General features: G+C 41.2%; 4 protein-coding genes across 4 annotated transcripts; 1 reads left to right on the forward strand and 3 right to left on the reverse strand.

Moving 5' to 3' along the window:
- Nucleotides 1–2,242: 2,242 nt before the first annotated feature.
- On the reverse strand, nt 2,243–3,303 carry c4h15orf61 (chromosome 4 C15orf61 homolog). Its single transcript, XM_071896543.2, has 2 exons — nt 2,501–3,303; nt 2,243–2,375 (listed from the first exon to the last, which is right to left on the reverse strand). Exons 1-2 carry the CDS (start codon nt 2,841–2,843, stop codon nt 2,248–2,250), a joined length of 471 nt encoding a protein of 156 aa, XP_071752644.2. The 5' UTR covers nt 2,844–3,303; the 3' UTR covers nt 2,243–2,247.
- A 2,168-nt stretch (nt 3,304–5,471) lies between these two features.
- Nucleotides 5,472–30,089, reverse strand: iqch (IQ motif containing H). Its single transcript, XM_078283052.1, has 21 exons — nt 30,039–30,089; nt 29,532–29,654; nt 29,310–29,407; nt 29,059–29,134; nt 28,803–28,922; nt 25,563–25,656; nt 24,980–25,105; nt 24,252–24,445; nt 23,539–24,084; nt 20,604–20,670; nt 19,560–19,643; nt 19,249–19,430; nt 18,046–18,318; nt 17,697–17,885; nt 12,301–12,421; nt 11,692–11,978; nt 8,405–8,563; nt 6,930–7,052; nt 6,703–6,764; nt 5,869–5,977; nt 5,472–5,639 (listed from the first exon to the last, which is right to left on the reverse strand). The coding sequence occupies exons 1-21, from the start codon at nt 30,087–30,089 to the stop codon at nt 5,553–5,555; spliced, it is 3,171 nt and encodes a 1,056-aa protein (XP_078139178.1). The 3' UTR covers nt 5,472–5,552.
- Nucleotides 30,090–30,469: 380 nt separating this feature from the next.
- Nucleotides 30,470–33,775, forward strand: aagab (alpha and gamma adaptin binding protein). The gene is made up of 10 exons (XM_071896528.2): nt 30,470–30,618; nt 30,970–31,160; nt 31,252–31,348; nt 31,455–31,544; nt 31,673–31,756; nt 31,861–31,940; nt 32,098–32,194; nt 32,405–32,509; nt 32,682–32,731; nt 33,177–33,775. The coding sequence occupies exons 1-10, from the start codon at nt 30,525–30,527 to the stop codon at nt 33,252–33,254; spliced, it is 966 nt and encodes a 321-aa protein (XP_071752629.1). The 5' UTR covers nt 30,470–30,524; the 3' UTR covers nt 33,255–33,775.
- Nucleotides 33,776–33,990: 215 nt separating this feature from the next.
- smad3b (SMAD family member 3b) lies at nt 33,991–47,397 on the reverse strand. Its single transcript, XM_071896468.2, has 9 exons — nt 47,020–47,397; nt 41,738–41,931; nt 41,519–41,653; nt 40,741–40,815; nt 40,584–40,634; nt 39,134–39,346; nt 38,873–39,010; nt 38,579–38,723; nt 33,991–36,020 (listed from the first exon to the last, which is right to left on the reverse strand). The coding sequence occupies exons 1-9, from the start codon at nt 47,220–47,222 to the stop codon at nt 35,897–35,899; spliced, it is 1,278 nt and encodes a 425-aa protein (XP_071752569.1). The 5' UTR covers nt 47,223–47,397; the 3' UTR covers nt 33,991–35,896.
- Between the last annotated feature and the right edge of the window lie 18,661 nt (nt 47,398–66,058).

A 66,058-nucleotide genomic window follows, 5' to 3' on the forward strand; every position in this document is an offset into this window, starting at 1 on the left:
TAATTCTTTGTTCATTACCACACTAGTTGTGTGTGGGGTAATTTAGCCGCTTCAATACAGGACTAGACTACCATGGCTATTAAAAGGCATCAATCTTTCACCAAAGTGCAGCTATATTTTCCGTTAATTTACAGTAGTCCATTTGCAGTCTAGATATCCTAGACCTGCACTGGTGGTGACCGAGGTACGATGTGTAACGCTAAGCCTCCGCCTGGGCTGGAGGGGAGCCCTCCCCTGCAGTTTAGAGTGGCTCAAAGGTGCAGCCCTGAAAACAAATACAATGTACTCACAGGCTCCACAGCTTGGATTTCACTGACTCACATCATCCTGTAATAGCCAGACACAAAGCTGCAGTCAGTTGCAACCCCATGCAATTATGTCTCGCTGTACTGCAGTATCAATGCAGCGCATGGGTCAAAGGGTCAATGAGTAATTAAGACATGGTTGCCTGAGCATTCCCCATGCACACTTTCAGCCCTGACGAAAGGTTGGAGATGAAAGGAGGGGGGATTTAAGTGCAGCCTGATACTACGGATCAGATTTCCATAAGTGTGTCTAAATGTTCCATGTTAAAGGCAATTAGTATGATTAAGAGATAATGTGGTATCATCACTATGTTTAAGAGGATTTTGCACATGAATACTATATGAGGATATAATATTGTGCACATAACAAAGTTGGAATCATTAATATAAAAATATTATTTTTGTCAGCTATTTCTGTTTCCATAGAGGTGTACTTGAAGGGTTGTCAGAAAAGAGCTGAATATCTTGATTGTAATTTACTGTCTTGAGACAAAGCTATTCATTGTTTTCCTTCATCCCTCTTTATCACATCAATATGCCATTCTGCACTTAATAAAATTTTGAAATTATGTCAAAATTGTCTCATATGAGTGTCTTCAGGCTAAAATTCTCAAATGTGGATTTCAATGTGGATTCATTGTGCAATGCAAATTACTTCCAGGGATGTTAAATATCTGATCCTACTATAAAGATATGTGGGTGGGTCTTAGGCCTACAGCTGGATAGTCTGAACACAGATACCTTCACTTTAGAGTAAGGCATAACATTTAACAATTTTTGACAATTTGACACACAATTCAATTATCCAGTTATTTGCTTGTATGTATCACAATCAAGTTTTACAAAGGACACTCAAGAGGAGCATGTACAACATGAACATCATGTAGGCCGATATCTCAGCCTTCAAGAGCAAAGAGGGGCAAAAGGTCCATTGATTTACATGTACAACAAGAAATTATTCCTTCAGTTTCATTGTTGCTAAAAAAGAAGAGGCCAAGGCCAGAAAATTGAGGTCGCTGATAAATGCTATTAGTAGGAGATGCTGAGGGGGTGAGGAAATCAATATGGCAGTTTGTCAACCTGCCTCTCAGAGGGAGCAGGAGTCTCTGCAGCAGTAAGTGTGCCCCGTCAGCAAAGCACATTACCAGAAATCAAAGGCCAAAGAAGGCCTGAAGGAGGGGATGCAGATGCCCCTACACAAAGGCCACACTTTGGTAATTAAAACCCATTTTATCAGACCTGTCTTGTCACCAGTTTTTCTCTAACACTATTGACTATCTGTTGCATGGAGCGTGATCACTAATTTCACTTTAAATAAATGAGCTGTAGTTATTTAAATTCCCGCAAGTGCAATGATAGAGTGGACGCTACTCTAATGTGAGCAATCCCTTATCTTAATTATTCTTCTATTATTAAAGCCCATCATAAGAAGAGTGGATTCTGCTAAACTGGCACCAGCCAAGTGTTAATTTGTTAGTCAGTGTGGTATGAAAACTATTACTGTATAGCCTTCTGTACAAGCCAATCCATACAATTTCATATCTGTAGCAAAAGTACTTTCATAATTGAATTATGTTATTATTTTACAGCTCTGAAAACTTTGTGAATATTCTAGGAAACAGCTTGATTAGTGATTAACAGGCTATGCCAGTAAACATCCTGAACTTAAGGAAATACATTGTTTATTTATTTTATATCTGTAGCTTTGTGTACATCACTGTCAGTATTGCATGTCAGTGTAGTAACATGCATAAATGACTCCACCAGTGCAACTTAAATAGTCTTTAATAACTGAACACTAATGGATTTGTACATATAACAGGACTGCTATAGTGACATGGGATGGCACTTCTGTCAACTGGCCCACCAGAACACAGTCTGTTGTGGAGAGGTAGGTCTACAACACTCTCTTGGAGATGCATTCAATGATTTGTTTCTTAGTTCAATACTGTGCGCCTTCATCCTCCTTGTAGGCGAAATAGACTGTGACCGGTCCGGCACTCGTCTGCACCGTTTCAGCCGCCCCCACCACCAGCCAGCAGCCGATGCCATAGGCTAAACAGGGGATACCTGCAACAAGTGGATACACTGAGTTCATGTATGCCATCATATTCCATTTGAAAATAAAACCATACTATAACGGGCTGCATCTTGTAAGAATAAGGTGGGACACTAAATGTATCTATCACACTGACCTAGATTGATGACTTTCAACATCGTGAAAAACTTGTCCTCAAAGTCCAGGTTCTGTGGAGGCGTTTTAGTACAGTGATACTTAATGAAGGGGAAGCAGCCCGTTCTCAGTATTTGGTAGTTGGCTCCCTGAACCCTCCAGTTAAAGTTAGACAGTCCAAACTGGTCGTTGTGGACGGCACTGTAGCGGACACAGTAGGAGGTCCAGGGCGGCAGTTTTCGCTGCAGCAGGTGGCAAGTCAACACCTCCGAGGCTGCGGGGCGCAGCGCCTTCTTCCCAAATGTGCTTGGTAACAGCGCAAACTTTACAAAGATGCTGTGTATCCTCTGCAAAACGCCCCTCATAACTTATTCGAAAAGTAGACCAGTCTCCCTTTGCTGTTATTGGTATTTCTAAGACCTGGACTGCATGCAGATACTTTATTAATTCAGGCACAGCCCTATCGAGCCACAGACGCAAAACCAAATGAATGGATGCGGCAGCACAAAACCTGCTGCCCGTCCCTTCAAAGGCTGAGCAGTGGGGAGAGAAGCACGCTGCACACCGCCGGGACCTTCTGTCTTGGTGACTGACTCTAGCCAAACAGTGTTACGAAATACGAGGCACGTACTCTTTTAGAGGTAGCATAGCTCCGCTAACGTAGCAAGCTAAGGTTAACAACATATCCCCAGCTTGTTAGCTAAACAGAAATTCTACCTTCCTTAAGATAGATTCAGCTGCACAGAGCTACATTTCCTGATACACATATCGTCACAACTTAACCTTATTCAGTCCACAGACCATGGATGTATTAAACTAGCCACAGACTTGTGAAAATATCTACTTTCTTCTGGTCGGGTGCTGTACTGAATTGAATGCTCTTACCGGGTACTTCCACTATACTCATCCGGTTGGAAACGCAGCACAGCGCACTTGTTCCTCTTTAATATTATTCAACCAGTAACTCAACGGAGACCGGCTTTGTGTTGGAAACTTGATACTAATCTACAACATGCTACATATTAATAAGTATGTAGGCTGCATACTGTACACTGACGTGATGGTTCACCAGCGGACCGTTCAGACTGCAGTAGCTCTACTCAAACAATCACTTGACCAGGCCAAGTTACAAAACAACACAGCCTATTTTTATCCAGTAATAAAATATATAATTTAGAATTGTATAAATTATTCACAATTCTATAAGCCTTAGTTATTTTGGCTATTAGCCTATATTATGCATCAACAGGGATTAAAATTTAAACTGGATTAAATCTGGATTAAATCACAGTTTAGCAGTTAATTCTGTTGCACCAAACTTTAAAACTAGTTTAAGAGCAGGGTTAAATTTAAACCGATTTAAACCAATTTAATTCAATCCTGTTGCTCCAAAACTTTAAATGTATCAATACATATTACATTTGACATGTCAATTCCTGATTAAATAAATGTTCCTCTTATGCATGATGCTGTTACACATTTCCCCCTCCTGTATTTACTATCAAAACAAATCTGGTTAACCCATTTATCAGCTACTGACTCACCACTGCTACAGACAAATTCCCTCTTATTTTTTAACTGTACAGTTTATCGCTTACCAGTGGCGTAACAACATAGTGATGGGCCCCAGTGCAAATGTTCTTGTTTGGCCCTTCCCCACATGCACACACGCACACTACCACCTTCTCTATAGCATACATATTAGCAGGCATATCTATCACAGAGCAGACAACTGCAAAACTGTCACTACCAAAAGGTCCACTGCACCACCTCTCACATCCCAAACAGTAACCAGTGGTCAGCACCATGGACAGCAGACCTCAAACCACCACAGCCTCATCTCTGAACCAAACAAACTTCCCTTATACAGCCTACAGCTTTAAATGTTATAAACTCTCTGTTTCATGTCTCTCAACACATTTACAAAAAATATACTTTTGTGATCTCTCAAGACCTCATTGCATGATCGGATTAAAATTCACAACTTGAATCCAGAAAACAAATATACAGATAGATAGATTTGAACAAAAACATATTATATACAATTAATTAGTAAAATGAAAAATGACAAGTGATGTCCTTTCCTCTGGATGAGGAGAGGTGCAGGGGGGAAGAGGTGAGAGGAGCGCTGCCTTTGGCCTTCGAGGCCGACTGGACAGGCACACAAGGTCCTCATCTGTCCCTGCATGAAAGAAACAAACATGTACGCCATTGTTGTAAAGTAATAAGGTTATACAGCTAACCATACATCTATATTTATTCTGAAATACTTGCTTGCAGCTTCCACATTAGCAGCTAATATGAGATACTATAAGAAAAGGGAGGCAAACTAATTGCTAATCTCTTGATAAACCACAAGCAGACTAAAAAGCTAGCAAGCCTGTGCAGCCAAAAGTGTATTTTCAACAACAAAATACTTATGAACGATACAAACAAAATACAAAATACTTATTCTGAAAACACTATAATATAATAATATTTGATGGCACATGAACCATGTTAGTGAAATGAATATTGTCTACTTACATTTGTAGTCCTTTAGAATCATTTTCTTGTCAGCTGCTGAAAGTGACGCACGGCCACAGAGGTTACACCAGCAGCAATGCATTATGGGGCATCTCAGTATGTCTAGTATTTCTGGGCAGCATACTATATTCATGCCAATGTACTGTATATCCAGGCATTTTTTGTGCAGTGGAAATACACTACATATTTTACGTCACACTTATTTTCAGTATGGGTAGCAGGCGGTTTCAAACACAGGGTGAGTCTGCTTTAAATGATTTGAATGAATGAATATTTAATGGCTCCCTAAATGACACTTTCTGATTCCCAAGTGGAATTTACCTAGTGTTTAGAATAATGAAACAGCGTAGGTGCTCAATAATGTTTATTTTCTTTTGCCAATATTAAGGTCCATTCAGCCTGCTCAAAGAGACCACCAGACCATTTACTGTTATATCCATCATGGATACTGACAGAGTATTTCAGGTATTTATTTGGTTTGTTGCCTTAAATCAACTTTGATCCTCTGCCCAGCTAACAGTAGTTAGTTGTATCAGTGACCCATCTGTTTAGGTAGCAGCTTTGTTATCCTCCACTGCCTGGACGTTGTTCTGAACAGTCATCTGCAGTACATCTTCTATGTCCTTGATCAGATCCTCAAATAAACACAAGAAGAAAAGTTAATTTAAATAACTACCCATTACTATTCCACATGAGCAGGGTCTTTCTAGCACTTGCTCTGATTTCACTACTTTTTTTTTCATTAACTGGTCACACCTTTCTTCATTGAAAATAACATTCTAGCTTACTACAGCTCGATTGAATATACAGTATAGTCTCATGATGTAGATGATGAGGAAGATCGTTAGGCCATTGACATGGTACCTTGAAATTAGTCTCTCCTTGCATTTTCGGGGATGATATTTCCTGATGAATGACTGACAGATTTCGAGCAAAGGTCACTAGGGCTCCCTGGAGATCCTCTGAGACGGTTCTATTAACGACACCCCAAACAAACGAGTTTACTAATGATCCCCGTGTTGCCAGCTAAGAAACAATCACCTTGTTTATCTGGTGGTGTTGGTTAAATGAAAACTTTCGGCTGACAACATCCTCAGTCTTCAGGGGGAGATGTGAGCAGAGCTTGACTTAACCGTTACAGCACTGCGTAAGCTAAAGGATTTGTGATAAATATGTTAAATAACCCTCCTCTTAACAGCTGCTGGGGATTAGAACAATATTTGCAAAGCCAGAGGTCTGACATCTTAATCCTCTGAAGGAAGTGTCTCTACTCTCCGTTTATAGAACTCTTTCATCCACTTAATACTCTATTGTCATTTTATGTGCATGCCCATTCTCACAGAGGGAGGTAAAGCAAACATACTCAGAAAAGAGGATATCATACAGATATAATTTTTGCTGTACAGTATGAGCTTGTGTATAATAGGTGATATTTACCTTTTTATCAGTAAATGAACAGATACTGTATGCTTGTGACCCACAGTAAGGGCATGATGGAATTAACTATAGGGTCTGCTCAGTGTCAACAGTTTGTGCCTTTTTTTTAGGCCATTTTGCGTTGGTTTTTTTTCTGAGAGTGAACCCTAAAATCATTTAATGTCAGAATAAACTGAAAGGAAGCAGTTTAGTTTTCCAATTTGATAAGGAAGTATAAGTATGTGTATATGAGTGTAATGTGATATGTAAAGAAATACTTACACCATTCCAAGACTGCCTCTCTCACTGCTGTCATGGAGAGCAAAAACAGTGCCTTCCTTCCTCTGCAATTAAACAAGAATTTCTCAAGAATTGTCACAAGAACACTGATAAAAGAGGAGCTCTATCGTCATATAGTGTGGATTAAATCAATTATGATGCGTGTCAAAAATGAACAAGATGTAATGTTGATGAAAAGGCCAATAGGTTCATCCTGACAGTGTTTTTACCTTCATGTCAAATCCTATGCCTTGAGCCTTGCACATCTTAAAGAACACAGTGGGGTACACCATGGAAAGGTTAGTGTGAAACAAGCGGCTCCCAATAACCGCATAGCGATTAGCTGCAGGAGGCTGTGAAAAAAAAAAAAAGCAAGAAAAAGAAACAGAGACATGGAAAAAAATTTAATGGGGTGTGTGATTGCTGGCATTTGTCCTTTCTATCAATTCTCACTGTGGCAAAATCATTTTTACGTTGAATTATATTCGGGGTTAAAGCATAAGTGGTGGTGCCATGGTGCATGAAGCAGTGACACGGCTACAGTAGAGATGGCTGAACCCTGTACACATGTCCTTAGGGTCAGTGTTGAGTTTAGGGAGTATGTGTGATTAGTGAACATGATGAGTGTGGGGCACATGTGGTAAACTGTTGGGCCTTTCTTAATTAACTGCGGGGAGGAACAATTAATGTTTGGAAGACATGCCAAATACAAGATGAACTTAATTGTATGATGCCAATCAAAGGAACTACAGTTTTGGGACTGCACATTTTTGCATTCATCATAAGACAAAAGCACTACTGAATGCACAATAATATGACACATATCACCATAAAAAAAAGAAAAAATACAATTGATTCTGAGAATATGCGTGTCATAAGCAACACTAGAGGGGTTGATTACTTAAAAGTGTCAGGGCTCAAGAAGATAAAAATGTGCCTGGTTCACAGGCACCTTTGGGAGACAAACAGTAGGATTAAGCCCCTGTGAGCACAGGAGATAGCCCATAACTCGCTGCGATGGCCGTGTGTTTGCAGTTGTCAAACATTGGACCCTCACACAACAATAAAAGTGTCCAGCAGGGATTTAATTGTGTTTGTAATATGCAGGCCCCTAATGATGGCCACTGCTAAAGCCATTAACCACTGCAGTGGCTCAAATGCTGCACTGAAGCACCAGGCCACCAACTAAATGAATGTTTGATAAAATAATACAAGTCGCGGATTAACAAGCGTAAACTCAGGCATGCTGCTAATAAAAGAACTCTATTGTTTAAGGCCTGGCACCAGGTTGATGAGGTGTTCAAGCATGCATACACATGCATAATGAATACGGTATGAATTATTAATGTGTTGATTATTTAGGCTCATCTATCAAAATGATAATGAATTCAGCACCTAAACACCAATTGAGCTCAGTGCGTAATTACAGTATTTAGTTGTATTTAACAAAAATCAAGAGCAAAACACTGATCTATCTTAGTGATTACTGTGGTGGTAAAATAATTAGTTTTGAAGCTCTGCTTGTTTTAGACCAGCTAGTTTCAGTCTTGTTGAGGTCAAAAATTAACTATATAATTTGCAAAAACAGCTGTAAAAGTATATAACATCAAAATACATTAGGTTAAATTGTTAAATAATGCTTCTCACATTTCATATAAATGTAAAATAATCAATACTGCCACTATAAGCAGACATAAAATGGTACTTTGGCTGCTATCTGCCGTGCAGAGGATTTCTCTTTGATTGGCACTGGCACTTCTAAACGGCATGTGCGGCAATCCAGCGTTCCACCAGTCAAACTCAGAAGCATCTGGGTCATGGCCAGCTGGTTACTGTATCTCAGGTCCACATCAATAGCCCACACCTGCAGACAGCACATCATGAAACCTATGTCACAGCATATGTCATGCAAAATGAATATAAAACATGGCATTTCACCACGCAGCATTATAAACAGATAGATAAAACAGGGCCAATACCTTTTAGTCCTTAAAATATTATCCATGTTGAGAGGCAGGAGAAAGGAAAACACTGTTAATGGTTTCTGTGCTACAGATTTAGGTATTTCAGCTGTGGAATGACACATGCACAAAGTAGATCCTTTCTTGAGTATTTGGGTCCATTCTGCCCTGGGCTAGTTTGTTTGGCTTATGTCCGACGAGGAGCTAACTTCAGATATGTATGGTAAATGGCATCATTATAAGTATATTAAGGGGTCAGGTATGGTCATAGCCTTCCGCTTAAACAGGGCTAATTTTCCCGATAATAACCTAATAGCTATGCCCTCTCTTCAAAAGTGGCAAATAAATCACCAGTGAAGGAGTTGTTAATAACTAAGTGGCAGTCGGCTGCCTCCCTTTGCTGTTCCTATTTGTCAAAGTAAACGCTCCTGCCACTGAATGCAAATAGCTGCCTGCCTTGTGAACCCCACTCTGTCTGCAACCTGAGCGCTTCATCTCCACTAGCACACGGATATCTGACCATACTACACAGTAATTCTCTCACATATTTTTTATTCAATTCTAAAAGATTGTGATTCAGATAAGGCGGGACTTAGCTAGAGGCTACATTTGCTTGCAAAGTCTGCTATAATCCAAGATAAGGCTAACATTTCCTTTCAAAGTGAGTTTAAATAGTTAAGATCATAAATTATCAATATTGTACATTGTAGTAAAGATTTTTTTTTAAATGAAATGTTTGCATCTTTAAAAAGGCTGTGTCATGCAAAATTTATTTTTCAGCACTTAAAGAAATACGCCAAAATATTTTTAGTGAATAAAAAATGGGGGGTTAATGCTTAGGATTTTCTTTGTGTAAATATTATTTTCAGCAATAATCTTGTAGGCCGGGGGTTGCGCATAGCACTAGAATGTTTGTTGTAGGTGGTGATCTGGAAGAGCTTTTTTGCAAATTGCATAAGTACATTTTGCAATCTGATTTTTGTTTACTAACAACGCAGCCCTAATCTTTAAAACACATACACAGAATCAGATGAACATAAAGAGAATATATACACATTCAGTATTGTAAGTAGACCTCGGCAAAGCATCAAACAAAATTGCAGACTGTGTGCATACATGTCTAACAACAGTTCAGCAGTATGTATTGCACTCAGCATCCTGTACTGCAGGAGGTAGCTACCAGTGGATAGATGTGAGTCTGTATGCATCAGGTTGATACCTGGGGCTGGGTGATGGGTACACTCCACAGAACCATTCACTCGACTCACTAAAAATCATACCCCGATGTCCCATTGTCGCTCTTAACAGAGCCGTGGGAAATGTAAGCCTGGATTGTACCTGTTTTCTATAGCCTTGCATTTTCATTAAAATCCCTGATGCTGCAGCTGGGGCTCCACCATTCCACAATGTGAGGAAAGACTGCAAGGGCAAACATATGTGACCCACTTCTTCCCATCAAATAAAGTAGGCGGCTTTTAGCAACAGGTTTGAATCTAAATTGATGTTTAAATCCAGACAGGTTTGCCCATGTGGCTCTCCTCTGTCTGGGCTCTGTATGTGGCGAGACGAGTAAGAATCTGCCTTCAATGTTCCTGCTTCTATTGAAGCACATACTGTTTATGATCTATTCTTAATTACGCTGTCAGTGAAACCCATTCAATTTCTGGTAACATCACAGCTGAGATTCATTTTTGGGCTGTCATTCTATCATTCTTAAAGAAAGAGCAGCTTTGGTTACTATGATAAATTTGAGAAATAGCATATTTTGTGATGTGAGATAGTATTACAAAGCTTTATCACTGCAAAGACACCTTAGTTTGTCTATATGAAATTTTGAAATGTAACAATTACTATTAGGTGTAATGAAGTGAAAGTCCACAGTTATGGCAGTTCTTCTGACAAAAATGTTTTTAGCAGGATTTTATATATGAAAAGAATCAGATATAGCGCTGCACTACTATGAAAACTCAATCGCAAATATTTGAAGTTTCAAGACACAAATTGTGCATTGTGTAACCCTGCTTTGGCTCACACTATCTGTTAGTGTCCAATTCATAAGATACTACCCTCTAGTGGCAAAAATGCCCTCAACTGCATCTACTCTAAATCCATTTCTAATTGGGAATCATTTATGAATGCTAAAATAAATACAGCATCAGCAGGGAAAAGAAAAAAAAATACATAGGGAAAGATTTACTAAAATGTTGAAATGTCCTGAATAAAATCCACTATATGGAGGAAGATAACAAATGGTGCATTGCTTTGTGATGGATTGTTTTAGGAAAAAAACATAAACAAAACACGAGAAAATATTCTGTGGTATTCATACCCCTTTGTAAAACTGTGAAGTAGGTCCAGTACTTCCTCCACTGTATTGCATGTTCAGTATTTTATAGGCCATATTATAAACAAAGTATTTCATTTTACAGCTCTGGATCAATAGACAGTCAATGTAGCCACATGTTAGGAGCAGAGGTTAAACCATCATAAACCAGTCCATTTCCAATATCATAAATCAAGCAGGTTTCAGCAAAACTAAATCCTGACAAATGAGATCAGATTTCCAAGATGTCTTGTTTTAATAACTAGACAAATTTCAGAGAGGGCTGCAAGTAACCAGTCAGGGGTTAAACACTGACAGGACATCCCCATGAAGCAGTCAAATCACTTTAGAATGACCTATTGTCTGAAAGATAGGTGCCTCTGACTTTCTCGATGTTGTAAGGTTAAAGGGCAAACCTTAAATGGTGGAATCAGTATATTGACACAATAAGACCTGACAGTTTATTAGATGGCCTTGTGAAACATTTGGTCCCTGTGCCCACTGTTTGCCTTGCCTGTTCCGCAGCTCCCAGGGGAGCAGTAGGGGCGGCATCTATCTGCTCATATGGATCCCTGATCCTGCCTAAAAATTGATCTCTGTGACCAGTATGGTGAAATGGAGAGCTTTGACACTGTGTGTTGGAACAGCCTGACATATTTATCCGGGTAGCATAAGCTAAGGCTTCCATTTGCTCTGGCTGTGTCTCACCTTCTGCTCCAAGGTGCTGTGGTTCAGAAAGGTGGCCAGGTCCAGGGAGACATAACCTATGATGAGACGCTGCAGACAGGCCCGGCCCACACGCATGCAGATGGAGTGCAGCGTGTCTGGGCAGACAGAGGTCTGAGGGACAGAGGAGCCCACAGTCTCCAGCTGACAGGAGCCGTGGAGCTGGTCTCCACAGGACAGCATGGTCACCACACCCCCAGGCTCCAGCAGCAGATCTACTGTCAGACAGGTCACGCTGTCTGACGGGGGGTAGGCCTCCACCACTCCACCTGGACACACAGACGCACGGTGAGGAGAGAGGGATGGCTACAATACAAACAAGGTTGATTGAGTCAGAGAGCAAAGGTTACCCATAAAACAGCACCTGAGCTCTCTTTTGATGTTAGCACTTTTTTTCATTGAAACATTTAAAACATGGCAGTAGCAGCTGTTTAATAACCAACAAGAGTAACAGGAGAATGAATTCATTTGTCAGTTCACATAGGCAACATTTGGGCACTACAAAGGGACATAGGAAATTCGAGTTGGCATATTCTAAATGGGAGTATTTCCTGGTGAATAGCATTCAGTGCCTGACAATAGGCGTCTGACCTTGCCTGAGGAAGGTCTTCAGGAAGCAGGCCCAGTTGGGATAGCAGGAGGTTTTAGCAGGCTGGGCGTGATGGGCCAGCCACTCTGGGACCTCATTTAGATATCTGAGCAGAACAGGCTCCTGCGAAAAGTAAAGTTAAAGTGTATACATCAGGGATCTACTGGATCCGAGTTGGAGGCAGATCTAAGGGCACTATGTACGTTTGTTCATTCAATCACACGAGAGCAAGTCTTGGTTACTTTATTTTGTCCCATTATCATAGCATTCCAGGTGTCCACCACATTGCTGGAAATGCCCTTGTATTATCCGGATGACTCCAGTGACTAGCTGTTATCCTTGAGACCTTTGGTGGCTGCTTCAATTTCTCTGTGAGTGTCTGATGGATACTGCGAGAGGGTCTATCTGTGAGTGACAGCCTATTATCAGAAGGCCTCAGGAGTCTAATGGCTTTAACTCACAGCCATGGAGACAGCACCTGCCCTCAATAACAACTCCCTCCACTGGGCGGCTGATGAATACCTAAGCTAACCCCATCTATCTGGGGATCAATCAGGGCTTGACTGGGATCGATATCACTCTTGTTTCTGTAACTAGGAAACGCCATAATGGTTTCACCACTTAATTATGCTGTTAATTGCCAACTTTCGCTTTAGGTGTCCCTTAAACAGTTTGGCAACTTAAGTACATTCTCTCATCTGACCATGCTGTAATGTAATGATTCAAGTAACAACAATGGCTCCACTAAATGTTAATCTGTCATTTTGCTATATACTATAAAATTGCAATTAAATGCTTATGTCGACTGCATAAATTGCCCAAATGAAATGGATGAGTTGATTCCTGAATATTCTTTTAATTGCATAGAAGGGGAATTATTTTGGTCACACACAATAAAATCTGTGAAACTGAACCACCTTCTTACCTGTCAAAAAGATAACTAAATTCTGAATGGAAATAATGTCTTTGTTCTTTTATCATTCTATCTAGAGCGTTACTTTGTTTTGAGTATATTCTGTCTGGCTTCATTGGAGATGGAACTGGAGATTATGCTGTTGATATTCCAGTCATGTAACAGCCATCATCATATTCAAGTACTGTAAGAGGCGAGGTCAAATGCTACACAGTGATTCTCCCTACACAAACCATAAAGCACACAATGGTGCGGCAAAAAGTGTAAGGGAACGGTTGCCATTTTCAACGGAAGAGCAAGCTCACCCCAGGACTTTGCCTATGCAGTTCAGAGAAACAGCAGGACAGGAAGAAAAGAAAGAGAGGTATTTTGCAATAAATTATTTGGACTTAAACTGCGAGCAGTACCCTGTGATAGGATTCAAGCTTTGCTTGGTGTCCACATAAAGCCAAGCAATCTGGTCATAAATAAAATAGATGTAGCCCTGCCTCTTTGATTGCCATTTAATCTCTCCATTACACAATGAAACAACTGAGAAACTATGTATTGCGAAGAGACGGGGCAAAATCTGACTTGCCATACACTTTGTATGCACATTAATTTACTATAACACTGTCCCACCACTGCCAGAGGGACAGAGCTTCATCCTCAACCACCTACAGCTCATGATTAATTTCACATGTAATAATAAATAAAACATATGGGTTACTAATATTAAATACAACATATATAACATATTTCACTTCCATAATTTTGCATCCCTGGTTGAATTCAGCATCTTAGTAGTAGGGTAACAAAATGCCCTCTGGAAAAACATTGCAGTTGCATCGAGTTGTGACCTTAAGTGAAAGCAAAAGAAACACAAAACAAACACTTATCAAAAATGGACCACAGGAAAATGGTTAAAATTCTTAGGGATTAATTATGTTCAGGCAGAACAGTAGATATTGGAAGTCGTCTGTGCAAACAGAGAGACTGCACAATATTTAGACAGAAAACATCTGTATAAAAGTCCCTCTAACTCTTTAGTGGTGGTGATTATCAAATGACCCATTTCGTTGACAAACTTAACCTAAATAAGGTGTTGCTCAAGATCTGTTTGTACACAGCATGACAAAAAGAAATACTCCATCTGTTGACGCTATTAGGTGTAATTTTTACCCTCTTGTGCCTAATGATCCATACGCAAGCTGTGTGTTTGAGTGCTTAAGTGTGTGTATGGCCCCCTTCAGGCATTGCATGGGTGCAGATCTACACGTCTTTAACCTCTCTCTGTGTAAATGCTGAAAGAGGCCTGGGGGCTTTCTGCAGGCTGAAACATTGTGCTGGAGGCCATGGGCCTCACAACATTTAGAGGAGCACACTATCCTCTAGACCTCTGTGAAGCTCCTATAGTGTAGAATGGCCCTCTCCTCCTCCTCTTTCTAACCCTCCAGCCTTCCGTTGCCATGGCCAAAAGGGATCGGAGGGTTGGTATTATTCTAAAGACCACATGGCATTCTTGTATTCTTCTCTGTGTGTCAGTCCACTATTCTTCATGCTGAGCCCCCCAGAACAAGCAATAATTAAAAAATATGCACGCAGTCTGTTTAAAGTAAGGCCAAGTCTACTCTCTTATGCCCTCAGTCTTTTTACAGTGATCATCAATGGTACGGGACACCACATTGAAGTACAGAAAATATTTTTATAATATATACTGTAGTTTAATCGGCACTTATTTGCTTATTTTTTGGTAAACAATGATCTTGGTGTTAAATTATGAATTAATATTTGAAATGCTTTATTTAATCATTTGTGTTTCATTAATAATTCATTAAATTGCTACTATTTTAATGAACATGGCTTTACACATCTATAAACCTTATGCTTAAATGTTTGCAAATATTCAGAATTGCGAGTATCTATCCTATTCACTAGCTGTCATTGCTATTGCAATTAGGTCTATTTCCTTTCAGCCAAGTGCTACAGTAATGAGTGCTATATCTCAAAATATGCTGCCATGCTTGAGCATCTATCTACAGTTTCTGCTGTGAGGAGAGGATAGCAAGGAGATACATTGATATAAAATATTCATATGTTTGAGTCTATGCAACAACATAGTTCTATAGGCTTTCAGCACTCTATAGAACTCATAAAGTTTAAATTGCCAGCTTTAATATACATAAGCATAAGCATAAGCATAACAGGAGAATGACGGTATAATAACTTTAGGGGGCTAATACATTTTGAGGGAAAACAATGTCATAACAAAAAAAACCTCATCCTATGAGGAGCACAGGATGTGGGCTTGCCTTTGATTAAAAGAGCAAGGTGTAGAATAAAGGCCAGTTAAAGTGTTGTGTCCATATGGCCCAGAAGCCCTGAGGCTGTCGGCCTACACTGGGGGCCTCGGCACTCTTCCCTCTCCATGGGACCCCAGCTGGTGAAACAAACCCCATTTACTTTCCTGCGCTGCCTCAGCCACCATTATGGACCTTGGCTGTGGCTCAGCCGCTCTCTGCCATAATTAACAGCACCAATGCCACAACAATTACAGCCCTGCACCACACATACACTATGAATCAAAGAAGGAGCTAATAGGAGCAAAACAGAGCGAGCCATAAGAAGCTTGAGATGGCTGCTGCTCTTTGGAATAGAATAAAAAGTAAAATCATTGTGCTCAAAGCCCACAATGATTAGCCTGTAATTAGTTTACACAAAGCTCCCTGTTAAATGGCAAAATACGGTAATTAACACATGACAGAAAATCAAAGGCTACTTTGTAAGCATATGAGAAATAAGCGCCAGAGGCTCAGAAGCTGTGTACAGATTTCAACCATACTAAATGAATACTTTACTAATGATTAAGTACATATTATTTGTTTTGAATAAGTTTCAGATAAAATCTGAATATATTCTTTGAAGAAGAAAGTGAATGTTGATTTTTTTTATGGAATAATCCTAATAATCAGATTTATAATTCTACAGTATTTGTATTCCAACATCCCCATTAATAATAAGAGAAAGACCCATCAAATAGGGATGGGCTAAGACAGTCAACTCTATTGTTGTACACTGTGCACTATGTTACTAGTGTTTTCATGTCTACTAATTTGATATAAGCCAATAAGGCCTAGATCTATATTTTGATCTTTTGTTTTATGACACCAAAGTTCCTAATCCCACCAATTTTATAAAAGTTGTGGAAAACTGTCTTAAATACGCCCTATTAAAGTCTCATGATTCATCTAGAATATGTCATCACATAGAAATTCTAAACTAGACTGAGGCTGCAGGTCCGTGTTCAGCACGAGTACAAAAGAGGAAATAGACCAGAAATATCTTTTATCTTTCTTTCTGCCCTTTTTCTTAATTAAATTAAGAAGAAATTGTTAAGCATTCTGCCTCAAAAAATGCACAGTTCATGCTTTTTATTATTAAGATAGCCAAGAAACTTGTTCTTAAGCCTATCCACAGTACAGCCTCATTTAAATATTGGCCTTTCTTGACACTGACTAGTCAACTAATCGTTCTGCCAACCCACCGACTAGTCAAGCTTGAAAAAATTGACTTTTGCACATCCCTACCATTGAATGAGTGCTATGGATGGACACAGAATTAAAAAACTCAATGCAATAATGCTAGAAATACTATCAGCTGCAATTAAGGATTAAAGTTTTTAGTCCCCCTGGCACTTCAATCTACTTTGAAGACATAAGCCATGAGTTCATTAGCATATACACCAATGTACAGAGAAAGGAGTAATCTGTGACCAGAATTATTGTACTGTGTTTTAATTGTCACTGCCAGGTGAGTGAGGGGATTAATACCGCTGGGCAGTTTACGGTCCTCTCTAACACACCAACACTAACTAATGGGTGTGCCTCAGAGGATAGATAATGGCTGTGTGTATACTCAGATATTTTAGGTATTGATTTAATGCTCTGTGGCTTAAGGGATGATGCTGAAAATACTGTACCACAGGGACCAACGCTGTGTGTTATGTTAAGGTACCTACTCCGAGCTGAATGATGGTGTCTCTCTGACCCCACTGTGACCTATGCTTTGATTCATTCATTGAGAGGCATGAATCTAACCCATTTGTGACCTGTCTAGTCTTAGTCTAGTCTCAACCAGGAGCACACACTCCATTTTAATATCTAGATGTTACTATAAGAGCTTAAATTTAAATGGCTGATTCCTCATTGGTATGGATGTAATAATAACAGCAATAAACTATGTGTGTAGCACTTCTCTAAAACCAGAGTCTACAAAGTGCTTTGTAGGAAGCCATAAAAACAAGGCATAATAGTAAAAACATCAATTTAAGTAGAAGAAATAAGGGAAATAAATAAAAGAGAAGGAAAATAAAACACACAAGAATCAAAGGCAAGTAAATTCAATAAAATATGACATAAAACACATCTATAAAAATGTGCTTTAAGAAGTGATCCCACAGTTTGTGATAATGAGGGAATGATGTAATCCTTTCGGTCATATCTATACCTGAACCCATTCTGTGTTCCACAGATCAGGACCATGGCGACGGTACTCCTGCAGGGCCCAGCTATAGCAGCTTAGATGGCACACATCACAGCACGCCGTGCCGCGGCCGCCCTGCTCAGAGTCCACCTTGAAAAGCCAGCGCTGCACATCCATGTTCTGAGTCATCAGCCTGGCCAGCGTTTCATGAAGCTAAACCAAAAGAACAGACGCGAATTACAAACTAAATGACAAATATAATTACAACTGAAAAGTTATATAAATCTTCCATGTTATCTGGCACTGCTGAGGGACCCCATGCTGTGGCGGAGTCTGTGTGTGCATTTGTGCATGTGTGTTTTTGGTCTCTGACCTGGTTAAAGGAGTAGATGTCTCCCTGCCCAGGGGTTACATCAACCTCTGCCCCCGCGAAGATCCTCCTCCCTCCAGACTTGGTGCCGTAGAGCTGCGCTACGGCCGGCTCTGGGCCCAGGATTGGCACTCCCAGCTCATCAGCCACTGCCAGGTCATCCACATGGGCCACTCCGCCCACGATATAGGCCTCCTTGCCCTGGATCAGGTTCCTGATACGCTGCAGGGTGCATGGGCTGTACTTTAGCAGCGTGGACAGGCACATGTTATGGGTCTGGGAAAGAGAAGGGGAGTAAGATTACGGCAGGAGCTAGGAGTTCTCTGTGTCTCTTCCAAGGGTTGTTCCTTGACCTGATTTATCACTGTGTACACACAACAGATCTATTATTGTAATAGCCAGCAGGGTTTTGACCTCTCCTGTATTCCAGCAGGTTGAATTGATAAAAGCTGCCGGTGGGAGGCCTCCCCTATCCTTCACATCTTTAATGTGTGCTAGCAATGAGCTCCTTGGGAATACAACTAATTACTTCACATCTGTATTTATTTGATCCACATGGAATTATCCCTTCTGTCACTGGCAGAATGCGCTGCCAGCCATGGGTAGCAGTGATTCATCTCAGCAACACGTCTGGCACAGTTTAACAACAAAACAGCAGGAAAATCAATAGGGAGAAATGAAGAAGACCATGCCATGTTGTACATTTAATCTAGCACGAAAGCGTAGGATGTAAAAACACAACATAGTAAGACCCCTAATTTTATTATATTGAAATAATCAAAACAATGCAGAATTGCTAAAGAACACAGCATTTCAATAGAATAAATATTGGGTTAATTAAAATGCATTTTAATTATTCATTGAACACCAGCTAGAAACCATGAAATATATTTTAATTAAGTTTAACTTAATATAAGTTGAGTATGTTTACCTTGACCTAATGTAGATGTTCCATTTAAAAACTACTAAAAGGAAATTAAAAATATTAAAACAGACAAACACAGTGTAACTGTCACAGCACAACTCTTTAGTAACAATCTCCTCTGGTACCCTCTACAGGACAGTACACAAACTACAGATGCTCATGCCAAACAGTTGATTTCTAAGCAACAACAGATTCTAAGATATTGCTGGAAATATGTACATTCACATTTATACAACAAAAGTTTCACATTTCACAAAAAAAATGGGTGTGATTGTCCTTACCGGGAAATACTCTACAGCATCAGGTGTGAGGATGGTAAAGCGTTTGATGCAGGAAGAGGACTGAGCGGGTCCTGCGTCTCCCACCTCCGAGGCTCCATGAAGCTTCAGCAGGCTGCTGTAATAGTGCAGGATGTCGTCCCCCAGACGCCGGGGAGAGACATAGATCACCTCCACATTTTCATCTAAACACACAGACATGGACTTCATCAAATATTATGATATTATGGGTTCAACTTATTGAAAGGTTATGGTAAAGTGTGTGTGGAGAGTTGATGTGTGTGTATGGTGGTGAGGCAATGCAAAGCTCCTACCTCTAACATCACACAGTCTGCTTATTTGGATGTTCTGTAGGACGTCAAACCCCTTCAAGCTTAAGCGCTGGCTCTGGGAGTAGCCTGCCACAAAGAACAGGGTCACAAACTTACACCTACAACACAACATGGTACATTCAGAAAGATTCATATTTTCTCTAACTGGCTTTAGTCAAAACCTGGAGCTTTGTAAAACTATCCTCAATTCTGTAAGCTACTAGGAAAGCAGGTAGGCTGGGGGGTGGGGTGGTTAAGTCTAGTCATGCAGTACTGCAATCAGATGATTAATTTAACTTAATAACTAGCAGGTACAGTGTCTGTCGTGTTCTAGGAGCCCTGTTGTGCCATGTCCAGCCACCACTGAGTTACATCCAGTGATACTTCCAGGATTTCACTCTATGTGTGTCTGGATTTCTGCCTGAGAGAGAATCCTCAAATGAATCAAGGTAATTAAATGATTGGATTCATGCTAATTAACAACAATGGGGTTCAACTTTCTAATTATCCTTGCTCACACAGCACTCTCCGTAGCCACCCCAAGTGCAAATAAAGCATTCCATCTGCTAGTAATTAGGCTTAATAATTTTAGACAATCGCTCAATGATTTACAATGCACATGCCTGATTACAGTCTAAATGTGAGCGCCACAGTGAAATTAGGACAAGAAACGATCATAGCTTGCACTCTATGTTTAGTGCAAAAACAGAGTAGCTTTTTAATCTTTTTGTTATTTGATTTTTTTGGGGTTTTTGTTTTTTTATTTTGGCTCAGCAGTAGAGCAAGACCTTTGTGCCTCTTTGAAAATATTTAACATAATGGCTTTTCATTTGCTTAATCTGCAAATTAAATGGCGATTGAGGCTAAATTGTTCAGTTCCCTGGCATGGGGACTGTCATCATCCTCTGAGTGCTTTCCTGCAGAGAGCCATTTGAATGAGACAGGGCGGCTCCACCAGTGCCACAGACTGGGGCAGCAGAGTGTCGGGGTACGGGATGACTGCTGCTAGATCAGATGTGTGTGTGTGCAGCAGGCAGAGAGAGCTACCTAATGACGGGATGTGGATAATGGTCCTCTTGGAGGACTGGATGTGTTTCCAGTTGGCTGCCAGATGCTGGGGATGGAGGAAAAGGAGTGATCAGAGAGGGGACTGCCTGAGCGCACACCCACCCACACACACACACACACACACACACACACACACACACACACAAATCATCACATCACTGCATAGCTAAAACACATCAAGCCAGTCTCTCTCTGGGCCTAACAGAAGCAAACCAAGCATAAAATACCACCTTAATTAAATTAAGCGCTTACTTAGAAACATCTTCTCCCAATTAATTCAATCAGCAAGGTACATGATGCTACTGCCAGGGGAAGATTAGCAGGCTTAATTAACAGGGTATGAATGTTTAAAGGGTGAGAACATACATTTAGTGCATGTATACACACACAGTGATGGTAAAACTAAATGAACTTGTAGGTACTAATTAATATACTGTCAATGTTCTCAAAGATGTTCAGCCAAGATGACAGCGCAGACATGACATCTGCACTGAATGGAAAAAAAAATTACATAGCATTATACATCTAGGAAGATTGTGCTGTCATACTGCTCTCTTGAAGAGCTAATCAGAAACAAACATTTCATTTTGTGAGCTTGGAATTTTAAGATTCTATCTGGATAGAGTGCAGTTCTGAGATATTGAGCATAAAAGTTTTGATGTCCTAGCTGGCAAAGCAGTTATGTAATCAAATCTGTCTTTACAGCTCAACAAGACCTGCACCTCTGTGGTACTTAAAATGCAAAATATCAAAATCATAGGACAATTAGAAATTGGATTTGTAAGAGGGCCCAAACAGAGATAGAGCCTTAAAAGGTTCTGTAAGGTCAATTTGGGTTTGGCTCTATAAGGTTCTATCTGACTGTTTGTGAGACAATCAATGGGAATGAATGGGAATTAATATGATTTAATGGTAAAATTTTATTATCAGTTTTGAAGCATATTAAAATTAGATGGAATCAAATTAAATACATTTTGGTATTGTATTTTCTATAGAGCCCAGCAAGACACCATTGTGTAAAATTGCATTTACTCTCTATTCATATTTTTTCAGGTCTTTTGTAAACAAAATTTCATGTTGATATCACAACAAACTATAACATAATGCATTTTCGTGTTGATTTAAAAATGTTCCCTTGACACCCCCCACCCCACTGCCCCAATCAATAGCTCCACCTGTCCTGCTCCACTGCAACCTTAAAACCCTAATCCTTAAATTACATCATGAGTCATTGTAATCACAATGTCAGTTGCCAAACAAGAAATATCACTTTAAAATCTCATTTCACTTTTAAATCTAATTTTAGTGTTATCATAACCACATTTTTTTATTATTACAACACTGTACAATATTTATATCAATTCACTGGTACACTGATACTAAACTGCATTTTCTGCACATATTTTTGTTGTTACTCCTTGTCGACTGTTGTTTGTATCTTCTAGTATTCCATGAGGATGGATTGGACACCCTCTTCCTGGCCTGTTTTCACCCTGAATCCCCAACCCTAATTCTCCCTTTGTCTTCCTTTTTTACTGATGTTGCTGCTACTCTCCTCTGTTTATCTGTCTATCTGCTTCTCTCTGCTGTTCTGTGTTTCTGCTGCTCTCAACCTGCGATAAAAAAAATACTAAATCAATTAAGCTACACATTCTGGTTATAGCAACAATCACATTGCATCGGTCCACTTCTGTGCTTGTTTTGAAAAGACTGTGTTGGAGAGAGTGGTGGAGCTAACTAAAACAAACAGCCATGCCTCCAGTGCAGCAGAGACCAAAGAAAATACTACAACATACAGTACTTATTCAGAGAATGTTTTTTTCCAAATTCTAAAGCTGAAATGATGATCAAATGAAATGAATGAAATACTGGAACGCACAAAAAGAAAAAAAAAAAAAAAAAAAGGGGGGGGGGGGGGGTATTACATTCTGGTTTTATATATTGTTGTAATTCCCTGCACAGATGTGAGATTCGAGCACAAATCGTGGATTGTAACCATCTTTGGAGGTGCATAAAATAGGATGTTTTCCACAGGACAGGAGTTGATATTAGGCATAGAGATATAACAGTTATATATATCATATATAGTTATATATGTTATATCTCTATGATATTAGGCCTATATCCACATACTGTAGATTCATCAGATGATAAAGATGAAAAACCTGTTAGTAAAAAACAATGGCCATTCTAGGCCATCTGATGTTAAGACTATGTAGCTAGACTTAGCTAGCTAAAGCTAGTCATTACATCAGAAAGCTAAGAATTTAGTTGGTAAACCAGCGATTAGCCTCTATTAAGCCTAAAAGCCCCACTTAGGCTACCCTTCAGTATTATTATGAAAAAAGTGAGGTCATATTGTCATTAATTTTAAAAACATTGCTATTTTCTGGCTTGCTTGCCATTATTACTACCCTTTCAGGCTACACTAGCTAGCCTCTGACAGGAAGTGGCTCAAAGTTAGCTTTTGATTGGTCCTCACTGAAACACTGAAGTTTGGGATTGGATGGGAAATATAACCTTATGGTACCAATCTGGTATGTACTTTCTGAGATAGATAGATCTTTTTAAATATTTAAACCCAAAAGGTACTTTAACAAAAGAAAATAACACTACACAAGCATAAAGTAACTTTCAAAGATTATGAATATCTGAAAATGTGGATAAATTAAATCATTTCAGATAGAACCATATAATTCCAGCTCACAATTTGTCTAAATTAAATTGATTTAGAAGTTTTAAATCAATGTATGTCTACATGTGTAGTGCAAGGCTGCATTGTTGGATTTCCATGGAGTCAAAGTGTGAGAAAGAGAGAGAAAGAGAAACAAAGGCAGGCAGATTGAGAAAGTGGGAGTGAAAGAGAAATACTGAGTGGAGGGGGGAGCAGAGAGTTGGATATAAGTAGCCTCACCTGGGCTCTGTTGCGGTAATTCTCCAGCTGTCTGAAACGCCTGGCCTGCAGGGCCTTCCTGACACGACGCATCTGAGCGTGCATCAACCATGAGATGGCGATGGTCCCTGCCGCCCACTTGCGCCGGCAATGGCGCAGGTAGGTTGTCCGGGCTAAGTAGCGCCTCCAGCAGGACTGGATCCGGATGGCAGCCGCCTCGATGCCTCCCTCTCCCTTGTAGCGCTGACCTGGGCGTAACACCAGGTCCAACACCTGCTCCCTGTTTTCAAGCACTGAGAGAAGGCCCATCAATGGAGGATCCCTCCTCCAGCCAATATCCCAACCCAGGCCAAAGTCTGCCAGTCGCTCCCCGCACACCTTGGCCAGAGGCACAGCAAAATCCCTGAGCAGCTTTTCCAGGGCCTCCAGAGCATCTACCAGGTTACCCCAGCACAAGCAATAGTGCTGCTTGAAGCGACAGAAATCTGCAGCCATTGGGTCAGTCCGTCCCTCTGTGATGGTGAAGGGGAATTTGCTGATGGCTACAGGAACTAGCACAGGGACATTCTGCAGAACACAGGGAACTAGGTGAGAAGCAACCACCCTAGAGTTTGATAAAACAATGATAACTGTGGGAAATCAGAAATCAGTTAGAAAGAAATGAAATCCTGTCTTTGATCACCTCTTTCTTGATTTAATTTAACATCTACTTGCCACTAGTTCAGTGTGTATACCTGATGGCTTTCAGGGGTAAGACAGTTGGAGCCTTGCATCATACTCCTGTAGCCTGTGCTCTTGGATGTTGCAGAGGGAGGAGGTGCAGGTGCTTTGGTGGTCCAGGTGGGCGTGCATTCTCTGCCAGTTCTTTCATGGGTGGGTCCAGGTTCCTTTCCCCATGTCAGCTGCTTATGACACCTGGACTTCCAGTCTGGAGTCACAAACAGACAGGCTCAACTGTACTCTATCAATGCCTGTGGTTAATCAGGTGCAACCAGCCATCACTGTCAAATCTGACTGGCAGCTGTCCCTATATTTTTAACTACAGATGACTCAGTGAGGGATTTGCACTAAAACTGTTCCAGAAAGCGAGAGAAATAGCAGAAGAGAGCAGAGCAGAGGAGAGGATGAATAATAGCCAGTGTTTTACCAATAAGCTCTCACAAAATGCTGGATTGCCACAGAGGCAGGGCTTTTGTTATCAGGTTCCCATGACAAGCTTCCTAAATTCAGGATATTTTCCAAGCACAGAACTTCTGCCTATCCAAGCATATTCAAGCAATATCCAAGCAATATTCTTCATGACCAGGCAAATGAAAATCACACGTGGGCCAGTTCAACCTACTCATAGGAACGTGTTCATGTCTAACATATTGAAAATAATTCTCTTGAATTTATAAAACAAAAGTTGCAGGAATCAGGTAAAATGTATTATCTGCTGTAGAATTCCTGGAGAAGCACTGACCCATCTTGGAGGAACAGGAATCCTCTCTGCGGTGAAGAGAAGCGGCCTTCTGCTGGATCAAAGAACGAAGCATATGCGCATCTGGCACTGTTGAGGGAAGCCTCTTCTCCAATAGACTTGAAATCCCTTAAATATAAATAAAATGCATATTAATGTAAGAACCAATGATATCATACGTTATTATAAGATAAGCTTGTTATTTGCTCCAGTATAAGGCCATTAACTAGTATCAATACATTAATACACACTAGGTACTTCCAATGGTGCTTTCTCCATCAAGGTGGATTTGTGCATTTCTTTTTTCTATTATTTTACAAATACAATAGCAACTTTCAACACATTATCCTTTTCTGTGATCATCAAACCTTTAAATAGAAGCCCAATTATGACTAATAGACGCATCTCAAAACCACAATTAAATAGAAATTAAAGTCAAATTGAAAATAAAATGAAAATAAAGACTAATGCAAATCACAACTCAGTAGCCTGGCATTGAATATAGTGGTTTGAGTGATATCAAACAGCCAGGCCAAAGCAATGAGCATGTGGAGCATAACAGAGAGGTGGAGAAATGTCTGTTTACCTGCTCTCATGTCTTCCTCAGGCCTTGCCAGGTTGCGATGTCCCCCTGGCACAATGGACATCGTGGGACCTGTGATTACTCTGTGATGTGTTTCCTAAATAGAACACAGTCATAAGATCTCAACTGGTAGATTTGTGACAGATCTGTGACAGAGGCATGACATTTGACTGTGAGGATATGCTCTCTATAGCGATCAAGTAGCTCTTGAACCAGTCCTGAAAAGTCATTGCCAACATTTAAACAAAAGCCTGGCCCAGCTTCATCAAAGAAAACACACAAACTACAAGTTTAATAGCTAGAGCTTCTTAAATTTGAATGTTATTTTTTGGGTCAGTAGCTAGACTTTCTTCAAGAGGGAACTTTGTAAAAGACTAGGAAGCGACCAACCATTAATCAGACCCGTGCCAGCTTGTTGATGTCAGAAAATATGACTATCTGGCAGAATAGGTGTGAAGGGGGGGGGGGGGGGGGGGGGTAGTGTACATGATTACAAACAATAGATTTTCTGCATTCATTAAGAAGTGGGAGAGCCATCACACAGACATTGACAAAGTTGTAAACTGGCCAATAACCCACTTCCTGCAGCAATTAATCACAAATTGGCAAAGATTACAGGTTAATATAAAAAACGCTACAACTTAGTATTCATTCCTCTCTTCTGCTCATATTTAAAACACAATACTGAAAAAAGAACAGACCAAACTACATATCATAATGAAACTAAAATTAGATTTCATGGCCTGATTTAAGATACACAGGACAATGCTTATATGGAGTAGCCTCAATTTCCTTATTCAGGGACAGATTCACATGTCTCATTGGTCAGAAAACACGTATAAAGTTTGTGCTGCTGATCCTCCAGACCTGTCACCTGATGTCCTCCTCCTTATTTCTCCTCAGACCACTGAGCTCTCTGACAGACCACAGGTAGTAGCCAGGTGCTGAGAGAACCTCCCCTCAAAGGCACACATCTGTTTCAGATGGGGTTGGGAAAAGGTGGCACCTTTGTAAAATTGCTAAAATGCAAAAGCTGTTTCCCTGGCATGAGTAGAGTGGAGAAGAGCTGGCCTGAGTTGCAGGAGGAGGCAGCAGGCAGAGAGCCAGTGGTTAGCAGTTGGGTAAGCTACGGCTGTCTTATTGGCATGCTGGAGCAGGTACCCACTTCTGTCCTGAGACAGCTGTAAACCAGTAGCCCATAGCACAGCAATCAGGCGCCAGTTTCTTTAGAAGAATGCTGATGTGCTGCAATCTGCTGCTTTCTGCTTTTTTCAGCCAGTACTTCCATCCTCTCCTGTATCAGAGTGACAGTCTTGGCCTCTATTTCTCATGTCAAGTATAGATGGCCAAAAAATGTTGGAGAGAAAAGTGTGTAAAATATATCTAAAACGAATGCCGACCTTTGCAAAGATTAATTTGTTTGCTGTGATAGGTGCAGACTGTCATCACTAAGCCAACTGACCTTTATGTCACTGTCTCTCTCTGAGCATGGAGACTTGAATCATCTATTAATACAGACCTGTCCCATCACTCTTCACTCCAGCATAAACTGTCTGTTCTTAGGATTAAGGGAGTATCAGGGACAGGAACAATGATGCCCAATTCGTCTTAGTTGTTGCAGAAATTCTTGCAATATTTCCTAATCAAATCTTCCCTGAGGCTTGTGCTGTATGCTACAATTGATATCAATAAAGGCTCAGGACACAGGCAATCGATTTCTCACTGTACAGAGAAAAAAATGAGAAGCCATAAGATCATTCTGATTATAGTTTAAGACCTGATGCACTCATAGATGTCATCTATAGGTAATGAGACTAAAGTGGAATGAGAACATCACCTCCATTACTAACAAGGCTAACAGCATATGTAGCCTACTTTCCCCAGCAACTAAAGAAGTTAAACTTCTCCTGGGTAGTATTGGTTCAGTTTTACATAGCCCCAGTCTAATTAACCGTCACCTCCTACATTATTGTCTTGTAGACTGCTCCATCTGCCTGATCTAACAACAAACTGCAGTACATCATCTGGGAAGCAGAATCGATTGTCACCTCCCCTCCATAAAGAGCCTGTCTGGCTCCAGGGCAGACCTGGGTTAAATAGCATTTGCAAGTTCTTAGTGTTTTCTTGAACCTGCTTGGAGTACATAGCACATTATAGTGAATACCACAAAGTTAGGAAAATCACAGGTAAGCATAAAAGTATTTACTTTTCTGTAATTGACAACTTACCTGACACAATCCAAACTGCTGTGGTAAATGATGCGGAAAAACAACACACATCTGTTACTCCAAACAGGTTCAAACAAAGGCTAAATAGTATTTGCAAATATTATTTCAGCCGGTTCTGCTCAAGGATAAGATGCACAGAAATGATCATCACTGATCCTGGCCACCACTTGTTTCATAAATGTAGGATGTGCAAACAGTATGACTCAATCAGGACTAAATCAACACACTACCAGAAAAGTTTCTTCTTCCCCATGCATCCATTACTCAAAGGACAGCAGCCTGTCACCCCACTAAACGTATACAGACACATTAAAGACTACCCGTTTCACCCATCAATCACTTTTGCATATTAAGTGTGCTTACTCGTAGTTACTATGCCCATGCACACTGCACATCTTTGTGCTGTCTTGGTATGCTAAAAATACAGCTGAGACTAGTCTGTACATTGTCTGCTGTCGTTTAATATCAGCAAATGAGCACAAAAATCAAACAGAAAAAGAAAAACAACAGCCACTCTAGCATGGCTGTCTTCACATGTATCGTAGGAGAGGGAGCAAACATTTACTATGGAATAATCTGCATTAAACGTTTCGGTAGTTCTTATATTCCAGCGACTATGAAACGACATAATAACAACCTGAAGTAGCCCTCCTTGCACTTGCACTGTCAACACTTTTTTTGAGAAATCTTTTTGTATGGTATTGTAAGCTTATTAACAGAATTTTCCTCTAAGGGATAACAAAGATGAACCTGACTTGACTTAATGTCTGTGTATTTTGCTGTATTAATGTTATGTGCACCAACTCACCACAGCAAATTTCTAGCATCAATAAATATAACAATTAAAATGATTCTGATGCCGCAAAAAACATATTTAAAACAAGAATGAGGTCATCAAAGGTCTCTGCAAAGTGTAATTTCTACTGGAAGCATGCATGCACGGTGTAAAAACATCTGGTATTCCCAAACTACAATTAAAGATAAACTAATTTACATTCATACACAGATTACTCACTGAATTTGCGCTCTTCTTGTGCAAATCAGGAAGAGGAATTCCACATTTCTGGTGCATAATGGCTCTGTTCTTTGGGTGAGCAGGATTACATAGTAAGCGCATTGTTAACGCTGACTTGTGCTGAATGAGACAAAGAAAAGAAAAAGATTCAAAACTGTAGTTATATATGGTAACATGTAGAGACAGCAATATCAAAATGATGTATATTACTGCCAAGTGGAGAAGTATACATTTCTGAACATGAGTAGTTGTTTACCTTTTCCCCAGGTGAAGGTCCTGGACGTTCTCCCCTTTGCGGACACATGTCTGTAATACTCTCCAGAGTAGGTTTCCTGTGTAAAATATCCTTTTCAGGCTCACAATACCCACCACCACAATTAATTATAATTCTAAACACAGCATTGATAATGTATAACAGTGAGATGGTGAAGTCTCTCTAGTGTAGGCAAGTCTCTCCACTGTATGCTATAATTCAGTAGCAACAAAATTAGGCTTCTTCTTACTTACCATTTGGGAATCTGCACAGTCTTTTTTTGTAAGTCTTCAATGCTGGGAAGAATCAGCAACTGCTTATTCACTGTTTTCAGATACTCCTCTGCACGCTTCTATTTACAAGCAAGAGAACATAGCAATTCTCACTTTCTCCTCAGCAGTCAGTTACATTTGTCTTATGATATTGTAACGACATTGTTATCAGTGCTTATTCTCAATTGTGGAAAGCATCCTCACCCTGATGCCTCTTTCTGTCCTGCGAATGGCAGTGTCCAAGGCTTGAATGTCCAGTGTTTCTCCCTTCTCACTGATAGTGATTTTCCCCAGACTGTGTTTCAGTTGTCTCAAATCATCTTGAACCTGTAATTTACAGTATGAAATGGTCTCTAGCTTGCTGGCCTTCGACAACAGGCAAGCACCAATCAACACAATTTAGCTTTTACCAGCTAGTTCTTACGTAGGTTAGTTATACGTATTTTAAATGTATGTCTGGAGTTTAAACGTAGGCTAAAGTTATGACAATTTGTCTTAGATTTAGTTGCCTTAGTTAACTAATTAATTAATTAACTTAGCTAGACTGTGTTATGGTTATACTGTCATAGTTTACCCAATTTAGCTAACGCTAATCTAACTTCTAAAGCTAATGTTAGCTAACTAGTTAGGTTATCTGTCGAAAATTAGCTTGGCGCTAAAACTTAGATGCAGGAACGGTGTCTCATCCGTTGTTAATTAACCAAACATTACCTGAACTAATACTGTTCCCAGCGTATCTTCGTTTTTAGGCGTGTCAGACATTTCTTTGAATTGCGGATTTATATAACTGAAACAAGTGTCAGAATTCCATGATGAAGACTTATCATATCAGGCCAGTTTGCTAACCATCTTTACTGAATATCTTGTCATTTTCGAAACATTCCTCGTAGCCATGACAACGAGACGCCAAATCCTCCAGCACAGGAGGCATTGTAAATGCCGATGTTGCCCATGCTGCCTAATACAAGTTACAAGTTACAACTTTTAGTAGCTAAATCTTATGAATAAAGTGCACAGTCAGAATGTACATAAGTGTAAACATAGTTTTTCTGCTGACTGAAACAAAATGTGAGTCTTTTAGAACTCTATAGCAAAACGTTGCACCGGAAGAGATCGTCGCATCTAGTCAGAGTTGAAAGGTTAACTAGTTCAGGTTAGCTAGCAGCTTACGTCTAGCTCGCCCCAAACATTGCAAAAATGTCAGTGTGTGAAGACACTACAGAAACGACTGTTCCATCTGTACTCATCACAAGCTGTGACAGTGTTTTCAAAGAAGAGGACCTGATAAAACGTAAGTTTAGCAAAGATTAACAGCGCAAGAAATGTACATGCAATGGTAAACAGGATAAGCTAAGCTAACATACCTTATTACATTCTTTAGCACAGGTGCTAACATTTGTTAGCGGCTAGAGATAATATTTCACTTTGTTAACCTATTTGACTGCATTTGACCCGTTGGTTAGCTAATGTATCTGTGATGGGCTGACGTAAAAACGCTAACGGGAAGGCTGCTGATTGATAAAACAGATGTCTTTTCAGTACTTTAGCTAGCTACTGTCACCAAAGCTAAATATGTGAACTAGGCTGATGTCTCAGTTTCCTTGTGTGACTTCTAATAAATGATCGTGATTTTTTGTTTTAGAGATCCTGGGTACGAATACTTTGCCAGAGCCGTCCAAGCGGGAAGAAACAGTAGTCTGGTATCCATGGACCATCAACAACAAATACTACACGGCAGACGTCAGGCTATGCGTCGTACCAAGCACATTCCAGATGACTTCAGAGATTGCCCAGTCCATGCAGGCTTTCATAGCTTATTTTGACAGCACAGTGGTATGTGCGTGAATCAGGAGATCTACTTCATAAATTTCAACAGCTTATTTTATGACATGTTAAGTGAATTATGTGTCCATGGTATTTGCAGAAGGATGGTTTGGAAAAGCTACATCCTTGGATATCAGTGGTGGAAGATCTCGCTCCAGAGGTGCTCATTCTGGTGTGTGACAGAGTCTGTGAAAATGGTTAGTAGTATTTCATCCGTGTATATTATCTGTTGGTTTGCTGAACGTCACAGAATACTGTTTTCAGCAGCAGTATATGACATTTGAAATTGCCATTGTATTCTAGGGGTCAGCAGACATGAAGCACAGCAGTGGTGTTTGGCTCACGCCTTTGAGCTGGTGGAGCTCAATCCTCAAGATTTGCCAGATGAAGATGGTGAGTTTGGGATTTACAAGCATAATAGAAATTATAATAACATTACGTACATGTAGTGTATATTTCCATTCTTAGAACTTTGCTGGTATGTGTACTTACATTTACATTCTCTCTGTTGCATTTGTCAGATGACTTTCCGGAGTCCACAGGAGTAAAGAGGATCGTCCAGGCTCTCAATGCCAATGTGTGGTCTAGTGTGGAGATGAAGGATGGTGAGGTGACATCACATACAGCACATTTCTCCAGTACACGTCCTACAGACTATTTTTATTTGGCTAAGTGTAGAGATCTGAAAACGTTTCTCCCTGTCTCCTAGAACACAATCAGGGCTTTGGCTTGATGAGTAGTCTGGTGGCTTCTAGACACAACAACCCCCGCAGTTGCCAAGACCCACCGGTGAGTGACATTTTTGTTGTTATTGTTATCATTTGCTAATTTAATTATATTTTCATGTAATTATCTTTTATGTTATATCCATCCTTCATTTATATGTGATTTTAAATCCATCCATTTTCATGGAGGCATGCTTACTTGGTTCCCTTTTGTGTGTCAGTCTTCCAGTTTGCCAATAGAGGGCACACTTGACAGTGAGGAGGCCAACAGTACAGAAAGTGGTGGCAACACAGGCACGCAGGCGGACACAACAGTTGGTGAGTGAATGATTGTTGGTCCAATGTAACAGTCTTCTTGCTAAAATCTGAAGAAATGCAAACATTTTATTTCAAAACTGAGATCAATCCTGCTTCTGGCAGATTTGAATCAGTATATTCACCTGAAACATGAATATCTTGATGATTGTAGACATTATGGCATTAGATGTTAAATTATAAAGATTCACCGGTTGTGTTTTATCTTCTCAGATCCAATGACTGACTTGGACATTCAGGAACTCGCTAATCTCACTGCTGGAGATGCAGACGTGGAGAACTTTGAGCGCCTCTTCACTAAATTAAAAGAGATGAAAGGTAAGGGGGGGGGGGGGGGGGGTACTGGCGAGGACTGGCGGGGACTGATTACCGGTATCTTGACACCTGGCTCTTATTGTTGGTGTGGAGGAAGTCAAATACTTGTACAGCTGGTGTTCCTTATGTTGTTTTGTTCATTAATATGGAAAGCTTCTCTGATTTCAATCTGCAGACAAAGCCTCATCATTACCTCATGAGCAGAGAAAAGTTCATGCAGAAAAGGTAGGCAACTGCATCCACCCCTGGATACAAGACAGAGATGTTGAGTAGTAATTGGACCTGTTGATTGTCATAGTTTGTGACTTGGGGATGTGTATCTGAGTATTCTGATAATGTAGAAAAATGTCTGTGTGTGCATCAGTGGAGTAGAAAGCTAGCTGTACTGTTTAGAACAGTGTGACACAAAACAGAAAATATATATAGACTACACTATCTTCACAATTCTAGCAGTTTATTCAATCCATGCCCAAGTTAATGATGTGACAGATTAAAATGTTACAATTACCTGACAATGACATTTTTGGAGCAACAGCATGAGTGACTTGGTTATGTTTCAGTGGGAATCATTGATTGGCTCAGCCCATTGTGTTGGTAAACAAGAAACCTGTTTATGCAATTTGAGATTATATTGCATATCTGATTACATTATGCTAAATCTGCTTTCCAGGTAGCAAAAGCGTTTTGGATGGCCATCGGTGGGGATGAAGATGAGATAGAGGGGTTGTCATCAGGGGAGGAAAGCTAAGCAATAACTACCAGTGACTGAGTCATCCTTTCTCCTGATCCCTCTTACCTATCCTGGGGCTCCTTCAAGATCCAGCGCCCTTTGACCTGCTTCTAGCACCGGGAGAGTGGAGACACTGAACGATGGTATAGGCATATTAATGTTTATGAACCCTTGTCTCTTCAAATGAAATTAATGCAATGCTGCTGTATAATGAAAAGCAGTTGGATTTCCTTATTAGGGGCAGAAAGCCATTTGGCGGAAAGGAAAGGCACTGTTACGGGAGCCAACAGACAGCTCTGACCCTAAATTCAGTCTCCTCTTCCCTGGGTCCCTGGCTGCACTTTAAGCCCTGAGTGAATTCGAAGACTTGATGGTAATACAGGTGGAAAAAAACATCTAATAGAATTGTGTGGGGTTTGTTTTCAAACCTTTATATATATATATATATATGTGTCCTTTGTGTTTAGGTACAGTTGTCACATTTATTTTTTAAGTGACATAATGTGCCTTACCATCAGAAGCATTTGTAAGACATTTAGTGCACATTCTGTTGAATCAACATAAATAAAGACTCAAATGATTTTAATTTCTTCTGCCGTTTACTGAGGCTGTTGTTTTGCTTTTAAATTAATTTGAACATGAGATTGTCGCACTGCTTGGATGAATACAGTTTATCTGATCCTTAATCTAAGCAATATCAACAATCCTCGGCTTTGAGAAAAACAATTATTTACCAGTAATGACTTGACATTACTTTTATTCAGTTGCATTTTATTAAATTTTCACAGATAACAAAACAATGGTCATTTTAGAACAAATATAACAAACATGAAAAAACATATACATAAGACTTGGAACAGAAACCACCAACTAAGAAACAACGTAAGAGTACAAAGGAATATAAGTACTGACACAGATACACAGTATTTCCGTTTAGCACCGTGTAACTGTTTTAAATAGATTACACGATGACTCAGTCTTCTGTACTGTTAAGTGCAGGATTAACATGGCGATTTCATAGACACTAATCAAGGACATCGAGCATATTACACATGCCTTATATTGTAGCAATGTACATGTAATGTGAGATATACAGTATTTACTTGACAAGCAAAATACCACTACCACCAAAGCTTTACACTGATCATTACAGTAAATTGGAGGTGTATCATTTACCCTTGAGGAGCATATAGTGTACTGCTGGCTAATAGTTGGTAAGAGGTGAAAATACTTTTTTTCCCCCACTCTAAGTGCCACTTCTATGGTCGCTGCTGGTGAGTACTCTACCCATTGGAGTCACACAGTGCTAAAGCCTAAATACAATCACTCCACTACAGTCGCTCATACTGTGTCAAAATGTTCTTATTATGGAATAACTTTTCCAATAACAGTTGGTACAGTAATTGTATGATTCAAATAAATTCATCCTATGTCTAACACGTAATAACAGACGGACCTACTCAACTTGGGTTAGAAAAGCCCATAGTTAAGCAGATAGGCTGTATGGGCTACCATTGAGCTTCCTTCCTTGTTTTTCTGCACAAAAATATATCTCACGTGCCTGCTGTGGCACACCTCATATAAACAGACTATAGGTTGGATTACTAAACTCAAAATCTCGTCCCCTAAGTGTAACAGCCCAATCGTACATTACGTTGGTGAATGTGTACATGCCAGGGGTCAGTCAGGTCCACTGTATCAAGCAATGCATGACTACAATAAATCACAAGCTATAAATATTTATGTACAATGATCATATTGAGGCGATAATAAAAATATATTCCCCATGCAGGACAGTATGCAAAAATAACTTATAAAATGTCTCTTTCATTGAGCAAAATAGTTTTCATATAAGGATTCTTTTCAAGAAACAATGGCACTAATGTCTATTTCCTTGCTTAAAAATAGTTAAAATCCCAATTGAAGGATTCATCAGATATTTCACAATTTCATCAATATAGACAGAAATCAGTATGGGCAAAGTACCTTGTACTTCAAATATAATTAAATATATAAGTTATTTCATCACTACTCACAATGATGTTCTTTTTCATGTTAATTCTCCTAAATCAGGCTTAACTGATAAATAAGCCTCACAATTCACAATGATTACAAAGATAGTGGTAGTGGGACACATTGAAACACCAGCATCTGTAGCGCCAAATACTCAAAGGTTTAGTTGTAAGCCAAATATAATTTAGAAGAGGAAAACATGTTTTCAAACATGTGAGAGATGACAGAGCTGAAACTGTACTATGACCTAAACTTGGAAAAACAAACATTTCAATCTTCTTTATCAAAATATGATAGACAACACTAAAAAAAGCACAGACATGACATTGTCTGAATGTATAATGAAGAAAACTAAAATGTGTTCAGTCTTTTGAAACCTACTGTAAATATGCTATGGCTGACTGTTGAGCACAAGACGACAAAACAACATACAAGTCATAAAACAACCATCAAATGGAGACACTAAATGCTACTAAGGAAAGTGCTTTACAGTGTGTGAGGTGAAATGTTAGAGACTGTTGAGGGAGGAGAGTGATTTGATGAACCACGTCTTTTTCCTTATCATTGAGAGAAGCTCCTGCTTTCCTATGTGGGTTGTGTATAAATGTGTGGATGGGATCGGGGCTGCTGGGATGTGTGTGCTGCTCCTAGGACACACTGGAGCAGCGGATGCTGGGGGAGCCCATCTGTGTGAGCACCTTGTCCAGCCACTGCAAAGGACCGTTGAGGTGCAGCTCGATCCAGCAGGGGGTGCTGGTCACCGTCTGACGTCTGCGGAGGACAGCGGACAGAGGGGGAGATACAGCATGTCATTACTGTGACAATTATAATACATCATGGCCCCATAAACTGGATATCACTTGCTGACAAATGTTATTCTATAACATGTAACCTCATTGTATTTTATATTCTGTCACTGTAAAAATGCTGTCTACTCTGTATTTGGTAATACTTGATTTGGATAGTCTAATGTTGATACTCTGCTAACTATCTGGTGACAAAAAGTAGATGTTCAACAAAATGTCACTTGGGTCTTTGGTGCATCTCCACAGACTATGTAAACCTAACCCTGATGTTAGCCTAACCCCAACCCCATTTCTAAACCTGAACTCAACCCTAACCTGACCCTATTTCTAACATTAACCCCAACCCAAACATTAACCACAGGCCAGACATTGAATATCTATAGACTACTTTTCACACAATTATGAGTATCACTTGAAACTCAATAGACTATTTAGTGACACATTACAGTCATTTGATAAGAAGCCGAGTATCAACATTGGACTATCCAAATAAACCCAATATAACCCAGTGTGATCCAGTATTTTTGTGTCTTTTCATTGAATTGGCACCACCAATGGGTGCATAATGGAGCCAATTTCACAGGCTGTTTGTAAAATCATTTAAATCTCTACCAGCGATGTTTTTTCTCCAAGGTATTTGGTGCCAGAAACATAACACGGACGACTCACAGTCCGGTGGGAATCCCCCATGTACAGGGTGTCTGAATGTGTTCACCTCCCACTCCGTCCCCCACACCACTGCATGCCTCCTGCATTCTTCCTCCGTTACTCAACTCTCTCCAGCCGTCCCACTGCTGCACCCTCCCCCCATCATCTTCCTCTCTCCCTTTCCAAGTCTGCTGGCCGCCTGTGCACAATACCCTTTCACTCTTTGTCCTCTTTCCCCCCCAAATTGGATTTAATTGTCCTTCTGACCATAAACATCAAAGCCCCCTCACCCTCTCTGGCCAAACTTGGGGTCCACAGCTCAATGAAGCCATGTTCCCACCATCTTTACTGCAGTGCAGCAAACTCCACAAACACATCCACAGCAGCCAACTACTCCTCAACTTCAGTGAAAGGTACTTATAAATTTGATTCAAAGCCATGTTTACGTCTTGATATAATCCATTATCAGAAAAAAAAAACACATCCCAATATGTTCACACCAGTAATGTCTCTATATAAATGTATTTACTTTACTAGCAGGGATTGCCCCAGACTACCAGTGCTGAGGGTGAAGGCACTTTCTTGTCAAATGAAACAAAGGGAGGGTCCGACCCTGGAGAAGTTCAAGCAGGCTGGGACAAAGACAAAAGTATATGGCCTGTGTGTAAACATGTCAGGATGTTAAGGCAGGTGCTTTATCCTACCTTGGAAAGATGAAAGCGGGCTATCAAAAAGGCTATGGGCATAAATAGGTATGTTTAAGTATGGATAAAGGAATAAAGGTAAATGTTTGAAGAAAAGGAAAGAAAAGCTGACTGGGCAGAGTTAACGGTGGATAGGGTGTTTGGAAAGACATGGAAAGACAGAATATAAGTGAGAAGATATGGTGTAGGCGTGAGAAAGGTAGAGTGGGTGTCTGGTGTAATCAGAGCCAGGCTGTAAGTGGCTCCACATGCTGTGGTGTCTGCAGAATGACGGCTTCTCTCAAGAGGAGAGCCCTGGGCAGAGAAGGGCAGGTTCACAGAGGGCCCACTTCAGACCCCCTTAGACCCCCTGCCCCCCACCCACACCCAGGGGATTACTCAGGCCTGACAGCTTGCCTCAACATCCACTCTGTGTTTATCTAAGTAGTGTGAGAGAGAGAGAAAACAGCAATGGGACTGCTTGAGTCAGGCAATGTCCTCCTCAAGTCTTTTGCTCTCAGTCCGGAGCCAAGAACAGTGAAAATGTATGCGGTCATTCCTAAAACCTGGTAAACGACCAACAGCTTGCATACATAAACAAGAAAGACACTGCAGGCTTAATTTTCACAAACCTGGTGATGGATAATTTTTGCAAATTTTGCTACAAAACGGAAAAAACAAAATGTTTTATTGGATGGAAAAACATTGAAAATGTTTAGGTCTTTTCTATGGTTTACTATATCATTATTAATGGGGTTTGGTGAGGTGTTCCTCGCTTGAATAGAATATCAAAGGGTACACAAATACAAATTTCTTTCAAAATGAAATGCTGTGTCTGGCAGGTCTGCACTGTGTCCCCTTGGGTACAAATGCAAAGATTTTTTTGAACTTGCATCATTTCTTCTGCATAGTTTCTCTTGTTTCATTTCACTTGGAGAACGCCATGTTTTACAGCATATCATAAAACACAGCAAGCTGTGTATTATTTATGTGTGACTTGGCACACCAAAATAGCCTCTAGATGATTTGTAGCCTTTTTATCTTCTTTTTTTATCTTTAAACTGTTAAGGAAATAAGCGCATATTCAGTCAAAAAGTAAAGTTTTTTTTAAAGTTTAAATGTACCAAATAACCATATTGCCTTCATCTAGTTGCCATAAGCAGTTGAATTTGTTTAAAAAGTATAAATTTACCTGTACTCTGCTCCCCAACCTTTGACAAAACTCATGCGAATGGTGCACATCCTAGTGAGCTGGTAGACCGCCTCAAAGCCCTGGTTGACTGACTGGGCCAGCAGGGCAGCAAACTCCTGGTTGTTAAAGATCTTCAGATTGCAGCCTGAGAAACAATAACAGATCCACTCTTCAGATTACTATGTCAAAATAATGTCAGTGCAAATGGGTCATTGGCACTCAATAATACCCTGGTCATTCTGCCTCTTACGAGTGCACGTGTGTTTGTACATGGGTGTATCCTCTCATGCTGACCTGGAGGGATTTTGCAGACAGTGGCAGGATGCCAGCCATAGCGCTGGTTGCAGTTGGGACTCTGGACAAAGATGGCACTGTCACTGAGACACTCTGCAAACACCTCTCCCCCAATGTAGTACAACCTCACGCCCCGTCCTGGAGGGGGAAGAGAGAATAGTCCAGCTCAGTGCATTTCCAGCTGCTGTATATGTTAAGTGTAAATACAAAAGGCATATTAAATCTAGGGTTCATGTGATCCCTATGAAATAAAACCAGTACCTATATGTCTGCGTGTCAGCTCTACTGCTGAGTTGCGGTTGACGTTGGACAGCAAGCCCAGACAGAAGCGTTCAGAGTTGGAGGGATCTGTGAATCCATCTACTGTGAGCGAGGGCTGTGAGGCGTGGAAGGTCTCTCCTACCCGTTGGTTCAGCTCATAATAGGAGATAGAACACCAGAAGGCAGACTCGCAGTACGTCACAGGTTGCAAATCTGAGGGAGCGGGGGATGAGGGGAGGGGGTTTGATGGAGAGACAATAACAGAGATGAAAGCTACAGTGAGGTCTTTGAAAAAGGAATTAAGAAGTTCATGAAAACAGGTAATCTGGTCTGTGGACAAACAATCAGTTGACTGTGAAGATGCACAATGCTGATAAGAGCTCCCTTTGAACCTTTTCCATTGGCTCTTTCCCATGACCCACATGGCTCCAGCCAGGAATGGGCAAGCCATGTGACGTGCCTATTTATTTTTTCAACAATGACCCCCCTGGTGGCTTTCCACGTAGATAGAATAACCAGGCAACAGGATATTATTATTATTACATTACCTGGAGCTGTCTGTAGCTGGCCCTGCCACAGGACTACGATAGACCATAGACAAAGACTCCATTCATACCATACTTCCTCTGTTACTGCCCTGAGGCTAAGCCTCCCAGACCCAGTCCACTGCTCCTGTATATTGCTCATCTGTCTCTCTCTCTTTTTCCCTTTCACACACACATTGCTCACGCACTCATACACCCACTCACCCCTAGCTAAATACGTAACGTGTGAACTTCATGTGAACAACACCATGGCTAGAAGTCAGCAATATTTTGCCTGTTAATCTATTCAGTGGCTTGAGCAATGGGAGAAGGCACCATCACCATGCTGGTGAGCTGTAATGTCCTTGAGTACAGCAGAGCTAGTAGAGTGAAGTTATGCAGAGAACATGTCAGATATAATCCTGCTGCAGATTAAAATCCATCCAGGCAGGGGAGGATGATCCATTTGCAGGAGGCATTTATAGCGATGACAAGGAGATGTGGCAGGACTGAACATGTGTTAAGAGGACAGGCAATGGGTCATCAGGTACAGCGCAGGACAGGGGAGTTCATTGTTCCAGGGGCCTGGTACAGGATTGGCCTTATGTTCTTACTGTAACATCTATAGCATAATCTAACTATATCTGTAGTTCAATGCTTCAAAGTGCTAAATCATTATTATATTAAATATTATTTTTGGGGCATTTTGCTTTTATTAGACAGCTGAAAGTAGAGAGAGACAGGAAAGACTGGGGAAGAGAGAGGGGGATAAAATGCAACAAAGGTCCTAGGCTGGATTCTAACCTTTAGCCAACTGAGCCACCATGACGCCACCTAAATCAAGTTTTTAAATGTACTGTCAAGTGTGCATAATAAATAATATGCTCTCTTGGTAGGTAAAGCTGGCCCCCCTTGTTTTTGCTTACCGAGGTTACTGTTTGCTGGTGAGACAGGATTGGGCGACAGGCTGGGTGAACCTTGAAATAGAAGAGAAATAGAGGATTGGGTCAGGCTCAGGATCAGGACAAGGCATAATTGGAACAGGACCAGCTTGTGATGTGTGTACATTCATGCGTGTCTCACTTGTGTCCATGCTGTGGTTGAGCTGGTGGTCGCTTGTCTCTCCATCTTCACTCAGATACCCAGGTGGAGGAGTTTCTGAAACACACACATACACACAAAGATATAACACACACACACACACACACACACACTCCCAATCTCAGCAGACCACAGGTTGGTCATGTGCTTTACACTCAGCACAAACCTTGCTGAGGCAAGTTGATAATTCCCATTAAGCACAGCTAGCTATGGTTTGTGGTTTAAGGAGTGTTTTAATGACCTTTCTTGTTTTCTCCTGTTTTTTAATCCTATGAGCTTATACTGTACATGTTTGAACTGTGCTTTGGTAACTGTTGTATAAAAGCAATAATACACTTGATGTTCTTAACTGTGATAATGGGAACGTGCAGTACCTCGTACCTATTGCATCACTGTCACACTCATAACCACAGTACACAGCGCTTTCTGGTATTATTGCTATAATAAACAATTTCCTAGAAAGCTAGGAGATATGTTATTTGTTATGGATAGCTCATAAAAACCAAATATCCAAATATTTGTTCACGGGATCGACATTAACTTTTGTAAAAAAAAAAATTTTTTTGGATATGCAACCATTTTGGATATGCAACCAATCAGTACTGCAGAGAGCAGAAAGTGATGTGATTGTTTTTGTCCATAATCTGCTTTATCTAAATATTCATTTAGACCACGCACTGAATAGTCGACTATGAGAAAATGTACTTGTGCACATCCTTATTAGTTCTGCGTTCAGAATTAGTGGTACAGTTTCTCTCACCAGGGATATAGTTACTCTGGGGCTCAATGCCAGCTGGGAAGTTGGTGTTTTCAGGGATGGAATGGCTGTAGTCATCCAACGGTGGAAACTCTGTGGGGATATCTGTGTGCCGTGGTACTAGGACAGGAGGCAAAACTGGAGACACACAGACAATCATTAAGGTCAAGCTCAGTTCCCGATATGGCAAAAGCATATTTTGTGGCAAGCTACTGCACTCACTTGGTGTCTCCACTCTCTGGTAGTGGTATGGGTTGACACACACTTCATCCTTCTTGGTGTGGAAGGCAAACTCACAGAGGTCGACCGCCCTCAGCTCATGGTGGGATTGCAGGTCTGGCCAGCGCCACAAGCGGCAGTAGATCACATGAGGAAGACCTTTTCTGTGGGAGACCTGTAGACGCCCATCTAGAGACCTGAGGGAAACCACCAACAGGACAGTTATGGTACATGCAGATCAAGCTCGTCTACTTTGCTTTGCATCGCTTCACTCTATCAAAAATTGGTGCTTATAGGCATTTCACTGGGTATGTTTTGGGGACAAGCATCTGAGCAAATTCTCCGTTTGTTTAACATTATTTGTACATGGAGATCCATTTTGTATTTTATCATTTCCTTTATTTCAATTTGCCCAAATACAATCCATGGCAGCTAATGTATTTTAGTAGCCTGGTTCCACACTCCTGAATTGCGTGCCGCCCACTCTTCAGATTTGGTCGAGCAATTCAGAGAGTCTGGTGTTGCTCTAGTCAACGGCGTGTTCTAGCTCAGAGAAACAAAGCCAATCTGCTCCTTTGTGGGCGGGACTTAAGTTTGAACTGTTCGTGCAACGTTTTTCATTTGCGTTTCGGTAGAATAATGTTTGTTGAAATCACCCCTTAATCAACATACTGCCTTTGCAAAGATGATATTTTTGGTACATTTTTTTGGTAAAATTGGTAAATACGCCCAGCATCAGTGTAACTGAAAATAACGTCAGAGCGGCCAGATACGTCAGTCACTAGTGATTGGTTAGGGGAAAACCAATCCCACCCACACAGAAAATGGCAAACATAGAGGCAATCTCAGGCTGAATAATGGAATGGTAACGAAATGGTCATTCAGTCTGAATATCAGGCTAATATTTTAGGCTACCTCCGGTAACTCAGCAGGAAGACCAACAATCCCCAGCTTTTTGCCCAAATGTGATGTCACACACACCGTCATGCTCATTTGTGTAACATCACATTTTTTCAACTTTGGAGGCGAACTGTTCACCTTGTGAAATCACATCTGATGTGCAACTACTACTGAGTCACACTTGCCAGAGAAGAGGAAGGGAAGTTTAGAAATGATTGCTGTGGTTTAGTTTTCTTTTATATAAACTGGCTCAAAGGAGCAGAAAGTTGTGCTGGTGTTTTGATCTACGTTCATGTTCATAATGTATCAGTGATCTCCAATAAGGAAGATCAACATTAACAGAGGGCAGAACACACCAAGGTATTTTATTCACCTCAGACCAGTTCAAAATAATGTTTTTTCCAAAACTGCTAACATAATGTTTGCTTTTTCATTCACTGTATTAGCATAAGTATGAAAGAGAGTATTCTATGCCAAGCAGTACCTCAGTCTTTCCCATACAGGGGCACCAGTCAGGCCAGGGCAACATTAGCTTACATGTGAACCATCCTCAAATGCAAACACCACATGCCAACTAATAAGGTAATTTGGAATACAAACAAAAGTAGGCCTATGCCTAAAGGCTAGGCCCAAAATCTACTGAAATGGGTGTTACTAATATTCAAATGGAAAAGGTCTTTATAGTGAAGCAATGGTTAGCAGACAGGCCAAAGGGTGTTAACCATGATAATATGATGCAGACCTACTGAAAAGTAGCTACAATTGTTGTGACTGTATATGGCCTATCTAAAGAGAGTGATGAAACCTCATACCATAACAGGTTTTCCACATGGCTGATGTGGCTGTGAGGTGCAGGACCAAAGGCAGTGCCATGGAACTCAAATATCCACACACCTAACTAAAAAAGGTCAAGGAAAGGCTGTCCAGGTCCCTTGATACCCCCCTCCCCCCTCCCCTCACATACTCCTAAAGCCCAGGGTGGTGACGACTCTATCCCAGCTGAACTCCACAACAGTTCAGCTCATTGTTGAACTGTCAGACAAGCAACATATGGTTCTCATTCTTCACCATGGCTTGGCCTTCCCCGGAAGCACACCAAGACTTGAACTTACACTGCTCAACCAGGGCCACCATTACCATTATTAAATGCATTCTTACTGCATTTTCAGGCCTACCTCCACCACCCACCATCATTACATGATGGAAGACTCTGGTACATTTATTGTTTTGGTGAATGAAGTGTTCACTGATTCTGAATGTGAATGCTTAGGGATGTTTGAAAAGTAGTGTAAAAGTAATAAGATGATAAGCTGTAACCAGTTTGGTGCTTTGAGAAGGCTTAGCATCACCTCACATTTTTCTGTTTCAGTCTGGCTTGGATAAGGAAACTGAACTCCTGGCACAATAAAAAGGTTACTTTAGGCTATGTATTCATTTATAGGCACAAAGCTGACAAAAAAATGTAGGCTAAAATACAGCCTAAAAACACAGAGCGAAAGATTCACCTGAGTGTCCAGAACATTTGGTCTCAGGTCTGACAAAACAACTAGACAGTCGATTATTAACTTTTGGCCCAAGGTGCTCTGGTACCATGTACACTTCACCTCCTTATGTCTGAACATGGTGTTCCCTAATCGACTATCTATAACTAGAAAAGAATAATAGCTTAATAACAATAAAAATAAACTTTATTTATATAGCATTTATCAAAGCACAGTTACAAAGTGCTTTACAAAACAGAGAGAAAAATAGGTACATAAAAAAAAAAATAAATACATAAAAAAGGCCAATAACAACACACCGCTCGGGTTTAGATCAGGAAGGACATTTGTCCCAAGAAGGCAGAGTACTCTGATCTGCTGTTAGGCGCGTACGCGCAAACAACAATCAGAGTTTTCCTCTCTACAACACAGTCGCATTGAAGTGGAATCCTCTCATCCATCGAGAGAAACTCCAGCTGCACAGCAGCCAGGCAGGGACCCGTGAGTATCCCCACATCCGCCCAGCGCTTTTAACCCCGGGCAACTCCTGAGTAGGACAGAGACTATCCTTATCAAGGAGTTTGGTTCCAGAGCCAACACTACCAACACACAATAAAAAACATATAATTAGTACATATACAGAATAAGTGGAACTTTTATTTTAAAAAAAGGCCTGTACAGAATGTAGCCCAAATACAACAATGTGTGGAAACTGAAAAAGCAGAGTACTAGTATCATATGTTTATCAATATTGTCCACTTTCTCCTATAGTATGGTTTGCTCAGAGGTGTAGTGATGCTATGGCAAATGACAACATGACAACATTGAGTTTATATAATATCATACAAAAGGAGATACCTTAACTGCCTACTTCACTGCAGTGTGCTCAAAGGACAAAAAGCAACCTAGGCACATTTCTAACCTAAATTCCAGACTACTGAGTATGACCTAATGGAAACAACAAACAACAAAAATCATTTCCCGTAGCTGGTAGACTGTTAGGATATTATCTACTTGTATGGGAAATGACAAAATACCCCAATAGAAAGCAAATTGAGGGAGGCTACAGAATGTTGCGCCGATAGCTGTTCATTTGACTGATACATTTGGAGAAAATCTACATGGCTTACCTTTAAAAGAAACTAATCAAAAAGGAAGATAATGTCATTGCTATTACAAACTCTCTACACTAAATAATCCAAACAGCGCAGGAAGGAAGCACAGAACTGATCTGCCTTCAGTGAACACAGTGCAAACTTTTATTATATAGAGATTTCCTGTTGGTTGGCTCCCTTCTAGAAGCAAGCACCACTGAGCCACTTCAAATGCTGAGAACTTCTTTCTCCCTGTGCCACATTAGAGGAGGTGATGACAGTACAGCATACAGTAGGCTTGTTGTTTAAGTACAGAATATTACTATTATACTATTATCTCCCACAGATAGCAAGGCAGCCGTTACTATGTAAACCTACAGCCTCTGGCCCCACTGGAATTAGACCACAAACTAAACAGTGGCCCACGCCCTCCCTTGGGCCCAGAGCACATTCCCAAGCACTGAGCAACAACCTTTCAATGTAGGTTGCCACCCATGTTCAGACTGCTATACACACACACCATGATGGGAGAGTCTCTCTCTCTCATTAGCAATTAGGCCTACACGTTGTCTGAATTGTGTCTCCCTTGAATAAATAAAACTACTACAGATGCAGGATCTTTGAAGATCTAAGGAATGGGCAGTGTTCAAGCTCCTTCTAGTGCACTACACATTCACCGGGCCAAGATATGGGCCTGTCTCGTTTTATGCAGTAGCAAAGGGGGGAGAGACAGTAAACTAACAATAGGAAAAAAGGAGGCAGATAAATGGTATCAACACCAGCAATGATGTACAGTAAACAAATTACGAGGCATTTTGGCCAAACGTCCAAGCACATTTATACACTCATTCAGAACAGAATATGTGCATGCACAAACACTCCTGGACAGTACCTGAAAAAACTGCTTTTCAGACAAACGGTATTGGTGTTAGATAGCTATCCCATCTGGGGAATCCCACAGAAAGCATTCATTCCAACTTTCCCTGAGTACACACACTCTCTAGTCTAAACATTGTCCCAGCCCTCTGTGAGTCAGAGCTCTGCTTCATCCAACCACCCCTTCTTCGCCCAAACACATGCGTGAACTGTAGACAACATTTACAGTACTGTGTGGTAGTAGGAGACCCACCACAGCTAACAAAGCAGCGGAAGAAACTTGCTTGCTTGACATTTTAGAAAGACTACAACTTTTATTATCAGTTATTGTTTGGTCTACCAGTCATATCAACTCGACAGAACCTGGCTAGTTGTGCAAAGGAAGGGAAGCTATGACATAACAGGCTTAAAAGTAGGGGATGACAGCCACAGAGACATCACTTCAAGCTACAGTCAAGGAGGTTTTATACAGTAGCTAACGTTACTGAGACACCACTCAACCACCCATATAGTTTGCGTCACATCAATGTTTCAAACTGGAAAATGTGCCAGTTGATTGTTAGCTCTTTGGACAACAAAATAACAGATTTGAGCTGAAGAGCAGGCGAAGTTAGCGCCCATAAACTAACGTTAGCTTTAACCTTAGTCGGCTTGTTAAAACATGGCTGTGGCAGCTAGCAGCTGACCAACCAACAATGCAATTGTAACCCACTGCTTAACATTAAACTCTGTTTGTCTCGCCACTGAATTTCACAGCTATGCAACGTTTACTTTTTAACGTTAGTAAGCTAACTTTGATTAACTACGCAAGCTGGTTCACTGACAAAATATGAGCTTGCTAATATTAGCTAGCTAACTATTTGACTAACGTTAGCTGTCATTAGCATTAGCTGGCTAACTGCGAGACAGCTCTGTGTCCTAGTAATGGCGTTACCTGGGTATGGTTATGCATTTTGTGTTGATATTCTGTGTGGTAATGGCTTTTTCCAACTCGTCCAACTGTCCCGTCTTTTTCAACTTCTTCACAAGACTTTTGACAGCCTTTTCGCACCATTTCTCCTCTTGTCCGTTCTGCTCTCCCTTCTTCCAGCCAAGAAGCCTCTTCACGATTGGGGGAGTGAACGGTAATATAGACATTTTATGCTTTTAAAACAACTACTTACAGTACTCCTTTTTAACTCTACGTTCGAGAATTGCAAAATCATAAAATGGTTTTCCTATAATAATAGCCAAGTGAGCTAGCCGGCCGGCTAAACTCCCAGAGAAACAAATGGCTAGACGCTGCCGGGGCTCAACGGCGGCTTGCGTCGCAGATTCACTCCGTTCAAGTTGAATGGCTCTCGGAGTGCAGGAGCTCCTCCAGCAGCCAGCAGGTCTGTCTTCTGCCCCTCCTCCTCAGCCAGCTGGAGCAGAGAGTGGGATGCTGTCGTTGGACTATCCTCCACGGAAAAAACTGACTGAAAGTAACGTATAAGCAAATAAGTGTAAGACGTGTAGGTAATATTTTACTAGATAGTATCACCATTGAATGATCATGTTCAAAGTAGCTTCTAATATTTTACACAAACAATTGCTTCTGATCATTAGTTTTTGCCTACAACTCACCTTCAGAGTGAGTATTTATATAGGCCACACACTCTACAACAACTTCAAATGATTTATTAAGCTGCACATGGTGTGTCATGGTACATTAAAAAAATGTCCTAACAGTTATGATGGCCCAGGAATAGAAAATCTGTTCCACCTAGTCATAACACAATACATTCCTATTTTTTCTTTACAATGTGCTGTATGCATCTACTCATTTAACATTGAACTTCAGAGGCAGGAAAGGGATGAAATGTTGCAATCAGAGATATGTCAACACTGAAATGTGATCCAACTTTTACATTTACTGTGCCCATAAATAGAACACCCTTAAGAGTAATCCTTTTGATCCCCTCATAAAAGTGATTTAATTTCACCTTGGATGCATCTTTCCAGAAATGGACGAGGTGACCGGGCATTCAGTGCTATTTGGGGTTTGGATTTTATGGTGTTATTGATAAGTGCACCCCTGGCTGTCGCCTCCTGGTAAACAGCAGTGTGCCTGTGCTATAAATATCTCTGCCCAGGAGCAGCCCCTTTTCCTTCTCCCTATTTATAACCTCCCTCAATGACTACTAGTGTCTATTTTTACGCAAGCATTTGGCATGGCTTCTTACTTCCTTCTTCTTAAATAAATATTATAGCAATCTTGGCAGTGACATCTGAAAAGTAATATTAAGGGGCATTTTACATAATTCTCTGGAGTACAGTCAGTTGATAACTATGTATGTCTAAATGGATATGCTATTTATAGTAGTAATCATTGATAAACACTCCTTTATAGCTAAATATGACCTTTTCCCTTCATTTACTTGTACACATCCTCTCCGTCTGTATAGACTGCATTTGCATATTTCCTGTCTTGAATTCCTAAATGATAGATTTACACAATTATTACAAATTACACAACATGATGCAGTAACATGAGGGCCAAAAAGGGAATGACAGCAGCAAGTTGATGCTTCTTTCTCCACAGAGCCTCTGGAACAGGTTGGAGAGTGGTGTGCACCGCGGCCATGTGCGGGCCTGCTCCAGGCCAGCACCTTTTTACACCCAAGGGACATGAGCTGGACAGCTGGTGTGGAGTGTTTTTTGCGTGTGTAAGTGTGTGTGAGAAAGAGTGTGTGAGAGAAATGGGGGGCTCGTGCAGAATGTGTCAGACGGGGGGCAGATGGGCCGCAGCAGGCAGAGGAAGGTCTTAGGGACAGAGTGAAGAATGATTTTGGACAAAAGGCACGACGGCTGGCTGAATAGGTAATGACTGCAGACAATCTGATGGATAACAATGGCATTGTGATAGACCACTCATGGGGTACATGGGAAACAAGCAGGATGGGTTGCAGGGGTCTGATCAGCTGGACTGCTGTCACAGGGAAAGGGTATCAATTAGAGTAAGTATGGCTTTTGTGTGTCCGTATGGGAAAACCTTAAGAGTGTTATGAGAACACTGGATTTTTTTTGTAAAGATTTTTTTGGCTTTATCGGATACATGAAAGTGGGCAGAGACAGGAAAGACTGGAAGAAAGAGAGAGGAGGATGACATGCGACAAAGGTCCTGGGCCGGATTCAAACCCAGGATGTTGTGGTTACATCCTTCAGGCCACTGAGCCGTCAGGACGCCCAAACACTAAATTCTGATCATAATCAAAGCACATAAAATTTGAAACTGTTTGTCCAGTTACAACCCCGGATCTGCTATCAACACCAACAGTCTGTGCTGAATAATAGCTTGCCAGCATATTGTATGATGAAAAGTTTCAGGGCAGCTTACATTTATCCTCTAGAAAACTATAATTGCCCCAGAAGCTAATTGCAGTGTGTTAGAATAAGAAGTGGCTGTTCAGCCAAAGACTGCACAGCCCAATCAGGGTGGGGTCAGGTTCTCCCTACAATCTCTGCCTCCGTTTTAATCTGCCTTCACACTGCAAGCTGTTATCTATTGCTTGCAGCCATCAATCTCTCCCCAGACGGTGACACCTCCAAATCTGGGGCAGCAGTGACCTCCAGCCCCCCCTCCCCTTCTCCCTGCCCTAAACCAAAACACCCTCAAATCCTCGTCCTCTCACCTCAGACTTCCCTCCCTGCCTGCCTCCTCATTGTGTGTCCCTCTGTCCAGTATATTCAGTATATACGAACCTCTGCCATCAGGAAGAAGACTCCGTGTGCCAAAGTGCAAATCAAACCGCTTGAAGCTATCGTTTGTTCCAGCCTCCATCAAGCTGCTGAACTCTAGTGCTAAATCTTAGTGCAATAGAGCAATGTGCAATAAATACACAAGCACTTTAGCACTTAGCACTTTTGCACTTTAATTCCTACAGTTTCTTTTTAAGCCGTCATGTTGTCAATGTCAAATGTATAGTCAAATGTCTTTTTTATGTCTTTAAGATGTTTTTATGTGAAGCAACTGTCTAGCATCGTGTCAAACGCTTCTCATGTTTTTGTGATGTTTTTGTGATGTTTTTTATGTGAAGCAACGGACCGTAGCACTGTGCCCAAGACAAATTTCCCCTCGGGGACAATAAAGTTTACTCTACTCTACTCTACTCTACTCTACTCTACCCTTTCCCTTCCCTTTAGCTCACATATCCCCTTTCCTCAGTTTCTGCTTCTCAGATCCCTCACGCATCTGATGGGCTGATATAAGTTTACTTTTCGTCTATGATACTATTAAGATGCTTCAGGGAATGTGAACTACAATCCTGTTTTCGTGCAATATGTATGATTCATACATTTATCCTGTTAAGTTGTCCAAAGTTGCAAACTCTAAATATAAGGTTGAGGCATATAATAAGTTTGATGTGCCACATTTTGTGAACAGTCCATTACATTCACAATTTGGTACACTACATGAAATACAGCAACTAGCAACAATTAAGATAATGTATCACCACCTAGTGGCTTCCTTCCATTACTACAATATTTAATGATTTCCATTCATACACAGAGGCAACTATCAGCAGCTTTTTGTGGACTTAAGGCTAATATTTTACATTGTATAAATATTGAATGTCCCAACTCTTAAATGTAACATTCACAAATCTTAACTAATAGAAATAGGTTAAGTTTGGCTTTGTGTAAAATAGGTAATTCCCAAAATCCTGTTTTTTTTTTCTATTTCCATATCCTCCTTTCCTTATACAATTCAAACTTAGTCAGTGCAAGCAGCATTCATCTACATTGAATGTCTCCTCCCTACTAGGGATAACACTCACTGTAAGTATAATTTATTAGGGAATCAGCACCATAGATTTATAGGCTATTCCATAAACACAATTTACATGTTTATTGTGAATAATGGCCCATAACAGCATTTACGTGATTCAGAGGCTTTGCAAAATATCTCCTCATCTTACATATGGATGGAATTCAGCACTTGGCCATGATTCATTAACTTTACCTCCAGGCTAAATGGCTTTGCACTGGGCCTGCACCTCAAGCACTTGGCCCTGTATTTGCGAAGGTAATCCCCCTCCTTGACTCCTTTATTAATATTTATTTCAGGAGTGGGCATTGTCATCATTAATGATGGGCACAAAAGAAATATATATATATTTTTTTAATTATTATTATTATTATTATTATTATTATTATTATTATTATTATTATTATTATTCATCCTTTTATCAATTTGGCAGACTAGGCAAAGTCTCTTAGAAAAAGAGACACATTGAAATAGCATTTTATTGAAGACAGACAGGGAAAGTTTTGATAATGAAAGTATGTTGCCTTTTATTGACAATGTTGCAGTCGTACAGTTTCTCATTATAACACTTAGCTTACCATCGATCAGACTTGATCATTTTTAGAACTTCCTCCGCAAAGCTTACTTGTCATTTTTTGAAATCTGGTAAATACACTCTGTCACTCACACCACCACCAAAACTAATGATTGTGAAATTAGTTTCAGAGCAATCAGGAGCTCCCCTGCTAAGACCCACTGTATCCATATGCATGAAATTGCTTGTGTTAATACATGCTATGAATCGTGGGTAATGCAGTGAATAATTCTGACTGCACGCAATAATGCTATTTTCTATTAGATTGGGGACTGTTGTGAAGCTGGAGCCCTGTGGCAATATGCTTGTAAATGGCCATGTATGGATAATTAAGCATTACTCTTGAACATTAAAACTTGCTTATTTCAGAGAGCTGCAGGCAGTGGAGGTCTCTCATTGGACTCCAGCACTATTTTAGGTGTTAGTTTTTCCTCATAATGTGTTCTCATTAGTATTAGTATTCCAGCAATTGTAAACTTTTTGATCGCTGTTATTGAATCCTGATAATGTGTTTTCATTAGTATGAGTATTCTAGCAGTTGTAAACTTTTAGATTTTTTTTATTATGCCATTCAGTAGCCCATATTCCAATTCTACACAAAGGTACTGCTGATACTGTCCTAGCTTCAATCTGCCTTTGGCACCTGACTAAAATGATTGTATTTTTTTTTTTTTATTTAGGAATCCAGTGATATTTAATAGCGCCTAAAGACGAAAAAATATATTAGTACATTCATTGTATGGCTTTTTATTGTGTTCTCTTTTATGGTCTTCTGATCTTCCAAGCAATATGATGAAATATTAAGAAACTTTTAAATATTTTACCATGATCATTGTGTGTGAATATTTTATAAGTGGAATCCAAATGTCTTATTATTTTGTTTGTATTTTGTCTATACATGTTTGTATAATATTAGGTAACAAATCACTGTTAACAAAATATTTAATATATAGCAAGAGACAGTCTTGCACAGAGACTATTTCTGCATCCAACCCATATTTCTGTTATTCTGAGGAATGAGAAGCTGGTGCAAACTAACCTTCAGGCGCTCCATCTGAGCTGGCTGACCTGCATTAGCGATGGGAGGCCATGTTTCAGGGAAGTAAATAAACACATACCAACACAGCGTTGGACAATGACAGGAGAGACCAGTCCTCTCCCTCAGCTGTTGTGTTTGGGTAAACCTCCTCTGCATCATTTTTCTCTTCTGCTCCAGCAGTCCCAGTCTCTGCCCACCATCCGCCCCACAGGGGGTTAATAGCACATCATACTGTACCTGCGGGCCTGCACCGCTGAGCCGAGATGAGCACGAGTAGCAAGGTCAGAGACAGTCACACACTGTTACACAGTCACATTGCCTATGAGGGAGAGTGGTGGGGGCAGCAGCAGGTGTGTGGTTAGCATGAGGAATTAGGATATGGTTTGAGATAATGCTGGCATGATTTGTTTGGACTGTAGTTTGGGAAAGAATAAAAAATGTGTACAGACATAGTAGCACTGGATGAAAGACTACAAATGAAATAATGTAATTGCTGCATCATCTTTAGTTATCTGTCAAATATGTGCTTGGAATCTTTGTCAGACTCAATAATGGATGCATATTGTGGCATAAGTGCAAGGGGAATGAGATGGGATTGAATCTAGGGGGGCCCAACCAGATGGGGATCCAACTGGCTTTCCTAAGATCCTAGAATTATGTGTCACGTAAAACTCTAAGCATTTTGTTTTTTAAATGAATTGAGATTAAAGTCTTTATGAAAACAAAATTCCAGCTCCCAACTCTCTGATCAAAATTGTACTAAAGGCTACTGTACATTTCTGTCTAACCAAAAACCTGTCAATTATTTGACCAAACATACTTCTGGGGTTGGCAGGGAGGTCTGTGGCTTACAGACATTTTCCTAGACACTGTGACTGGCCGTATGTCCCTGGGACAGCCCAAGGCCATTCCTGTCAGAGTGCTTCAGCAAGACATGTATTGTGAACTCTCACTGTACAGTGACACTTGTTTGGTGTTTTTGGCAAAGTACTCTTATCCTTTTGGATTTCATACTGTATGAACACTGTATGATTATGAGATTAATGTACAGATAGTCAGCTTTATTTTTTTTTGTCTATTTCATTCACATTTAATCTACAATACGTTACAATAAGTAGAAGGTGTCTTCATTTCAAGGTGCCACAACTATATGAAGGTTATCTTTATTTTCACCCCTATTAATTTTAATAGGGGTGAATAGGGGTTTTCTTTTCTTGTATTTTCTGTGTAGATGAATCAATTGAATAAACCTAAACCATCTATAATGTCTATGGGGATTGCCTTCCCCCTAGCAGGTACTACCCATCACTCATTAAAAATGCAATCTCATTATTATCTTTGTGATGAGGATGGAGTTTAATGTGGCTTGGAAGATGATTTAATGTGGCTTCAGGAAAAGAAAGCAATCAGGATCGCTGGAGTCCTCAACAATAGTCTACATTTATCTATTGTGCATCGGCACATAGCCTCTGGTCAGTCCATACAGAGGCACAAAATAGAACTCAAATGATTCATTTTGGCACAGGTAGGCTCAGAAAAGTGAATTTCTACCAAACTGTAAGTTAGAGACAGTACGATTATAATAGGGGACCCAATATTACATGTTGTCAGGGGCCCCAGAATTCACTATAGAGCCCAATGGTGCAGGATTTTTTTTACCTCACCACTATGAACAGCTCCAGGGGAAAGATGTGATTTTATTTTCTAATGAATGCCAACAAACACTGACCAACCGATAATAAAATGCAATGTGTAACAACAGTGACATTCTTTCCCCACACCAGCTTCTTCAAAGTATGGTATCATTATCAGTTTAATACCGGAGTATAAGATGACTTTTCCGCAACAAATGTATATGTATGTGTATAAAACTGTTATCTATGTGAATGGCATGATAACATTAGCAGAAGACAGAGACAGAAGCGAGTGTGAAAGCGGAGCGGTGGAGTAGCAGTGGAGAGAGGCATGTGGACCAGGATCACTGCTTCATTAAATACACAACATAGCTCCGATGCCTGTGCTCTTTCAAATCCATATGTAAACCATTTCCTCCCTCCTCCTCTCTCACTCTTAAAACCTCCGGCTCATTAGTGTTGCCTTTATGACATGGCTTTACCTAAATGCCGTGGATTTTTCCATTCCCTTTCTGGCCCACTCTCAGGCTAAGACTGTGCTCAGTAGCTAAAAGAGCGCCCATGAAGACATTTTCTTGCTTAAGCAGCATTCCTCCGCTGTGGTTGCAGCTTTTATGCTTAAGCCCCAACACTTGGTCTTAAGCTTTGTAATGCATTGCACTCCATTTGTTGTGAATTTAAACCAAAAAGAGTATCACTTGGGTGTCCGGGTGGCTCATTTAGTCCTAGGTGATGTCCTTGGTTCAAATCCAGCCTTTGACCTTTTTTGCATGTCATCCCCTCTCTCTGTAGACTGTCCGGTAAAGCAGAAATACCAAAAATATAATGACTAAAAAAACAGTATCACTTGATAAGGCCATGATAAGCATGGCAGTTATAATGATACTTGTTCAAAGTGACATGATTAAACAGCAGCCTTTCAGAAAGAGTATAAAAGCAAGGTGACAACCTGCCTCTAGCCCCCTCCTCTCCTCTCCTCTCCTCTCCTCTCCTCTCCTCTCCTCTCCTCTCCTCTCCTCTCCTCTCCTCTCCTCTCCTCTCCTCTCCTCTCCTCTCTCCTCTCCCCCAGTGCAGGCTAGCTGGTCCCCTGTAACCCTGCCTCCGTGAGCCATTCTGTGCGCCCGTCCCCCAGGCTGAGAGGGGCGGACAGGATGCCTGGCTGCCTGGGCCTAATGAGGGGCTTCCTGGGACCCGAGACAAAGCCTGGGCTCATAGTGCCAATCGCTGTGGACGCCTTGCCACCCAACCCTCTCAATCTCATCACCCACACTTAGGCTGCGCACACACACGCACACACACACACACACACACACACACACACACACACAGGGGCACACAGACTGCACACACAAAGAAAACACACACATAGACAACACACTGCACACATACTGTTCACAAAGCTTACTTTCTGTATGTATTTCCTTTTGAAAACAGTTCCTTTTGAAAATGGACACTCAAATATTATTTCCTTCTAAGAGTACATCTGCTGCGACAATACAGATTAGGAACCACAAGGTGGCAGTGCGACACGGGTTTGAATGCTCTCCAAAATATGAAAGAGTAATTTCCTTCAAGTGCTGCCTCTGTCATAGTCACATATTAATATTATCATGATGACAAATTTAGAATCAGCAGAGAGAGTTCATCAACACAGTCTGTCAGGGCGGACAGAGATTATGTTGCATCTTTAAAGTATCTGATATTTACTGGTACGCCTCGGTAGGATCATCCAAGATCATTTATGACACTCCAAAATCCCAAGATGTCATGTCTGTGATGTTTCGTATGCACACAATAACATCCAGGAGGTAGACAGGCAGAGATAGAGGCAGAGGGCAGGAGAAGGACAGGCTGAGAGGGGGAGCAGAGACGACCGAAGGAGGGGGTGGAGGATCCAGTTTTCCAACTGGCTCCTGTATTTTATAGAAAGTGGTTTGGGGTGAGAAGTTTTTTCCTGTTTATCCATTCAGTGGAAAATAATATCCTGTAAAAGCCAATAAGTTTCTGTCTTTGAACTCAATGAGAGTTTTTCTTCTCCATTGGCTTGGGCTCTTTGGGAGAAATGAGGGCGAGCCGTTTGACGAAGGACTTCCCAGCAACCGCCTCCAACCCTCCACACATGTTTCTGATAGACCTCCACAAGCCCCAGTAATCCGAGGGCAACTCATTCAGAGAGAGGGAGAGACAAAAAAAAAGGAGGGGGTTGAGTGAGAAGGAAGAGAAGGAGATAGGAGGGAAAGATGGACTAAAAAGCAGAGTGGGAGCAGGCCAAGCGGGAGGGAGGAGAGGAAAAAAGGAAACATTTTAGAGCGTGTATCTGCTATTTGCCTCTCCAGAGAATGCGCTGTAGACTTCTCAATTTGAAACGGCAGATTTGTTTGTTCTTTCTGGCCAAATCCTTGGTCTCAAGCCCATATATTTTCTTATAAATCTGGACCACACATTATCTGACACTTGGATTTTTCGATACAATCGGCCCATTTCTGGTGCCCCTGTCAGACTGAGAAAAGTTAGGGGAAGGGAGAGTAAGGGTTCAAATTTAAGTCTGACACATCCATACATTTATTTTCATTGTCCGTCTTTTAACTGACCAGAAATGATCTAAATCAGTTTTTCAAATAAAAAAAAAATCCTTGCTACTAGAGCATGGCTGGGACATGGCTGGACAACCACAGCATCTTGGGGGAATGTGCTTTTATGTTGTTTTTTTTGCCCCTGCCTCTGAAAGACTGCATGTCACTGTGTGTATGTTTGTGTGTGTGTGTGTGTGTGTGTGTGTGTGTGTGTATGTGTGTATGCTCCAATCAGTGTTCAGACTGAATCTATCAGAAGACTCAAATGTGCGTAACAGCAGCTACCAGCCTCTCAGAAAGAACACCACACACGCCGCAGGTCTTGCCAGTGTCTTCAACACAATGTAATCCTTCATGCTTAATTTCCTCTCATCCCTCATAAATCACCCTGGAACCTGTGTGAACTGACAAGCAAGTGTAAACACCTGTTGTGGTGCGTGTCACTATTTTAACGTGTGAGTAAATGTGAGTGAGTATCAGTGTGTAGTGTAGGGGTGGCAGGAGGGAGGGGTGTGTGTGTGTGTGTGTGTGTGTGTGTGGGGGGGGGTAATGGGTAGAGTGGATCTATTCTGAGAAGCTGGCTAGGAGAGAGGAGGGGGATGGACTGTGAAATCAAAAACAGCCCCAGCAGGCTACAAAGAAGCCTCAGCTGGAATAACTCACTCACAAAAGTTACTCTGCTCTCCTGAGCGCAGGCAGGCTGGCTCATCCCCAAACACGGGACAACAGATTCATCCAGCAGTGCTCCTCTCCTCTCTTCTCCTCTCCTCTCCTCTCCTCTCCTCTCCTCTGCTATCCTATCCTATCTTCTCCATCTATACCCTCAAACACAAAGGGGGACATACTACTGTTGCACTTTAAAACAATATTATCAGAGGAAGACAAAAGCAAAGCAGTATATTACAGTAAGAATTACCATGGATGAAGTCTACACTGTATATCCTTGTTGTTGCAGTACAACCTCTGGCCCTCTAAAAGTCTTGGATCAATTGGCTGCAATGGAGAGCATTGGAACACTAAAACAGCTTTTTAAATCTGACTTTTGGATCTGTACAAACTGAAGATTCCACTTTTATTCAATCTACCTGTATCCATTTACATACTGCTTATGCATATGTCATTGTGTAATCACTCTGTGTGGCTAGCACATATTCATATTGACTGTATACTCAATGTATACTCAATAGTGGATACATTTGATATGGGACTGTGTGTAATAGCAGTTATTGCAATATGATTACGACTCACTGTTAACTGACACAATTTTGCTACACTACTGACACAATGTTTACATTGTACATATACAAGTGTACAAGGAATAAGTTAGCATAATGTTCTAATTAAACTGCAACAACATGCAAAGAGTGTTGATTATGGCATACTGAGCAGGGTCAAACCAAGTCAAATGTTGGCCTCTTCTCTGAGTAAGAGAAGGAGAATGAGGTCAGTAACAACACAAACAAGAGATTGACACGGTTGCCTAAGGTACGAAATAAAGTAAGGTATCTGAGTGTGTTCAAATGTGCATGTGTGTGTGAGGATGGGAGAGTGCGTGTGCACATGGCTGTGTTTAGGGCCTAGAGGCTTGTTTAGCTGACCTCAGTGAAAGCAAACCTCATGACAGAAGGTCTGGCATTGTCTGTGTGCCCGGGCTGCGCTGGAGCCAGACGGTCTGCCGGCCGCCAGCTTTGCTTGCTTATAACGGCTGAGAACATCCGATCCCCTTGGGGAGGACAGGAGGGGGGGCGGGGGGTGGGGGGGGTCTACTGCACCACTCGCCACTTTCCTCTCTGTCTTTATCTCTGCTCTTTAGACAAGGAACAAGCATTAGCCAGGTCATCAGCCAGCATGTTTATTATGTATTTGTGTGTGTGTGTGTGTGTGTGTGCGTGTGTGTGTGTGTGTGTGAAAGAAAACAACAGTGGGGTAGAACAAGAAGAGGACAAGCTTGAAATACAAGGAGTTCAAATGGAAGATTCTCTCTCCATGACAACACAGAACACACACAAGGAAATAAAAGTAACGGAAGTAATTTCTCTTGTATTTGATCTGGCCCATCTTAGAGCGGCATTCCAATGCAGGTAATCACAGGGAGTCTAAGTGTTTCATTGATGAGTGTGTGTCCCTTTTATCCCGTCCAGTTCACTTCCACTAATTCATCTATCACGCAGAGAGGGGGGCTGAAGCTTTGTGGTCTGACAGAAACAAATGGTCTCTAATCACCACCAGACGCCCATGTTCAACCATGACAGAAGACTTCCACTCCCTCCCAGAGTTGTGTGTGTGTATGCTGTCTGTTCACTGTGCCCATCCAACACACTCTTCACAGACTCCACACATGGCCCTCTAGGAGCACTGGCCATTCTTGAAAAGCCCAGGAAAGAAATATGGAACATTTTTTTATGTTTATACATTGCATAACTTTTGGGTGGAGTATTTTCCCCCCGGTGTTTCAAAATAGTAATGGTTCATTCTCTGTGCATAGTGTAAGGTGGAAAGCAAACAAGTGGCGGGAAGGTGGACGAGCGTTACCTCGGCCGGTCAGCTCACTGTTCAGAAGCCAGTGTGGGAACAGACAGCCATCTCCATGACTGCATGGAAAAAGGTAAAGCCAAGGCAAGAGCGAACACCGAGGCTCCCAGAGCACAGATTCATGCGCTGGGAGACAGAAAAGGAAGGACTGAAGGAGGTGAAGGAGGAGATAGAGAAACAGAACAAGAGGGTTCTGGCTCATTGTAGTGGTTAACATATTACAACTATACATTTCACAATTAAGCTGAAAGCCGGGGACAAGAAAGGAATGATGGAAAATGAGAAATTGCTGCCTTTGTTGCTGTCAAAGTGAACTTGGTGGAATGCCAGAGTTAAGCACAGCCGGGGAGGTGATGAATGATCCTGATTTACCATGGGACTGCTCAGAGCCAGAGCTAACTATAATCTGACAATCATATGTTACTGATGGGAATGGCCATCTTTAACATGAAATCACCCCCTGCATGAATATAGACCTACTGTAGAAACTGTCGAGGAATACTGCATTCCCCTTGAAGGATTTCTTCAGTTACAAATAATCGATGACTGCAACTGTCAATCAAAATTAGAGCAGTTAATGATTCTATTTTAACACTCATTGTATATTTCTTTTACACTGCCCATCTTCCTTTCGCACTGAACAAGAATTTATTTTCTTAACCTTTTTTTTTTTACAATGTAAATCCTTGATAGCCGACAGTTTATCTTACGTGCTGGGAACAGTGAGCAGTCATCTGCTGCCCAGATTCCTGAGCCTGTGTCCGGTAGCCGGCTCCTCAGTACACACTTACAACACAGGACAAGGCCCAAACAATGCTGCACATCTGGGGCCTCAGCTGGCCAACAGCCACAAGCACTCCCCTCTCCTTCTCCCCTGGTGTACATTACAGCTCACTGTAAACGCACAGTTTCATACCTACAGCCTGAACCACAACTCACAGGGACTTTCTATGTGGGCAGAGGTCAAATCAAGTTTACACATAGCATGGGAAGAAAATCTTGCCTCAGTGCAAATCCTGGTTTGTTTGAAGATGTATCACAAGTATAGAATACCACTGATTTCCAGCACATCCTGACTGTCACATGCACCATGTAGCCAACATGAAGATTGTAAATCCTCAAGATGAAATGTTCAGATTCTCAGCCTCGACTTCATCCGTGCCTCCTTGATCTGTGGGAACGAGCAAATATCAGTCTCCAAATCAGCATGACGATCTTTGTTAACGGGCTCATCAAAGCTATCTGGTTGTTCACATCGCAGACAGAAACATAAAAGGGCTGTGGTATGTCACAAGAGTTGGAAGTATTTCATTTGCCATTGCAAGAGGAAATAGAACAACTTTATTGTTGTTTACAATAAAGTTGTTCTATATACTACAAGTGTTGCTGGAGTTTTGACCTTTTTAGACCTTTTTCCCTTCTCCATGCACCTTGGAAGTAGGTGAAGTTGTGCCAGAAACCCCTACTCCCATTGTAAGAGGAAGGAAGTGTTTGGAAGAGGTTTGTAATGTTAATTCATAATGTCTATGTTTTATCTATATTTGTTAACAGAACATATTTAAAATAATGAGATCAAAACTTCTCATCAAATCAATGGGCATGAAGTCAGCTTTTTACCAAAACAACGTTGGACAGATTACATTCCACAATATATGGATATGTGAAATAATCTCATCTGACACTCGCATCTGATGACAAGACTCGTGAAATACTGGTGCAAATTGCTAGGAAACATACAGTATTATGTTTCCCTGGGTAAGGTTGTCATTAAGGTCTACAAAGGTGAAAATCTGTTCTCTGGCATATAGTCACGACAGTCTTCTCCCTCGCCCAGAGATGTAGAGAGAAAGAGATGGTGTCTCTATTATAGGTGATGATATTAAATATATGGAGGATCTAGAAAAATGAATAGCTTTTTCATATCTACAATATGCCTGTGCCTTGATAAGCTGAAATTAAGTTATCCAATTTCATACCCATTGCCAGACACCTAAATAATCTCTTTTGTATGTGTAGAAGAGTCAATTCTATCCTGACCTTTTTTTTTTCTCTTCATCTTCCTTTCTCACTGAACAAGGGTTGACAAGTTCTTGTCGTTCCTGGCCGGTTGGAGAGAGACCCAACAAAAGAGCCCTTGTTTGAGACTTACCCCTGTCAGACAGCGCACTTTGATATTAAAAACTCTGGCGAGGGGGGAGGAGAGTTAGAGGAGGGAGGGAGGAGGGGAGCAGTGGGGGAAAGATGAAAAGGATGAAAACAAACTCCTACTGTCTCCTAAGCCTATGTCTGTAGGTGTAACCTCATAATGGACGCACAAATATTTGTCCAGTCAAAACAAAATAAAACAGCTCTTTGACTCTGTATGTAGTAAGTCTGATCAGTCTCCACCAATGTGTCTCTAGCTTGTCCTGCTGTAACAACCACCTGCCTATTCTCTCGTATTCTCCAACAGTGATCACATTGACACACGGGGCCTCTCTTCAGACATGAGTGCTGAACAGGCCTCTTAGGCTGGACTGGAGCCATTGCCAGAGGGAAGAAATCCCCTGATACTGTACCTCACTGACTGAGGCTGTGCCAGCGACCTGAAATACTAGCAGATGCCTGGTTGTGCCCAAAAACGTGTGTGTGCCAGCAAAAATAAACCAGCATTGAGGACCAAATTTACCTTGCCCTCAGTTTAAACCTATACCCAAGAGTGAGAGCTGGCATGAGAGTTCAAGACTGCAGTGTGGATTCCTGGAGAAAAACTGAACTTTCACACTGGAGGACCATGGGACATAAAACACATTACAAAAATATGAATTTCATTACATCTCTCACAAACATATAATTCAACCAGAATCAGCAGAGCCCAGTAAAGGCCTCTTTTCAATTTGCAGCTTGCTCTGGGGCAACGGAGGAACGAACAGCAGCAACACACAGATACGTCTGTACACTTTCCAAGCAGGAGTGACAAGCTACAGCATGTCAGCCATTCAGGAAGAATGTAGAAGCAAGTGTAATGAGGATTTTCTCTTTTTTTTCTTGCAAGGCGCCTGCTATCCTGCTTATCCTGATTTTGAGGAGCCCTGAGGGCAGTTATTACAGCATTTATATTAATTCCCCTGAATTGCTTCATTTTGTTCATACAGGCCAGAGAAAAATCTCAAGCAATTAGAGGAATGCTAGCGGAGAGAGGAGATGTACTCTGCAAAAACATTTGCTCAGTGATGGCGTACGCATACAGACCGCATTGATCTGCGTGCTACTGGAAGGGCTTTATATTGTACATGGTGAGGGCATTGTTGTCCTAATGATGATGAGATCCCAGGTTGTCTGCTGTATGGAGGCCCAGTGTGCTGCTACTCTCGCTGAGGCTGACCTGGCTCCAGTAGCTGGGGGCTCATTCCTATTAGGGATTGTTGGCCATGTTAATGGCTGTAAGAACATCATCAGACCCGTCAGCTCTGACAGGCTGCCGCCACTCGTACCTGCTGCCACAGGCGAGGGGATGGGCGCTCACATAAATCTGCCCAGGAATCCGTGAGAACCACACCATCGCGCGCAGCAATAATAACTGACAAGAGCAGCACAGACAACAAAGCAAGTGTACCTGGCTCACCTCCTGCCACTCTGAATTCACCTCAACAAGCATAAGCTGGTGTAGAAGGAAAACCTATCTGAAACTGAATGCATGTAACACATCCAGGTATTCTGTATTGATCAACATGATGGATTACAGCAGCGGGAACATCCATCCATGCAGTGGTGGTGGAGGGCCAGTCAAATGAAGCTTTGACAGAAGAGGCAGATTAAGACCTGCTGCATTAGTTTTAATGTCGGGAATCCCCCCTTCTTTTCTGAAATTCTCTGCTCTCTACCTTTTTTGCCTGTTTAACTCTTCTCTGCCCTTCAGTTTCTCTCCCACCTGCATTTTCTGTAATTTTCTACAGAAAATGCGTTCTCCCTCCACCCTATCTGCTTCTCTCGATCTTCCATCCCCTGTCTTTCTCCCGTCTGCTCCTCTCCCTCTCTCCGCCTCTCCCCTGCTCTCTTACAGCGAGGTGCTGACAGAAGTTAGCATTCACAATCTTTCTGTTAAGGCTTTAACAGGAGCCAGATGAAAGACAGCAGCAGATTAAGATGTTAAACAGCCTCATATGGGATGGCACGGGACAAGTGAGGCAGTTGGGGCTGGAGTGCTATGGAAATGGAGACAAACAAAGGCCCAGGAATGTCAGATGGAGATCATGTTGCACGGCCCTCGAGGAATAAGACGTGTTATTAACACTGGCTGCTCTCGTTGGCTGGGAAGCCCTCAGGGGACGCTTATGTTCTCAAGGGACCCCCTGGCCCCACAAAAGCACTGAGCTTAGGGACAGCATATCACACCATTCCCCTGTTCTGGACACTCATAGACACTCACTACCTAACCGCTATCGAGCCGCCTGCAGAATGGATTAGGTCCCGAGCTTCTGTAGTTTGGTGAAGTTTGATGCAGTGTAGTTTGCTGTTTGATAAACATTTATGGTTTTTTTTTAAGATTCTTTTTTGGGCTTTTTCGCCTTTATTTTATAGTTCAAAGTAGAGAAAGACAGGGAAGATTAGGAGATAGAGGGGGATGACATGCGACAAAGCTCTTGGGACCCCAACCTAAGCAAATGCAAAGATGCTAACAACATTTAGCTGCGTTACCAAATTGTCAGTTGATTGTTACTTATATGAAACAAGCGATAAATCACTGCTGGGAGGTATTGTGTTGCTGATCCATAGCATTGAGCAGAGGAGCCAACAATTCCTGGCCATAGGCCACTCCTCTGCTGCAACAATGTTGGCAAAGAGGTGAGTATTGGATGTACAGTTACACTGGGCTGGGCTGCCAAGTCTGACGTATACTTGCACTGGCTAATACTATGTTGTTCCATAAACCTTATAAAGTAACTGTCAGGAGATAACATCCTGAATATGGATTTTAACATCTAAGCCAATCTCATAGCCCATAAAATATCCTATGTAGGGTTGTAGGGTTGTAAATGTGTTGCACATAATTAGTATTTTCACATTGTTCACAAAAGTGTCCCTAAGACTAAAAGTGTGATGAAGCAGAAACAATACATCCACAGTACTGAACTTAGAGACATAATTCAAGTTAATAAATTTGTATTGCAACCAGTGTTTGAAACAAAGGAAGCATCACTTAAATCTAATTAGTGATTTACTTTCGCCTCATTTTACTTGTACAGCCAAGTTCAAACACAGTGAAATAAACACTATTGTTAAAATAATGAAAACCACTGTGTGGCTGGACTGGTATCCATATCTCTCTTCCCATTAAAATCACAACAGAATAACTGAACAATTACACAGACAAGTCAGTTTTGTTTAGCAAGGCTTTAACATTGAAATAAAATGCCCCGGCACAACAGTCCTGCAGGCACCAGGAGCAGTTAAAAGCTGCAGTGGTTTCCCTCACTGGATTCCATAGCATTTCAAGGGCACCAGCTCTCTTTTTGCTCTTTTGGACTCCCACCCACCCTCTGAGCTGATTGTGAACGGCATGCACAGAGTAACGAGCACTCGGTTTGATTTGGAGAGCCGACTGCTTTCTACATCTGTGTGTGTTTTTCCCTGCATCTCGGGCGTGAATATGAAACATTAACTGTTTTTACTGTTCGCTCCTGTGTTTAGTTTGATCGGTGGCTGTATGACACGTTAGATGTGTGATGGAATGTAATGTGTTCATTTTGACACGTCGTTTTGAGCTGCTCAGGTTGAATGAAACAAACACGCACTCAGAGGCTCACACACAAACACATGCACGTGTACACGCATGCGCATACACATACAAACATGCACACACGCATATGCACACTTATGCACGTGTACAAACACACACACATACACACACACACGTACACACATTCCAGGCCCCCACTGGCACTCATACGCTCAGCAGGTATGTCAGTGTGGAGACAGGCTGTGGTGTGTGCCCCTGGAATGCGAAACCTGACCTCTGGGCTGGAATTTGAGCCTCCTCACTCATCTCCACTCTTCTTAGAGATACGCTCCAAAAGCCCTCTCATAACTGGGCCTCGCACTGCCCAGCAGAGTACTTAAACAGCTAAATAAAGTCATCTTCAACCACTGATGATTCCGTTTATCTCTTGCATCTGCTAAATGGCTAAATGAAGATAAGAAATCTTAGAACGCACTCAAAACAAAACAACCACCAAGAGGACCGCATTTCTGATTCAACCCATCTACCGGGAAAAGGAAAGATGAATTCTATGAGGAAGCAGGAAGAATGAAGCAGCTTTTAAGTAAACTGCAGCCAGCAAAGAGAGCGTGAGCGGACCTGAGCGGGAGTCGTCAGACCTTCAAACATGCAGCCTGAAAGAGACGGGGCTCCAGCGCAGGCAGAGACAACAGAACAGAACCAGCGACGTGGACATCTCGGCTCCTGAGGAGAGGAGGAAGAAAGCCCACATGGTTGAGCCTAACCGCCCCAGCAGCTCCAGCCGCCCCATCAGCCCCAGTCCACAGAACCACCAGCATCGCAGGCCAAACCTCAGACTGGAAGCTTGGAAGGCAAAGCAGTGTGACTGCATTTCCTGAGTCCACCCCATTTAAACTCACAATATGGAACATATTAGGAGCCCTGCAGAAAAAAAAAGGGGGCCGCGTTCCTAGATCTTCTCTTTTACAGCCCTTTTGGAAAAAAAAAAAAAAAAAAACTCAGTCAGACTTCTAAGAGGACAAACTGGGCCTATGGAAAAAAAGTTGTTGAGTTCTTGGCTAGATCAATGAGCATGACATACTTTAATACATAGGATTACTTTTCAAAACATAT

This window comes from Centroberyx gerrardi, chromosome 4, assembly GCF_048128805.1.
Source record: "Centroberyx gerrardi isolate f3 chromosome 4, fCenGer3.hap1.cur.20231027, whole genome shotgun sequence".
In the NCBI taxonomy this organism is placed as follows: Eukaryota; Metazoa; Chordata; class Actinopteri; order Beryciformes; family Berycidae; genus Centroberyx; species Centroberyx gerrardi.

Bases quoted from the DNA above. Each gene is read 5' to 3' on its own strand.
- c4h15orf61 (XM_071896543.2), bottom strand. From the start codon at position 2,843: ATGAGGGGCGTTTTGCAGAGGATACACAGCATCTTTGTAAAGTTTGCG. The intron at 2,376-2,500 runs GTCAGTGTGATA...CACTTGTTGCAG, and splicing joins GTTGAAAGTCATCAATCTAG to GTATCCCCTGTTTAGCCTAT.
- iqch (XM_078283052.1), bottom strand. From the start codon at position 30,089: ATGTCTGACACGCCTAAAAACGAAGATACGCTGGGAACAGTATTAGTT. The intron at 29,655-30,038 runs GTAATGTTTGGT...TGTAAATTACAG, and splicing joins TGGGAACAGTATTAGTTCAG to GTTCAAGATGATTTGAGACA. The intron at 24,085-24,251 runs GTATACACACTG...TGTGTTCTGCAG, and splicing joins TTACCCCTGAAAGCCATCAG to AATGTCCCTGTGCTAGTTCC.
- aagab (XM_071896528.2), top strand. From the start codon at position 30,525: ATGTCAGTGTGTGAAGACACTACAGAAACGACTGTTCCATCTGTACTC. The intron at 31,161-31,251 runs GTATGTGCGTGA...TGGTATTTGCAG, and splicing joins CTTATTTTGACAGCACAGTG to AAGGATGGTTTGGAAAAGCT. The intron at 31,349-31,454 runs GTTAGTAGTATT...ATTGTATTCTAG, and splicing joins TGACAGAGTCTGTGAAAATG to GGGTCAGCAGACATGAAGCA.
- smad3b (XM_071896468.2), bottom strand. From the start codon at position 47,222: ATGTCTATATTACCGTTCACTCCCCCAATCGTGAAGAGGCTTCTTGGC. The intron at 40,816-41,518 runs GTGAGAGAAACT...TGTGTGTTTCAG, and splicing joins CCAGAGTAACTATATCCCTG to AAACTCCTCCACCTGGGTAT. The intron at 39,347-40,583 runs GTAAGCAAAAAC...CCGCTCCCTCAG, and splicing joins ACCAGCAAACAGTAACCTCG to ATTTGCAACCTGTGACGTAC.